The sequence below is a fragment of the Neltuma alba genome, unplaced genomic scaffold (assembly GCF_004799145.2).
Source record: "Neltuma alba isolate B1F8T4 unplaced genomic scaffold, ASM479914v2 tig00010333_pilon, whole genome shotgun sequence".
Taxonomy (NCBI): Eukaryota; Viridiplantae; Streptophyta; class Magnoliopsida; order Fabales; family Fabaceae; genus Neltuma; species Neltuma alba.
The window spans coordinates 97,580-169,668 of record NW_021635243.1 but is presented as its reverse complement, the minus strand read 5'-3'; the positions used below and the strand labels follow the sequence as shown (position 1 = coordinate 169,668).

Here is a 72,089-nt window from a genome sequence, read left to right as displayed (position 1 = left end):
GAGCAAAAGAATGACTAAAACTAAGCATGAAAAAGATATTCTTGATTTGTTTAGTAGAGTGGAAGTCAATATTCCTTTGCTTGATCTTGTGACAAATACCTTAAAGACCTTTGTACCTATAAAAAGAAGTTTAAACCAAATGAAAGAGTTCAAGTGAGCTTAAATGTATCTGTCTTGTTTAAACCTCAAATTCTTATTAAATGCCAAGACCCTGGATCCTTCATTATCCCTTGCACTATAGGCAAAGTTACTATAGGGGGAGTGATTGAACCCAATTGTTCTATGTTATTTCATATCATTTTAAGGGTTTTTATCATAGATTTTGGCTCCTTTTAATGATAACTGTGCTTGATTTTGATTAAGAGTCCTTACTTTGAGTTAGTGTCTTTTTTAGGGTAAAATTGTCATAATTGGTTATTAATTGTATTCAATTGATTTCTAGGACAATTGATGCTTCAAATTGTTGCTTTTTATTGTAGGACACTTGAGAATTAGAGCCAAGATTGAAGACCAAAGCATTACACAACACGAGAGTTTCCAAGAAAATGCTGTGCTATGGCAAAAAGTCTGAAAATGTGCATCAGTGGCTATTCTGGAATAGTTCGCCGGGGCAAACTTTTGAGTTCGCCACGGCAAACTCTCAAAATCTCACTACATTTCCTCTCTGGAATAGTTCACCGCGGTAAACTCTCTCGTATCAGTAAAGTCAGATTCGGATCCAGAACGCAAAAATGGACCTTCTACTCATATGATCCGACCCAGATAGACCCCAAAAGCCCTTAGAAACTCTATTTTCTACCTATAACTCCATTCTATCATCTCCAACACCTCTATTCTCCCATCCTCTAGCCTCTCCATCTCCATCTTCTTCCCCTTCCATTTCCTGCACTTTTTCTTCATCCCACCTCATTTCTTTCATCTCCTAACTACTATGGCTGAAGATTTAACTCTGGTTGGAGCTGATTCCAAGGCTATGGTGGGCTAGGGTTTATCAACTCTTGAAGATGGTAGAGTAGCATGAGTTTCAAGCTTCAAAGGGGAGTTTTAGTTTCAATCTTTAGTTTCTAGCTATGTATTTATGATTTCCTAGGTCTAGGATTTGTAAATTCTTAGTGAGACACTTTGGTTGATTCTGTAATCATTGGTTAATGATTTACATTTGTAATTTGGATTGGTTGATGTTGAATTTTGTGCTTAGATATATGTGGTTACATATATGCTTCTTTGTAACTCTCATGATTCTCTCCTATCTTGCATGGTCATGTTTTGATATTGAGTTGATTGTGTGTTACATTGAGCCAATTGCATGATCATTCCCGAATTACACATTAGGGAAGCTTAACAATGTTTTCATTAATGAGTTCATTAATGTAAGCATTGGACTCAATGAGTTATTGAGGTTGTTATTAAGAAAACCTAATAGATTTGTGAAACTCCTAATATCTTAAGTGAACTATGATTGCCATCAAAACCATTTTCAAGAGATTTCCTATCATTCATTTCCACTACATCATTATTATCTTAAAACACCAAAAATTTAGTATCTTAGGTTTCTTTTCATTGCATTTAGTTTAGGCACCATTGGTTTGAATGCTTAAAAACCCAAAACCCCATTTCATTGCATTGCATGACATTTAGTCTAGCTTAGGTAATTAATAAAGGCTCCCAAAAGTGAAACGACCTGAGTTTGCACTATACTGCATAGCTTGGATTTATTTTTGATTGAGAACCCCAAGGCGAACGACAAAAGGCTCTCGTCAGGGAGTATTGTTAGATCTAGGGGCAGTCATTAATGTCATGCTGATAAGTCTCATTATTTACATATGTTTCTAGCCCTAAACTCATGCTTTTGCCATTTATATTTGCATATTTTGGGTATAATTAGCTTTCATTGTGCATAAGAGTTGGTGAAAGGAATTGTGAGGTTTTATAGGTGTTTTTGCATGTTTTTATATGATTTTATATGTGTGTACTTTTGATCCCTGTTTGGTGTGAATTTCAGGAGGTTCCACTAGCATTTTTTGCCATTCTGTTTGAGGCGCCACGGCAGATAAGGGAAGGCGTCGCGGCGGATTTCCAAAGATACTCTTGGTGATAGGCGCCATGGCGAATGATCAGAGGCGTCACGGCGGACCAAGTTTCACAAAGAGCTCAGGATCACTAATTGAAACGACACCGTATAGGCTAGGTACCGCGGCAGATATCATAAGGCGCCGCGACGGATGACGAAAAACTTCAGATTTAAATACAAAAGCCGCACTCAAACGAGGAATCCCAGATTCAGTTCTTCAGCCTCCAGATCACCGATTTTCTTGTTCTCTCCGCCTTCTCTCAATTCTCTCTTCCATTTTCGTCCAAATCCATCATCTTCCACCGATCATCTATGAATCTTTCATTGATTCTTGCTGTTTCTATTGCAAATCAGAGCATGAGCGGCTAAATTCACAAGTTCTCCTAGCAATGAAGATGACCTGAGTTCATGGAGCTGAACAGGGAGTCATTGCAGATCTGATTTCCACTTTTTATTCTAATATTCATTTGTACCAGTTGAACATTTGTGATTAGAATGAAAGTTGAGTGATTAGATTTATGTTTCTTGGAATTTAGATCTGATTGAACATCCAGATGTGAGTCGTGTCCTTTGATTCAATTGAATAGAGGATTCTCTGTTAATTTGTAGATCTAATTCGTTTTACTTGGACTGTTGTTCTGTAATTCTAAAATTTGATTGAATGATTTTGATGATTCACAGTTGTGGTCATCCTTAGAGAATTTCAACTTGTTTCTCAAGTGTTCTTGTCAATTGATTTTCCTTTTCTTCAGAGCAAGACAATGAATCTAGTAAGATAGTTGTCATTGACCTGTGTTTAGAGAGATTTGAGCAGTAGCTAAATCTATCCATTTAATTGACTCTAAGAGACTCCAAATTATAAGATTGAACAAGGAAGGAAGGATGAATTGCTAAGGGAACTACTATCTCTTATCAGAATCTCTTTTGCATTTTAGAACCTTTACTGTTACCTTTCATTTGAATTTGTTTCTTAGTTCGATTTCTCTATTCTAAAACTTACTCTTTTACCTTAGTAATTTGATAATTAAAGTGAATTGTTAAGAATTGAATTCCAACTTAAGGCTCCCTGAGAAGAATGACCTAGGTATTGCCTCACTTGCTGCATTTCCCTAGTACAATTTTGATTACCTAGCGACAAGGTTCATCAAATGGCACTATTGCCGAGGAGCCTTACTTGTTAAGGTTCTCAGCAATTCACTGGTTTGCTAAAGAAAAAATAATAATAATAGAAAACCTAAAACTACATAAAAAGTAGCTTTAGTGTTTCTGAGTTGTTCTGCATTTTCATCGCTTTGTGCATTGTTGTTGAGTTGCTTCCTATATTGTTACATTCTGAATTCATTTTGTAGGTTGCCAAGGAGTTAAAACAATTTGGTCAGCTATGAATTGTTTGAATCCTTGCTGTAGCAACCTTTTCCTTTTAGTTGTTCTTCCACTAAATCTGATGATAGTTGATTGTTTTTATGCTTTTGAGATCTTCTTCTAGTAGGAAACCTAATACTATTTGTGTTAAGGGCTCAATTTGCAGGAGTGGAGGTGTGAGAAGTGTTAAAAGCTTCTAGAAATTCGTTTATCAAGTTTATTAGAAGAAGGCGCCGCGGCAGATCTCATAAGACACCACAGTGCCCCTGACAAAAGTGATCCGATGACAGAAGCTGCAGCGGATTTCATCAAGCGCTGCAATGGCTACACAATGGCTTGGGAATTGTCTTTATAATAGGAGCCACGACAGATTTGAGCAAGTGCCGCGGCGGATTACACATACTTCCCTTCTTTAATCTTTCCTCTTGTTCCCTAGTTGCATGTCCCAGGATAAGACCCTTTTACCTTTTGATTGGGAAATCAATAGGACTCTAAGGCAAATCAAGAAAACCAAACAAATAACTGAATCTAGTAACCAACCTATATTGAGTGAACCCTTTCCTCAAGTTGAATCTTGCTCTTACTTTGAATCTGAATCTACTTTAGGAGGGTTTATAGATAATCATTTTGTGATCGATCAAGATAATAACAATGGTCAGACTGAGAAAGGTGATGCTGCAAATAGACCTCAAAATGAAAGACAAGCTGAAAATGTTCTTCATAATGCTAATCTTCAATTGAATAGAGATGAGGAGAATAGGAGCATTAGAGAAATTAATAACTTAAGTGTGAATTGTGATCCATGTGGTTTTTATAACTTTGAAGCTGATTTGGAACTTAAAGGTATCTTGATTAATACCTTACCAAGATTTCTTGGTCTTGCAGGGGATGATCCATATAGACATCTTCAAAACATGCATGCTGTTTGTTCCTCTATGAAGCCTCATAGTGCTCAATTGGAAGATGTGCTAAGGAGAGCTTTTCACTTCACATTAGAAGGAAATGCTAAGGAATGGTTGCAAAGTCTACCTCAATACTTCACAACACTTACATGGGAACAACTTAAGAAGGCCTTTTTGGAGAAGTACTTTCCTGCATCAAGGACATCTAAATTAAGGAAGGCTATCTATGGAGTTCAACAAGATAGTAGAGAGACCTTATATGAGTATTGGACGAGATTTCTAGCCATGCTTTCTAAATGTCCAAATCATCAAATTAGCAAGTCTAATCTAGTCCAGTATTTCTATGAGGGCTTGCTATCTCATCACAAGAACACAATAGATGCTGCAGCCCATGGTTCACTGTTTGATTTGACTCCTCACAATGCTTGGGAATTATTGGAGAAGATGGCTAACAACAACCAACAATTCAGCACAAGGGATAACCAATATGTTAATAAGATTCTGAGGTCAAATCCTACTAACTTCGACTCTTAATTTGCTGCCTTGTCAGAGAAGATGGATAAGAGAATGACTAAGGTGGAGCAACTCTTGTCAAGTAAACAATGTGGTGCTTTGGGAACATCACAAGCCTTGGTAGCACCCTCCTGTGACTCCTGTGGTTCCATGATGCATTGGACTGAATCTTGCCCCTCTCAGTTTGAAGAAGTAGCAGCCATGTATCAACAAAGATCCAGTCAATATCAGCAAAGAAACCCTTTCTCCAACACTTATAATGAAGGATGGAAAGATCATCCCAATTTTAGATGGGGAGGAGGAGAGAACAACAAGGAAAGGTTCGTGCAGAATAAGTTCCAGCAACGTCAACATTCAGAACAAGCTATGGTTCCTTCCCAAACTGCTCAAGAAATTGGTAATTCAAGGAATGATGATATGACCCTCTTGTTGAAAAGCATGAACAGTATAAATACTAACATTAGTGCTATGGCATCTCAAATGGACAGAATTGATAAGCATACTACTGCATTTGATGCAAGGATGGCTACTATAGAGAATAGGGTTGAACAATAGGAGACAAAGGCTTCAAACTTGTCTAACTTTGTTACCCAACTTTCAAACAATTTCAGCAGTTTTCAAGCAAAAACAAGTGGAGCTTTACCTTCCAATACTATGATTAATCCCAAATCATTGAATGCCATAAATTTGAGAAGTGAAAGGAAAGTGACATTCAATGAGAATGATGAAGAATCTGACTTGGAGGAAGATCATTGCACTAGAGGGAACACTGTCTAGAAAAAGAAACCACCAAGTGTGGAATCTGAAAGCTTAAGAGAGAAGCAACTTTTGCATGGAAGAAAAGAAGCCGGATCTAGAAGTGTAACTACTGAAGGTTGCACAACTCAAGCAGGCCCTTTAATTCAGGTTGATAAAGAAGTCCATGAAACACCATTAGGAGAGAACTTGGAGCAATCTTCCTCAAGAATTTTAGAACCTAACCAGGGCAAGGAAAAGATGGAGCAAGATAAAGTTGAAGATTCTCACATGAACAACAAATCGGGAAGTAAAGGTAAAGAGGTAAGCTTGAAAGATCTACCTTTCCCTAAAGCTTTTATGTTTGGGCAGAAGGTTGTAAAAGAAAAACAGAATAAGGAAGTCTTAGATTTCTTTAGTAAAATAGAAATTAATATTCCCTTACTGGATTTATTGAAGAAAGTGCCTGAATATGCAAAATTCTTGAAAGACATTTACTTTAACAAAAGGAAGTTTAAAACTAATGAATTGGTGCAAGTTGGCCCTAATGTTTCAGCTCTTTTTAAAGCTCAATTACCTGTGAAATGCCAAGATCCAGGAGCTTTCTCCATTCCTTGTCAAATTGGTAAATTTCAAATCTCTAAAGCTTTGCTGGATTTAGGTGCTGCTATTAATGTGATGCCAAGTTCTATTTACTATGCTTTGGGAGTTGAAATCATGAAACCTACAAGTGTCTTAGTGTAACTAGCTGATAAGTCTATTAGGAATCCCAAGGGAATCTTAGAAGATATTTTGGTCCAAGTAAAAGACCTTGTATTTCCTGCTAATTTTTATGTGCTAGATATGACTAATGAGGCCATAAGTGAAAGCACATTGATTTTGGGTAGACCATTTCTAAGAACCGCCAATACCATGATTTGTATAAAAGATGAGATTATAAAAATGGAATTTGGTGGTCAAGAAATTCAATTTAATATGTATGAGATGATGAAATATCCACATGAGGATTATTCTCTGTTGGGGCTTAATATGATTGATTTGTCACTTGAAAATGAGTGTGAATCTATTTTTGAGCATGATAGCAATGATGATACTGAAGATTCTTTTGTTTCTTTCTCTTCCATATATTCTCCTTCATCTTCTTTTTCTTCACACCTAGATGATGTGTCTAGCATTGATTCTAAAATTGATGGCTGGCTTTCCACTTGGAGTAAATTGTCTTCAGTTTCATCCATTAAGTCTTCAATTGATGTTAATTCCACACTGTTAAGTGATGAACAACTTGCAAGAAGATTGCTTGTAGATTTCTCAACAGCACAAGAGAGTGAATCAACTCCTGTACAAAAAGAGGAAGGTGAAAGGCACAAGAATCATGATTGCAAGGCTAGCCCAACTCTTATGGACGAATCCCCATTCAAGGAGCATGAAGCTGAACTTTCTAAACAACGGGATTTTTCTTTAAATTCTTATCATATTTTGTATTCCAGTCCTGTTTACAAGTCACTTGATCTTAATTTCTTTAACTGTGCAAAACTAAAATATCTCTTGGAAATCATGCAAAGTGCAGTTGCTCCCAAACCTAGGAAGTTAGGCATGACGCCAACTAAATTTGTTGAAATATGCAGCATAGGGAGTGCTCTTTTGCAATCTATTTTTACTTGTGAAATTGGAATTCCTCAAGATTATGCTGCATCTAATTTTGAGCTTTCACATGGATCTACAGATGTTTAAAATGCATTATTGCAGGGACCCATTAAGGAGCGTTGCTCACATGAGGATGAATGCACAACTGCAGTTTTTGGTGTTGAAGCTTTGAAGCAATCTGAAAATAATTGTACTACCTTAGAGCTCAAGAAACCAATACCCTCAGTAGTTCAACCTCCTGATTTGGATCTTAAACCCCTGCCATCAACACTGAAATATGCATTTTTAGCTGAAAATGAAAGACTACCGGTAATAATCTCTAACTCTTTGACTAATCTTGAAGAGTCACTACCAGAAAAAAGGCTTTTCATGGCGGTTTTGAAGGCGAAGTTAATAAAGGCAACGTTGAAAGGTAAAGAAAACACGGTGGTTTTGAACCGCCGTGAAAGTTGATTTTCCAGGGCGGTTTTCTACTTAACCGCCGTGGAAACTCCATTTTCCACGGCGGTTTTACATATGACCGCCGTGGAAAATCAATTTTCCATGGCGGTTAAAATAAAAACCGCTGCTGAAATTTAAATTTCAATGGCGGTTTATAAATAAACCGCCGTGGAATATTCTTTTAACGGCGGTTATATATATAACCGCCGTTAAAAATACATGTTTTTTTTTTAAAAAATTCTGCTTGATTTTCATTTTTACCACCCTGCAGTTTACAGTTCCAAATAAATGTACGCAGTGCAGATCACGCAGAACAAGATCAATTAGCTAGTTGATATATATACAGCATTGAAATTTCTTTTGCACAATTCGAAAATAGGGAACCGGCCAATATAATAGAACTAGGTGGTTAAGACCAAGGAACACGTATTGGCTAGGTCCAACAATTCTGAAATAGAAGTAACTACTTCTCTGTACAATGGAAATCATGAACATGTACATATAAGAAGGAACCGAGAGAAAACATCTAACAATGAATTTTTTGAGAAATAACCTATCTATTTGAAAGCTAAATTTCAATTTTTCTACCAATGTTGTTGACAAAGTGTCCCTCATCAAGTTGATGTCATCCATGAGATATGGCGCAGTATTTTGAAATATCTGTTAATCAAAAATAACATAGTAAACTTAGTCAAAAATATGAAATGAATTAAAGAACGTCATGCAATGTAACTCATCTTTACCTCGTCTAATTTCTCAGTCGTTCCTGTCTCAATTATGTCATTCATGTAGCGGATGACATAATATCCACACTCAACATGTCCTTGTTGACAACGGTACTAAAAAAATAAGATATAAAATTGAATATTAGACATTATTGATTATAAACATTAACTTTAATTCATCTAAAAATGTTTTAAAAGTTAGTTCAAAACAACATATACCTTTGGAAGAATCCATGTTGGTGCTTGTCTATTTTGTTTAATCGCCACAACATTAAAAGTATGAAAAGCCCTATCAACATTATAAGAGAAAATGATATTAGAGCATGCTTGTATAAACTTCACAAGTAATAAATATATAAATAAAAACTAACGTGTCGATGACATCTTTGGTTTCTTCGGATGGACTTCCACAGAGTGAATCGAACCAGTAAACTTTGTTGTCAAAAGGGGCACAAACAATTAGAGTCCAATGATAACTACAAAAGGCAAACCATGTTAATTATAACCCGACACATACAACTTGTATATTTCAAATACAATAATACACTTACCCTTCCACGTAAGGTGCAAAATATATTAGCTTTCTGGTCTGAGTCATTGTGGTCATAATGTAGATTGACCTTACTTCCATAGTATTAAATTCTTTCTGCACCCTTTGAGGACACATAAAGCCATATGTTCCTTCAAGTCCTCCGTTTCGACAGATTTGATTAAAGTGCCTGTTGTTCAAGTAAAAAACATTAGGACATGCATGAAGTATAATATGTAATAAGAAAATGATATTGTAACTTACAAAATAGCGAGCTGCATGAAAGCTATATCAAGCTCCTCAAAGTTGAGGAACTGAACGAGGTCCCTCTTGTCAATGGTGAAGTCATATGTTATATCTGAACCCACAACCCCTAACGGCATCTTGAAAGTCACAGGCTTATCCATGTTTGGCACCATGGAATGAAGAACCTCCAAACTGGAATACATAAGCGCAACATCACCAGGAAGAGGCAAGAGTACAGGATCAGATGATGCGCTCGTTGTGGCCTTCTTTGCTACCGCCTTCTTCACCATTGGCTTTGTAATAAGTCTCTTTGGCCATAAAATGAAATGTCCTTTAGCTTGGGCCAAGAGTCGAACCTCATCAGTAGGATTGGGCACTGATGTACCCCCCTGACCACTAACAATCCTCTCCACTGTCACCCTTGCTTGATTGCTCGGAATTTTGTTGCCGTGAATCATTGTGCCCATGAATGCTCGACCACTAGCAACATGAACAGATGAATTTTCATAATCCACATAGAGAGAACACGGCATCCCATTGTCTTCGACAGGGTCAGGGCTAGGGTCAAGGTCAGATACTGTCAGTGGCTGTGTCTGATTATTACTGCCCTTCCCGCTTTTTATCACAGGTGAACCCTGAAACATAATATGAAATTAGTTAAGAAACATTAAATAAGTTTAAATGAATCAAATGAATCTTTAGAAGATTTAAAAAGATGTGTGATTATTACCTGGGAAGGTTCAGATACTCAAGGCATCTGGAATCCACTCGTACCCATCATCATCAGAGTCTGTTGAAACTTGGCATCGAATTCGTCACGTATCTTTTGCATCTCTGCCATGTGTTGTTGACTTAGTTCAGCTCGAACTCTCTCTGTTTCTTCCTGTAGTCGTTGGTCGAGCTCCTCTTTAGATACCATGTTAGCGGAGGATGATCTAGTGCTTCTTCGTGAAGCAAAGCCAAAAAATTCTTTAATACCAATCCCTTTAGGGGTCCTTCGGACTCTTCCAGGATGGTCAGCCTTTCCAATAGCAGTGGCCAAGATATCCATCCGTCCTTGAGGGATGAATGTACCTTGAGATAATTGCTCCTCAAGTGTATCCTATATCATTAAAGCAACAAATTCAATTTAAGATAATTGAAAAAAACAATTAATGAAGCATAATTCTTAAATATTACTTACAATCCTCTCAGCAACAGCAGCAGACTGTGTAGTAATGTATTGACCCTTTTAAATCCTCGCCGCCTTCCATTTTTCTTGGCGAGAAGGATGCTCAATAGGTGGCATGTAGCCAGTAGGATCTGAAGCAGCAACCATCTGTGCATTCTTCAGCCGTTCCTCTATCATACTTCTTTCCAACCCACCATACCCTGCACGAGACATGGTATGTGGGTATACATTCTGCTCAGATATTCGTTTGTTCTTTTGACTCAATGCCTATGACAATGAAACCAAATCGACAAAATTAGTTTAGTTAAATAAAATATGACCTGATTAAAAATTAAGTTTGAAGAAACCAAACCTGAAATGCAGGGTCTTCACGTTTCTTCACAAAACTCTCCCATGCCTCTTCACTAATAAATGAATATCGTTCCTTAGGATGCTCACCCTTTCTTTTTCCATGAATATAATGTTTTGTAAGCGTGGACTTAAAATCCCTCCACCGTTCATCAATTTGCTTCAACAGACGGTCTCTCATTTGCTTAGTGGCAGGAATATCAAATGTCAGCTGCAATACAATAATAGCATAGAGTTATAAAGTAAATAAGCAACTATAATTGAAACAAGTAGAGAAAACAATGCACAATATACCAATATATCCTCCCAAAGGTTTTTCTTCAAATCTTTGTCCACCTTCTTCTAGCTAGGAATGTCAATGCTAATCTTACTGCGTGCGAGATAACCCACATAACTAGTAAACTGATCCCCATCCTTTCCTATAGGCTTCAGATCATCATCAAACTCCATTGTAATCCTCATAGGCTGTGTGCTCTCATCACGTAAAGCTAAATGCCTCATATGGGTTGGCCCTCTACCCTTTCTCCAGCTAGTAAAAGAGCTGTCGTCACCAGAACCCTGTTGACCGGATCCGTCCATTTCCTGTTTAAAGAACAACGAATTAATAAATGTAAGAATAAAAAATATCAAGTTAATATAAAACATTATATTATTAAGTATATTTAGCAAAAAAAAAATCAAAGAATTCATTTGAGGCTTACAACGATTATCCTCCCAAATTCCTTCACAATGATCATCTCTAACAGCATAGTCATCATCTACCAAATCTAATTCAACTGCTTTAGGTCGAGTAGCTGTGAAAGGTGGGGTTTCATCAAGATTAAGCTCTAAGTCACCATCATCTCCACCAACTCCTTGCCTTTTACCTTGAAGCACGGTAGACAATTTCTTTTTTGCTAGATCGGGAATGAAGAACACTTGTTTTGCTTGACTTGCCAAAATAAATGGCTCGTCTCCATATCTAAACCTCTCAAGATCGATCGAAACAAATCCAAATTCTTCATCCACTTGCACAGCATTACTATTAACCCACTTACATTTGAAGACGGGAACTTTAAACTTGGTATAACTAACCTCCCATATCTCTTCTATTATTCCATAATAGGACATTGCCACCAATATTGGGTTTCTGTCTTTAGAACTAGCAAAATGCATGGCTTCCGCTACTACCATCACCCCACTATTCTGCAAAGTACTCTTATCGTCTTGGGTTTTTGTGTAAAAAGAATAACCATTTATATCATATCCACCCCAACACAAAACCTCAAAAGAAGGCCCTGCAGCTAGCCTCTATATTGTCTCAGAAGGATTGCCATCTTTTAACACTTCTCGCTTAAACCACTCTGCAAATGACTTATTATGTTCATTAGCTAGTTGCATATCACTCTTTCTTGGATTCAAGTTCCTCAACATATTCTTGTGAGCATTTAAGTAAGGCAAAACTTCATCCGTGTTGTTTAAAATGTATAGATGTGCCTGCATTACAACTTCTCTTGACATAGACCTCACTATTACACCCCGTGTTCCCTTGCTTCTTCTCCCCTGATCATGTCGAGATTGAGGAAGACCAACTGCCTTTACCCTATCAAGATATGCGTTACAAAACTCAACTGCCTCCTTAGCTACATATCTCTCAACAATTGATGCCTCAGGCCGATAAGGATTCTTAGAGTACCCTTTTAGGATTTTCATATATCTCTCAAAAGGGTACATCCATCTTAAACACACAGGGCCACAAAGTCTTATCTCTAGTACAAGATGAGCTATCAAGTGGACCATAATATCAAAAAATGATGGAGGAAAATGCATTTCCAATTGAGATAGGATCACATAACCTTCATTTTCTAATTCATCCAACTCAGCAGGATCAATGACTTTGCTGCAAATGGCACTAAAAAACATACAAAGTCTTGTAATAGTATTTCTCACATCGGTTTTCATAATGCCTCGAATAGCAAGTGGAAGTAATTGTTGCATTAACACATGACAATCATGAGACTTCATTCCCGTTATCTTCAAATCTTGCATTGAAACAAGTTTGCTTAAATTAGAAGAATAACCTTGTGGCACCTTAATACTATTGACAAAACCACAAAAACTTCTTTTCTCTTCTTTTGATAATGTGTGCGCAGCTGGATGTAAATAAGCCTTCTTACCATCTCTTTCTTGTGGGTGAAGGACATTTCTTATTCCAATTTTGACTAAGTCTCGTCTTGTATTGATTCCATCTTTAGTCTTTCCACTTATATGCAAAAGTGTACCAACAAGGCTCTCACATACATTCTTCTCCACATGCATCACATCTAGACTATGCCTCACATCAAGACTTTGCCAATATGGAAGATCAAAAAAGACAGATCTTTTTTTCCATATATTTCTCTCACTGGCAGTCTTCTTCTTCTTCTTCTTACCGAAGACCACATTAATTCCCTCCACCCGCTGATAAACTTCTTCTCCAGTTAATGGTCTTGGAGCCATTTCATATTCTTGTGAGTCATTAAATGCCTTTTTCAATCTACGGTAAGGGTGATACCGACTAAGAAACTTTTTGTGACCAAGGTATACTGTCTTCCTGCCATGTTTAAGTTGCATATAGTGGGTGCCTTCTTCGCATATCGGGTATGCTTTATGCCCCTTAACACTGTATCCTGACAAATTTTCATATGCTGGAAAGTCATTTATCGTGGTGAAGATCATGGCACGTAAATTGAAGGTCTCTTGTTTATATGCATCAAACACATCAACACCTTCCTCCCATAATTTCTTCAGATCCTCAATCAAAGGTGCCAAATACACATCGATATCGTTTCCCGGTTGTTTTGGCCCCGAGATCATCAAAGATAGCATGATATACTTTCTTTTCATACATAACCAAGGAGGCAAGTTGTAAATTACGAGGAGCACTGGCCAAGCACTGTGTGTGCTACTAAGATTACCATATGGGTTAATTCCATCTGTACAAAGCTCTAGCTGAAGTTTCTTGGCTCGCCACCAAATTGAGGAAATTTTTGATCTATTGTTTTCCATTGAGGAGAATCTGCTGGGTGACGAAGCTTTCCATCACATATTTTCTCATCGAAATGCCATCTCAAGTTCTTTGCATTTGTGGCATTAGCAAATAGACACTTAAATCGTGGTATTATTGGAAGATACCACAGAACCTTTGAAGGAGAACCTTTGGTCATCTCATCATAATCACCATCATCTTTCTTCATTTTGTATCTTGAAGTCCCACATTTAGGGCACTTATTCAACCCTTCATAATCATTTCTGAACAATATGCAGTCATTAGGACATGCATGTATCTTCTCATATTCCAAACCCATCGGACACAAAATCTTTTTTTCCTCATACATTCATTTCGGAAGTGAATTCCCTTTGGGAAGAATATCACTCAGCAATTCAAGCAATTCCGTAAAACTAGCATCGATCCAACCATTTTTTGCCTTCAAATTCATTAGTTTCAATACGGTTGTCAATCTTGTGTAATCATCTTTGCACCCTGGGTATAAAGGTGTCTCTGCATCACTACACAAAGTTTTAAAGGTGGAAGAAAACTGTGTAGAGGATTCAGACCTTATATCACGAAACATATCCGAAATTCTATCACCAGAGTCTTCATTCACAACCATCTTATTTGCAGACAGTGTAGTCTTTCTAATTTCTCCATGCCATATCCAATTTGTATACCTCAAATTTATCCCATCACAGATAAGATGTTCTTTTATCTCAGAAATACTTCGTCGACTATTGTTTAAACATTTGACACAAGGACAATAGTACAATCCATCTCTTTTACTAGGGGCATTTCTCTGAGCAAACTCAAGAAACTTTTCAACCCCATCCTCATATTCCTTGCTAATTCTCTTAGCTTTCATCCAACTACGATCCATTGTTCTACATATTATTTAAACATCACTTTACTATCAATCAAAATTCATAACGAAGAAAAAAACACAAAATAACAAACAGATTATTTATTACTAAATTCTTATATTTATTACAAAAAGATTACCAAAAAATCGAAATAAATATCAAAAAATTATAAAAAAAATTAAAAAACTTCACAACTAATCAACTCCAAACATTTAAACATGTTTTTAATACAGTATATAAAAAGGAATTAAGGTTTTCTCACATCCAATGCCCACCAATCAACACCAATCAACGGTTCAACCACATAAAAAATGCAAAATGAACAATACAAGCCAACCACAATGTAAAACTAACAAACCCATTTCATATATAACAGATTTTCATGGCCAAAACATTCAACAAACCAAGAAAAATTGAAAAGAATGAAAGAAGAGGATACTCACAGAGCAGAGAAGCTTCAAACGCAAAGTGAGGGCGGCGGCGGACAGTGGCAGATGGCGGCAAGGCACGACAGACGGCGGCAGACAGCGGGATGGTGGGGGGTATGACCGGTTATCGGTGGTGGGACAGAGGGGACCACGGCTGAGCAAGAACGACGCGAAATGAGAGGCTTTCGACCACGGCGGACGGCGGCGAACGGCAGAGAGGCACCACAAGCATAATGGAGGAGTTTAAACAGTGGGATAGTGGCGGGAATGGCCGGTAATGGCAGTTTTTTGGTGGTGAGACAGAGGGGGACCACGGCGCACTGAAGAAATGAGAAAGAAAGTGACCGAAGTCGAGGTGGAGAAAGGTAAAGAGACACACTTTCAACGGCGGTTTTCTTAAAAACCGCCGTTGAAAGTGTAGGCCTCTTCAACTTATTTACAAAAATGCCACCGCGTTTTTTTCCACATCGTTTTTCTGCTTAACCGCAGTTATTTTGCGATGTTAAAAGTCTTTTCTCTAGTAGTGAGTCTCAGTTACTTGCTGTTTTGAAAAGGTATAAAAGTGCAATTAGGTAGCCTCTAGCAGATATTCCTAGAATTAATGCTTCAATTTGCACTCATAGAATCTTGTTAAATGAAAATGCAAAGCCCATAAGGCAACCTCAAAGAAGACTTAACCCACTCATACTGGATGTTGTTAAAAAGGAAGTAACAAAGCTGCTTAGTACTGATATTATATACCCTATTTCAGATAGTGAATGGGTAAGTCTAGTTCAGGTTGTTTCTAAGAAAAGTGGAATCATTGTGGTTAGGAATGAGAAAAATGAATTAATCCCCACTAGAATACAGATTTCTTGGCGTGTTTGCATTAACTATAGAAAGCTTAAACCATCTAGGAAGGATTGGAGTGCCAGATTAGATGATGCTTTGTGGGCATATAGAACTGCATTTAAAACCCCCATAAGCATGTCTCCGTATAGGTTGGTTTATGGTAAAATGTGTCACCTACCGGTTGAAATTGAACATAAGTCTCTTTGGGCTGTGAAAGCATGTAACCTTGATTTTGATTCTACTGGCATGGAAAGATTATTGCAATTACAGGAACTTGAAGAATTGAGATTTGAAGCATATGAGAATTCCAGGTTTTACAAGGAGAAGACAAAGACGATTCATGACAAGCAAATTCTAAGGAAGACTTTTAAGGTTGGAGATAAAGTGTTGCTGTACAAGGCACGATTCACATTTAAACCTAAGAAGTTGAGCACCAGATGGGAAGGACCATACTTGGTCACTAAAGTGCACAATTTTGGCATGATAAAGTTGTTAGATGAGATGAGCGGTAAGACATTCAAAGTCAATGGCCACCTGCTCAAAATTTACAAGGAAAATTTTGATCCACCATAATCTCAAGTTGTCCCCTTCCTTACATCACATACCTTAGTCTATGTTTATTTGACTTTTATCATTCTTGAATTTCACTTGTGAATAAGTGTGGGGGAGGGGCATGACCAGTAGCAAGTATAAGTTCTTTTCAGTTTGTTTTGTGTGTTCTGTTGTTTTTGTCTATTATTCCTTTCCCCATTTTTCCTTGCTCATCTTTTGTTCAGATTTGCATTGAGGGCAATGCAAGGATTAAGTGTGGGGGAGTGAATGCTGTGTTTTTGTGTGTTCTGTGTGTGTGTGTTCTGTGTTCTTTTGTAAAAAAAAACCTCAGTTTTTCAAAAAACTTTTTGAAGGTTTAAGCTTGTCTCAAGGGTTTAATATTGCATTTGTGATTAATCTTGATTCGGAAATCAATATCATGAAGTGAAATTTTCTAATGCATAGAGATTAAGCATGATGCGTTCTTTAGCCAAAGTGAATGAATATGGAAGACAAAGCCTAGTTGGAAGGATTCTTTGGGCATTTTTATTCATCTGTTTTGTATGTATTCACTTGTCTCTTATACTCTTTAGAACTTGTTTTAGTTCTTAATCAAGACTACATGTAACATTAGTACTCTTGAACATGATTGAGGCATTCATTCAAATTAGCTACTTAGACCAAATGGCCAACCCCTACATGATTTATCCCTTGTTACCCATTTGAGCCTTTTAGTTGAATTTTCCATTCATTTCACTCTCATTTATAAAACCTCTTTCCTACAAGGATGCATATTTCATTTCATTAATTCCTTTTAGAATTCACTAGTATTATGATGGATTTAATTGATGGATTGATATGAGGAAGTGCATACTTGAGTATGGGTACGGAAAAAAAAAAACAAAAAAGAAGAAGAAGAAATGCAAAATGTTAAAAAAAAAGAGAATAGAAAAGTTGAAAAGAAATGAAAAAGCAAGAAAGGAAAGAAAGTGGGAATAAAAGCACCTTTACAGCTTTAGAATTCAAGATCAAGAAATCAAACCTTAAATTGAACATTACTAATGCTATTGAATTCTACACATTGATTCACATATTATCTCTTCCCTCATATGCATTCTTGTGCATTTTTTCCCCACCTTTATATTACAAGCCACAAAAGTCCTCTTGATTCTTGAGTACTTATGTATTTGAGTGGTGGAGAGGTAGAACTATTACAAGCATATGGTAGAGCAATTGAACAAGTGAATTGAGTGAAAGAACCTTAAACACTTGTGAGTTGAGTGATATACTAATTCCCTTGTGTGGTCTTCTATATCTTATTCACTTGGATTAAATTGTATATCATTGCTTGATTTCTTTGCATTAGAATGTTTCATGGATTGATGTTGGTTAAAGGATCATTGTTGGTTGCATTTGTAACCTGAACTTTTGAGCTTGCTTATTCCTTATCTCTCATCCTTCTCTTTCACATTATGTTTAGACCTGATTTGCCCAAGAGTGCAAAAGCTAAGTGTGGGGGAGTTGATAAGTCTCATTATTTACATATGTTTCTAGCCCTAAACTCATGCTTTTGCCATTTATATTTGCATATTTTGGGTATAATTAGCTTTCATTGTGCATAAGAGTTGGTGAAAGGAATTGTGAGGTTTTATAGGTGTTTTTGCATGTTTTTATATGATTTTATATGTGTGTACTTTTGATCCCTATTTGGTGTGAATTTCAGGAGGTTCCATTAGCATTTTTTGCCATTCTGTCTGAGGCGCCGCGGCAAATAAGGGAAGGCGTCGCGGCGGATTTCCAAAGATACTCTCTGTGATAGGCACCGCGGCGAATGATCAAAGGCGCCACAGCGGACCAAGTTTCACAAAGAGCTCAGGATCACTAATTGAAACGACACCGTATAGGCTAGGCACCGCGGCGGATACCATAAGGCACCGCGGCGGATGACGAAAAACTTCAGATTTAAATACAGAAGCCGCACTCAAACGAGGAATCCCAGATTCAGTTCTTCAGCCTCCAGATCACCGATTTTCTTGTTCTCTCCGCCTTCTCTCAATTCTCTCTTCCATTTTCGTCCAAATCCATCATCTTCCACCGATCATCTATGAATCTTTCATTGATTCTTGCTGTTTCTATTGCAAATCAGAGCATGAGCGGCTAAATTCACAAGTTCTCCTAGCAATGAAGCTGACTTGAGTTCATGGAGCTGAACAGGGAGTCATTTCAGATCTGATTTCCACTTTCTATTCTAATATTCATTTGTACCAGTTGAACATTTGTGATTAGAATGAAAATTGAGTGACTAGATTTATGTTTCTTGGAATTTAGATCTGATTGAACATCCAGATGTGAGTTGTGTCCTTTGATTCAGTTGAATAGAGGATTCTCTGTTAATTTGTAGATCTAATTCGTTTTACTTGGATTGTTATTCTGTAATTCTGAAATTTGATTGAATGATTTTGATGATTCATAGTTGTGGTCATCCTTAGAGAATTGCAACTTGTTTCTCAAGTGTTCTTGTCAATTGAGTTTCCTTTTCTTCAGAGCAAGACAATGAATCTAGTAAGATAGTTGTCATTGACCTGTGTTTAGAGAGATTTGAGTAGTAGCTGAATCTATCCATTTAATTGACTCTAAGAGACTCCAAATTATAAGATTGAACAAGGAAGGAAGGATGAATTGCTAGGGGAACTACTATCTCTTATCAGAATCTCTTTTGCATTTTAGAACCTTTACTGTTACCTTTCATTTGAATTTGTTTCTCAGTTCAATTTCTCTATTCTAAAACTCACTCTTTTACCTTGGTAATTTGATAATTAAAGTGAATTGTTAAGAATTGAATTCCAACTTAAGGCTCCTTGAGAAGAATGACCTAGGTATTGCCTCACTTGCTGTATTTCCCTAATACAATTTTGATTACCTAGTGATAAGGTTCATCACATGCCTAAGTCCCTTTACACTTCAAAAATCAAGACTCTTAAGTCTACCATTGTAGTACCACTGTAGTACTCTAATTAGCTAATAGGACTATTAGGTATCATGAGGGCATTAGAGAGGATATTTTGGTCCAGGTTAAGGATTTGGTTTTTCCTGCTGATTTTTATGTGCTTGACATGTCTTATGAACTTGTTAATGACACCACACTGATTCTTGGTAGGCCTTTCTTAAGGACTGCTAACACTATGATTAGCATGAAAGAAGACACCATCACAATAGAAGTAAGTGATCACAAAGTTTGTTTTAATATGTATGAGGCAATGAAACATCCTTATGAAGATTACTCTCTTTTGGGTGTTAACATGATTGATATTGCTGTTGATGATGCTTGCTTTAAATTTGAATTGTAAGATGATTCCTTCTACTCTGCACTTTATTCACTTGATTCTATTGATAAAGATGAATCTGTTTCTTCCTTTTCATCTTTTTATTCTCTTCCTTCTATTTGTTCATGTACAGGTGACGTGACATGCTTTAACTGTACAGTAGTTAATTGCATGCTTTCCATCCCACACACATTTGCTGTATCATCTACTAACTAGCTTATGAGTTCTATTCCTTCTATTATCAATGATGACCCCTTTCGAGAAGGGTTTTCTGTTAATGTTTCAGGTAATTCTAGCATCATGGAAACTGAAGCTACAGTGGTAATTGATGAAGCTAGTTCACTTCAACAAAAGTGCTTGACTGAAGCCACCGAAGATAGTCTACTTCCAGTTATTCCATCTACTCATTTAATGCAAAGACACCTTAAATCTAAGGATTATTCTCAATCCCTTACATCTCCTGACTTATCTACTTTTAATTCTTTCCATACCATGAGATACTTCAATGAGTTGTTGTCGTGATGATTCAGGTATGCAAAAGAATTTCTTCAAGGCAGTTGCTGCTATAGATCAACTTGAGGTTGGTTCAATGCTTGGAGTGGATGGAGATTGTAAAGCTAACCACATGGAACCTGAGTTGTCACTGGTTGAAGGTAAGAGGAGTAATCTGTTCTCTCTTGAAATTTATAAATTCATTCCTTCTATTGTGCAACCGCCTGTGATTGATTTGAAACCCCTCCCTCTACTTTAAAGTATGCTTTTCTTGAGTCTAATGAGCAATTACCTGTTATTATTGCTAACTCCCTGTCTAAGGGAAAGGAAGAGAGACTCTTGGTGTCACATCCAACATTATGGTAATTAGAAATAAGAAATATTCTCAAATTATTGAGGGTAAAAAATGATAAGAAAAAGTCAAAGGATTTTGGTGGAAAATAATTACAGTAATTTTCCAAGCTAATTATAGGAAATTGACTAATTAAGGAAAATTGGTCAAATGTAAATCAGGAAAAATGTTTTTGAGCCTTGAAAAATTAAGGAAAAATAGGGATAATATCCTTTAAGGGTTATATAAAATTATAAAGTTAGTTTTATGCCCAAATTACCCTTAGAGAAATTATGAGAGAATTAAAGGGCGATTTGGGCTAATTAAGGGATTTTATTCGTAAAATTCCAAATAAATAAATTAAGGGGAATAAAATTCCAAGAAAATTCCTATGAGATCCCAAGGAATTATAAGGAATTATAGAATTAAATGAAGACCCTCAAGTGTCCAAGATTTTTCCAAATAAATGTGAAAAGTGAAAAAATCCCTAAAGAGAAGGAAATTAATTTTCATTTATATTTAATTATTAGGAACTTAATTTTGAGACAAAGAGGGCAATTTGGGAAGATAATAATGAGGAGATTAAATTAGGGATCTGACAGAAAATAATTACAGAGGCTAAGCTACTGTAATTATGGAAAAGAAGTTAAACTTAGAGCCTAAAGTATACCGATAAAGTAAGATTGGTGTCTTGCAAATCCAAGGGATCCTATTGAGCCATGTGTCAAGCTCTTGAAGGAGAAGAATTGAATTAGCCAAGTGTCATTCCATAAATGGGGAGGATTTTGACTTTAGTAATTAATTTCATTTGGAATTTTGTTAATTATGAGAGAGGAATCAAGATTTAGTAGGATAATGACACTTGGAGTATCATTAAAGAAGGTGGTTGGGATATTTTGAAGCATTAATCAAGCTCTTCTCTCCCCTAATTTCAGATGCTCAATTTGGCCAAGGAGGAAAAGGGAGAGAAAAGAGAGAGTTTGAGAGAAAACGAGAAGAAAAGGAGCACCTTTGATCATCCAAGTAAGGTTTAAAGGTTAGATCTTAGTTCTAGAGGTGTTCTTACTTTGTTTTCTTTCCTTTTTATGGTTAAAAGTCTGTCTCCTCCCTCTCTTAATGTTGACCAAACTGATTAATAAAAAGGGGAAAGAAGTTTTGATCATCACACTTGCTAAGACACAACAACACAAGTTAGATCCTAGTGTTTGCAAGTGAGTTTAAGTTATTTTAAAGCATTTTTCATGGTTGTTTTGTTGAGCTTCCATTTCGGCCAAGTGAAGAACTGAACCCTAGTATGAGTTTTTCATTGTTTTAAGGCTTCCATGATGCTTAAAATGAGGAATGGTGTCGGGTAAACTAAAAGGAACAAGTGTTGGAAGCTTTAAAGCAAAGTTGTGATTTTTGGTTCATGATTCCTTGTGGTTTGGTCAAAGGGAAACTGAAGGAGGCCATTTTATTTTCCTAGATATAAGCATATATTTGAAATCTATATGAAAAACCATGTAGGGTTGAGTCAAGGAGTGATTTTTTTAGGGTTAAAAGAACCAAATTTAAAAGTAGTGAACAAAGGAGGGACCTTTATGGTTCAAGAACCATTTTGATTTATGTTCTTGCTTTTTCATGGTTGGATAATGATTATGGATGCCCTTTTTGATGGATTACATGGTTAGGGTTTGATATTTGTCAAGGGAAAAAGGAGAAGGAAGAAAAGCTAAGACTTTTGGAGCAAGGTAGTAAGTTAAACCTAGCTACTACCACTAACTAGCATTATTGATTATTGTATGGTTAATTGCTATATTGTGGTTGAGCTTTCTTGATTGTTATGTGACTGCTCTATGTAGTATCTTGCTTTAGCCTTTGCATGTTTGAGTTTGCCAAATGATAAGCATGTTAGTTCACCAATAGTAGTTAATATGATCATGCATAATAATGATACTTGCTTGGTGCTATAATTGGTTAATTTGCTACTAGGATTTTTCAAAATTTCATCCCCCAAAAATAATGTAACATTTTAACTTGAATCCTCCAAGGGAAAGCTGTAGATTGAAGACTAATTTGTGGGGTTTAGCCACAAAAATTCGTGAGCTCATCTTGGTCATGTAAATATTAAACTAACAGTGCTGGAAGCACACTGACACTGACTGGTTCACGTGACTTTTTGATTATGCTCCTGAACGAGTTTAGTCATGAAATTTGGTATGATGAAAGATAACGTCCTGGGATTCAATTTGATAGTTAATACGTTAAAAATGGCCTAGTATAAGATTTATAATGATTTTTCAAAGTTAATGGTCAGAATCTGGGAATCAGGGTTTTTGGCAAATGGACAGTGTTGCTTTTCTCAAAAACCTGACGCTTTCTCATAAGGAATTGGACAATGAGATTATTTTTCCATTAAAGAAGACTTAAAGAGCTTTAAGTATAATTTTGATTCATCCCAATTGGAGTTTTGTAGAATAAGTTATGAATTTTTTAAGTTAGGCCAGAAAAACTGGATTTTTACCCGATGAACAGTAAAAATGAAATTTAGCGTTTTTATGGTAAAAAGTGAGCCCATGACCATCCCATGTGGTCTAAAATGACTTTAAAAGGAACCTAAGTCAATATATTAGTAAGGTGTGATATTTTTGGTATCAGAACGGAGGTTCTGGCATAAGATAGAACGCTCTGCTTAAGTATCCCTTAGATATAGAGAACTAATACCTATTTTCAGGAATCAAGATGGGGATTACCATGGACTGGGATGCTAAACCTGAGCTGTCGGTCAACAGTTGGGATCCAATAGTAATTGATCTCACCAAGGACGAGGACCCAAAGGAATGGGTAATGGGAGATGCCAGCCCTGGCCATTCATCAGTATGCTCTAGTGACTGTGTTGAGCACTACCCAGAGCTGCTAGGGATCACGGCAGAATAGTTGCTATACCTCCCTGGACCCGAAGACCTGGTCAACCCTGTAACTGGCCTGTACCAAGAGCTATTAGATTTAGATCTTTATGTTCAGTCTCTTAAGCAACCTGTTACTCCTGCTATGTATCCATGTAATGTCCCTGGACCTAGTACTGTACCAGTTGTACCCCCAGCCCCAGCAATACCTGTAGCACTTGCAATACCATTTGTACCTGCCCCAGTTTAGCCTAGTCATGAGATCCGTAGTGTGGGTCAGCTGAGTGACTGGCTGAGGTTCATAGGGCATCACATCAGGGGGGATGTGGATGCAGACCTGAGAGTACACCTAGACTATCTCTAGGGTGTGAGGGAACTATATCAGGCACACGAACCAGGCAACCCTTATTTAGAACCATTTGACTGGTTATGTGAGATGGTAGATGTCCTACCTAACACTCCATTCTGGACCCATGAGATCGTCCGCCTGAACTACTTGCTGGGAGATGATGTGGAGGACTGGATCCGAAGCCTCGAGGGCTTTGTTATTGTTCACTTTCTGTAGACGCTAGGACGGTCCTATCACTAACGTAGGATATATTTTGGTACAGCTAACCCGAGTAGGTTAAGCTGATAGTGCTTGGTTGATGAATGTGTTGATTGCACTTTAATTGGTTAATGCTTAGCTGCTAATTATTGTTGTATGCTCATTTGGTGAATGAAATCCAAGCATGATATTTATTTCTTGTTCCTTGCTGTGCTATCCGATTAGTTAAGCAATGGTTAGAACTCGACGAAACCTTTCACCAGAGAGACCCCCAGTGCAAGATGCAAGGGTCCCTCCTGATCCATTACAATTGATTCTGGAACACCTCGAGCAACAGCAGAAGACCATCGAGGACATGAGAGTAGCTCAAGCTCGTCAGGAACAAGAAAGGGATGCAGCAATGGCTGCAGCATTGGCAGCAACATTAGCGAACCTGGACAGAAGGCGACCAGAGGAAGAGGTCTCTACAGTACCAGCATCAAAACAGTTGCCAAGGCTGGCAATGCCAGCAGTAGAACAGTGGATGACCCGATTCTGTAAACACAACCCGCCGTGATTTGATGGGACATTTGATGTTCAAGCGGTGGAAGAATGGATTAATTGCCTAGAGAAGATCTTCAAGGTACTGGACTGCTCATCGGAGTGAAAAGCCCAGATGGCGATATATAAGCTGGAGAAAGATGCCGATCGCTGGTGGAAGAATACTGAAATTCTTCTCGATGCTCGAAACACGATGGTGACTTGGGAAGTGTTTCTGGAGTAGTTTTATGAGAAGTACTTTCTGAGATCTGTCCGAGATGAGAGAGAAGCGGAATTTCTGACTCTGAAGCAAAGGGATGATGAGCCTTTTGATGAATACTTGTCTAAGTTCATCCGTCTCTCTCATTATTCAAGCTATCTCCGATATAGAGAAGATGAGAGGTGGACAACAGAGAAGATGGTTCGAGGACTGAGGCCATCATTGAGGGAGATGATTGCTCCCAGACAATTTGAGCAGTTCAATAAAGCAGCGGAAGCTTGCCAAATCACGGAAAGCAGCTTCAACCATCATCTGATGGTCAAGACAACTCCCAGAGTAGAGAAGGGAGGTCAAGGTGGTACCTCATCCAATGTGAATAAGAAGAGGAAACAACCCTGGAATAATCGCAAGAACAAGAAAGGCGGTAAAGCACCGAAGGGCAAGGAGTGTCCTAAGTGTGGCAAGAATCACGGTGACAGACCGTGCATGGCTGGGCAGAATGTTTGCTACACCTGTGGCAAACCTGGACATTTCTCAAGAGAGTGCCCACAGAACACTGAGCAGGCAAGACCACGCAACCAGGGCTGAGTGTTTGCCATCACAAGAGAAGAAGCCTGGAAGTCTCCGAAGATGATCCAAGGCACAATCATGATTAACAATTCTCCGGTGATTGCAATGTTTGATTCGGGTGCTAGTCATTCTTTTATTTCATATGCCTGTGTGGAAAGACTTGGCTTGAGTATAAATACATTTCCATATGATATACATGTGTCTACCCCAACGCAGAGTAGAGTAATTACATCTGATGTGTGCCTGAACTGTATAGTTTGTTATAAGCACTGTTGCACTGCTATAGATTTGATATGCATGCCTTTCCATGAGATGGATGTGGTGATTGGACTCAATTGGTTGTCATCCCACAATATCCTAATGGACTGTAAGAACAAAACCCTAATCTTACCCACAAGGGATTTAGAGTTGAATCCGGAAGTTAGATTGAGGGGGTGTTTGGATGTGGCAAAACCATAGTTTGCAAAATAGCTTCTGGAGAATAGATTCCGGAGAGAATAGATTTTGAAAGAATAGATTTTTTGAAAAAGTGATTCTGATAAAGTGAGAGTGTTTGGATACTTATTGTCAGAAATGCTTTTTGATATGTAGAAATTACTAAAAAGGACATAAGTTTAAATGATAATTACATATAAGATATATTTCATAATATATGTTTATTTGAAGTAATAAATTTATTAATAATATATATTTTAGCAACATAATAAATATGGCATAAATAATATAAATAATAAGAAATTAGTGTGTGTATATAGTAATAAAATAAATAAATATGTTTTTAGGAAAATGATTTATTTTTCCAAAGAAAATATTATTATTTCTTAAAGATTTTAAAGATGAAATCCCATAATTTTGTTTCACAAAATTAAATAACCACACAAAAAAATTCATATTAATTGTCTTAATAATAGAGGTTGCAACGAAATATATTTGTTCAAGTAGGTTTTTTTAACAACACATTACATTATCTGAAAAGAAAAAAGAAAATAAAAAGGACATAACTATTCTTGTATGTAGTGAACAATTTGATCTCTTTTAGAGTCACGAAGCCGAGCCATGTGAGATGAAGAATCTACTGATGAAGGTATATGTGAAGATCCAACTCCATCATCATCATTTTCTTTTGTATAAGAACCTTCTTGTTCAAACTGAATGAAACCAGGATCAGAAATGGATGTTGATCTAATGAAGTTATGTATGGCCATCGTTGCACAAACAATTTGAACCTGTGTTGAAAAGTCATAGCTCGGCATGTTTCCTAAAATTGCAAACTTACTCTTCCAAACTCCAAAAGTTCTTTCGATAGTGATTCGTAGACTTGAGTGCAAATAATTGAACACTTCATTGTCATTTTCAAGTGTAGACGACCTTCGAAAATCAAGAAGATGGTAGCGTTCACGTCTGTAGGGACCAAGGTATCCCATGGGTGTCGGATAGCCAGCATCCACCAAATAATATTTGCCTACATGAAATATATGATTGGTGTCAATAAAATTTGTTTTCTAACAGTTAAGCATAAATAAATTGTAGGAATTTAAAATATACCTTGAGGCGGATAGGGAAAGTTCATGGAAGGAGTTGTGAGGGCATGGTCAAATATACGAGCATCATGCGCACTACCTTCCCATCCGGCTAATACAAAAGTGAAGCACATGTCCCAATCACAAACCGCCATTACATTTTGCATCACTCTTCCTTTCCAGTTAATAAATTTTGTTTACTCAGTTGCATCAACAATGCATGAAATATGTGTTCCATCAATTGCTCCAATAGCATGTTTGAAAAAGGGCCAGTATCGACCATCGGGCTGTATTTTTGTATGCAAATGCTGAAACGTTGGATCTTTTGGTTTGATGTTGGTCATAGCAAGTCTATAGCATGCCAGTAAGACATTATGAAAATGTCTACTAATTGTCTCCCCTGAATGCTGAAATCTTTCTTACTGCATCCTACTACTAAGTGCATGGCCAACGGTATTTAAAAACATTGCAACCATTGCATGTATCCCAACATTTCTAGTTTCTCTTAGACTGTGTTGTTTCAATTCTGTGCAAAGACTAAAGAACACTTCCCTTTCCATCCTAAACATGTTATAACAACGAGTGGAATGGCCTTGTAAAACGTCCCTTACCCATGCCTTGCCTGTATAAATACTTGTATGCTGGGGCTTTTTACACAAATGAAGAGAAGCATATCCACCAACCGCTACTGCAACTTGATTAACCCGTTTGTTTCGTCATTTACGATACTTTTCTGAAATTTTAATTTCATCAGCCTTTTTTTGTCTTGTCCTGTGTACATAGACATAAAATTTAGAAACCGTGATATGAAATTACTTAACATTTAACAAGAAAATAAGTTGTTTAATTCCTACAGAAATTCAGTAGTCACATAATACAATAGTCTGGTTACATCATTCCTAAAAAATAGATACAAATTATCACAGTCATCTTCTAAGCAACACAAATGAAGTCTCAATCCTTAGTTGCATGCTTCAAGAAGATCAGTAGTTTTTCCCTCTTGTTCTTCAGAGCCACATACATCTCCCTTGCAGCTGGCTTGTCCATAAGGAGTGTTGTGCACTGGCCAAACAGATCAGGATCATCAACAATTTCATCAACTTCATTAAGGTGCTCCATGACTCCCGCAATTGACGTCTTATAAGCACGTGCTTCTTCTTCTAGCTTCCTAGCATGTGCTTCTGAAATCTCTTCATGTTCACGCTGAGAATCATTTTCATTTGCCTGAGCTATCCTGCTTAGTGCATCCGCTATTTTCATAGTGGTAGTAGATTTCTTCTTCATGGATTCACCCTTTTTTCTAACCCCTAATGAGCTACTAGGTCGACTGCCACCTGTGCTTCTAACCCCACGAATGGTTTCCTGTCTCATTCCAGTGTTGCCTCCACTTCCTCCACTATTGTCATTGAATGTGACTGAATTAAACTCCCCACTTATGCCAATTAGTGCCCTTAAAATTTCATCACTATCTCCAGATCCTTCTTCCATATCATTTTCAGGAACTCCTTTCGCTTGGAAGTGTCATGGAAGAAGGTGCTCATGACTGTGGTCCAGCCGTAGCTACAGACCCAAAGAGTTGAGTCAATTCAGCCCGAAATTGAAGCCCTCTTTCTCTAAATTTCTCATAGCCTGGAACTTCCTGCGCATTCAACACCAAAAATATTATACATTATACAAAAAATGTTAACATGGGAGAAAATACAAGCTCAAATAAAGTTAAATGATTACTACTGTTTTCTTCTCCCACCAATCATCAGGGGCACTAACAGTATTCCTTTCGGCATCCCACCCTAAACCTATCTCATGGAGCAGCCTATCCCATAACTGCCACTCCTTTCGCAAGGTATCAAATTTGTTCTTTAATTGGATTCTCGTATAAACTCTCCTAGTCTTTGTAGTAAAGTTCTCCTCAATACTTGTCCAAGCAGGCTTTGTCAAGCTAGTTCCTCTTCTTCCCCCTTTTTCAACTTCTTCAATAAACAGGTCAATAAAGACCTTTATGGCTCTTATATCCCACGAAGCTTTGCCATTTTTTTATTCATTATGCTATAAACCAATTACAATAGTTCAGTCATCACAAGTTCAACCCAAAAAGCATACCATTCAATCCAGGAGATATGATATAACAGGATAGTATTTAACAAGTATAGCCGCGTGTTCTATAATCCAACGGTATACATACACATTAATAATGACTTTTTTTCCCAGCATCCAAGGGAATTCTTTTCAGTTAACTGACCCAATTTGGCTACAACCAACAATCAAAATCCCATACATATTTCGGTTAACCACTATAACACTGCAAAAGCAACATCAAGCACAAAAGAGAAAAATTCGAGTGTCCTGTCTCTAAAATAAAATCCACCAAAGGGAAAATAAGATCAAAAAACCCAGATTTGATCAACACACACGAATGCTCTGTCTCTCATACACACATACAAGAAGCACAACCAGTCACAACCGAGATCTTTCCCATCGTATACACACACACACGATTACCATCAAAAAAAATGAAGCCACAACCAGTCACAGTCGGCATTGGCTAAGAAGATCGGGCTTAACTGAAACTCAACATTGTTTTTGGTTTGTCAATAACATAATTTTCTGTCATATCTGATCGGTGTCAAGAAAGCAACCAACAAAATCAACCACTACAAGTGAACATAGCATAAGCAACCGGTGAAACCAACATCTGTCTCGGAAAAAAAATACAACACTGGACGACCTCTGTTTCGAGGAAAAAAATGACGCTGGACGACCTCTGATTTGGGGAAAAAGACGACGCTAGACAGAATTTCATAATGCACCAGATCTTCCATCTCCAGCCACAACCAACAAGGAAAAAGACAGCTTACCTGAAACGTTGGATCTGATCGACGGAAGAAGACACGGCAACCAAAGCAGCCGATGACCGGATGAACTCAACACCGAAGATATCAAAAATCTGTGAATGGATCTTCTTTTGGCAAGCCCAATAACCTCACCAACACCGAAAGTCACGGGATCAACGACCTCCCTGATGGCAAGAAGACCCGTCGAGCTTCAGAAAGGGCGACGGAGAAAGAATGATATGCGCTTATGTTCTTAGTGAAAATCGTCCAAGCGTGGAGTGTGTTCTTGATTTTTTCTGAATGGGAGGAGGCGATCTCACCGGCGGCAAGGAATTTTTCATATAGCAAGTGGCGATCTCACCGGTGGCGACAAATTTTCAGATTAAAAGGAGGTGACGGCACTGGAACTAAGCAGAATGGGAGAAGAAAGACCATTTCAGCGAGCATATTTCAGAGCCACAGACAAGTTTTCTACCATTGAAAAAGCCTCTCTGATAGGAGTGATAATGATTTCAGCGAGCATTATTTCTTCAAAATCCACAATCTCCTAGCTTATACGAAAACCATGGTTTGGCTGGCCAAAACCATGGTTTTCACCGAAACCCAGGTTTTCCAAAATTTTGGGGTGTTTAGCAATCACCCTTCCTAAACCATGGTTTGGGAGCCAGAAGTGCTTTTAGGGTGATTCCCAAACACCCTTTGAATTTCATTACAGAAGCCCAAGCGGGCAAATGCTTACGAAAAGGCTATCAAGGATTCCTCATTTTCTTCTCGGTGCAAGTAGAAGTTGAGGAAGGGATAGGAGAAATCCCAATGGTTAGGGAATTTTCGAAAGTGTTTCCGATAGAGATCACAGGATTACCCCCAGACAGAGAAGTAGAATTCACAATTGACATAGTACCTAGAGCAGGACCAATTTCTAAGGCCCCTTATAGAATGGCTCCTAATAAAATGACAGAACTTAAGAAGCAGATAGAGGAGTTACTTTAAAAAGGTTTTATTAGACCAAGTGTGTGTCATGGGGTGCTCTAGTGTTTGTCAAGAAAAAGGATGGTAGTCTAAGGCTATGCATAGACTACAGGGAGTTGAACAAAGTCACAGTTAAGAACAAGTATCCGCTCCCTAGGATAGATGATCTGTTAGACTAGTTGGTTGAAGCCAGTGTATTCTCTAAGATTGATCTAAGATCTGGCTACCACTAACTCAAGATTAAGTCTGAAGATGTCCCTAAAACTGTGTTTAGAACCCGATATGGGAACTATGAATTCTTAGTGATGCCGTTTGGATTGACGAACGCACCTGTGATATTCATGGACTACATGAATAGGATTTTTCATCCTTACTTAGATCAATTTGTGGTCGTATTCATTGATGACATCTTAGTGTACTCCAAGTCTCCAGAAGAGCATAAGGAGCATTTGAGGATTGTCCTAAATACCCTGAAAGAGAAACAACTAGTGGCTAAACTTAGTAAGTGTGAGTTTTGGCTTCAGGAAGTCCGATTTCTCAGCCATGTGATTTCTCGAAAGGGAGTGGCTGTCGACCCCAGTAAGATTGAGGCAGTACTCAACTGAGAGAGACCCAAGACGGTGACTGAGATCAGAAGTTTCCTCGGACTAGCAGGGTATTACAGAAGATTCATCCAGGACTTTTCTCGAATTGCTCTCTCGCTGACCAAGTTAACCAGGAAGAACTAGCCGTTCTTGTGGGATGAGAAGAGTGAGGCTAGTTTTCAGAAGCTGAAGAGGAAGCTCACTTCTACTCCCGTACTTATACTTCCCGATCATTCACAACCGTATGTGGTTTATACAGATGCTAGCAAGCAAGGACTAGGATGTGTACTTATGCAGCAAGGACGAGTAGTAGCCTACGCCTCACGCCAGTTGAAATCTCACGAGGAGAATTACCCGACCCACCTGGAATTGGCAGCGATAGTTTATGCAATGAAGATATGGAGACACTATCTGTATGGAGCAACCGTAGAATTGTTTTGTGACCACAAAAGCCTCAAGTACCTTCATGACCAGAAAGAGCTGAATATGAGACAACGAAGGTGGATAGACTTACTCAAAGATTATGATTTTCAAATTAAGTACCATCCAGGCAAAGCGAATGTAGTCGCGGATGCCTTAAGCAGAAAGACAGTACAGGTAGCATCGCTGATGATCAGAGAGCAGAAGCTGGTAGAGGATTTCAAAGATTGGGGTTCTCTATATCAGATGCAGTTAGTAGAAGGAAATAGAGGTAAAACCCAGTTTACGGCCCTGCTCAAAGATCAAATTAGAGAAGCACAGTCACAGGACTAGCTAGCGAAAATTCTCAAGGAGAAGCTGTCTAGAGGCGAGAGTAAGAATTTTGAAATTTCTGAGGGGATACTGAAGTTTAAAGGAAGAACCTACATTCCCCAAGTATCGAAACTCAGAAAAGAGATACTGGCAGAAGCCCATAAGAGCAAATATACTCTTCATCCAGGAATGACCAAGATGTACCATGATGTTAAAGAACTCTTCTGGTGGCCTGGAATGAAGAAGGATATCACGGAATATGTAACAAAGTGTCTTACTTGCCAGAAGGTGAAGGTAGAACACCAGAAACCTGCAGGAGAGTTGCAACCCCTGGATATCCCTGAGTGGAAATGGGACAATATATCCATGGACTTTATAGTGGGGTTACCGATGACAGGGTCGAAACATGATGCAATATGGGTAATAATAGACCATCTGACTAAGTCCGCACATTTTCTCAGTATGAATGTAAAGGATTCTCCAGAGAGGTTAGCGAGACTTTACATCAAGGAGATTGTTAGGCTGCATGGTGTTCCAAGCAGTATTGTTTCAGACCGAGATCCAAGATTTACTTCGAAGTTTTGGAGGTCCTTACAGAAAGAGATGGACACCACTCTCAGATTTAGTACAGCCTACCACCCTCAGACAGATGGACAGACAGAAAGAACCATTCAGACATTAGAGGATATGTTACGTGCCTGTGTATTAGATTTTGGCAGCAATTGGGATACGTCTCTACCATTAATTGAATTTGCCTACAATAACAGTTTCCATTCAAGTATTCGAATGGCACCTTATGAGGCATTGTATGGGAGGAAGTGCAGATCTCCTTATGCTGGACAGAGCTTAGTGAGAGGAGTTCTCTTGGTCCTGACATTGTGGATCAGACTTCCCGACAGATAAAGGCTATTCAGCAAAGGCTTCTAACAGCTCAGAGTAGACAAAAGAGTTATGCAGATACGAGAAGGAGACTGTTAGAATTTGATGTTGGTGATCACGTTTTCCTCAAAGTGTCACCAACAACGGGAGTCGGTCGATCTTTAAAGACTAAAAAGCTCAGTCCAAAGTATGTTGGACCATTTCAGATCCTATCTAAAGCTGGACCAGTGGCCTACAAGTTGGCTCTTGCCCCCTAAGTTAAGTCTGATTCATGATGTTTTCCATGTCTCCCAACTAAAGAAGTACCATCCAGATCCCACGCATGTCATAAGCTATGATGACATTGCGCTTCGGGATAATCTATCTTTTGGGGTTAGACCAGAACGAATCGTTGATCAGAAGACCAAGCAACTGAGGAACAAGCAGATTCCCCTAGTCAAAGTGGTCTGGAAGGGTCTTTCCTCTGAAGAAGCCACATGGGAGATGGAAGCTGAGATGAAGGAAAAGTACCCTGAGCTTTTCCACTAAGGTATGTTTTAAATTTCGAGGACGAAATTTATTTAGGGGGGAGAAATGTCACATCCAGCATTATGGTAATTAGAGATAAGAAATATTCTCAAATTATTGAGGATTAAAAATGATAAGGAAAAGTCAAAGGATTTTGGTGGAAAATAATTACAGTAATTTTCCAAGCCAATTATAGGAAATTGACTAATTAAGGAAAATTGGTCAAATGTAAATAAGGAAAAATATTTTTGAGCCTTGGAAAATTAAGGAAAAATAGGGATAATATCCTTTGAGGGTTATATGAAATTATAAAGTTGGTTTTATGACCAAATTACCCTTAGAGAAATTATAAGAGAATTTAAGGGTGATTTAGGCTAATTAAGGGATTTTATTTGGAAAATTCCAAATAAATATTTTAAGAGGAATAAAATTCCAAGAAAATTCCTATGAGATACCAAGGAATTATAAGGAATTATAGAATTAAATGAAGACCCTCAAGTGCCCAAGATTTTTCCAAATAAATGTGAAAAGTTAAAAAATCCCTAAAGAGAAGGAAACTAATTTTCCTTTATATTTAAATATTAGGAAATTAATTTTGAGACAAAGAGGGCAATTTGGGAAGATAATAATGAGGAGAATAAATTAAGGATCTGACAAAAATAATTACAGAGACTAAGTTACTGTAATTATAGAAAAGAAGTAAAACTCAGAGTCTAAAGTATACCGATAAAGCAAGATTGGTGTCTTGCAAATCCAAGGGATCCTATTGAGCCATGTGTCAAGCTCTTGAAGGAGAAGATTTGAATTAGCCAAGTGTCATTCCATAAATGGAGAGGATTTTGACTTTAGTAAATAATTTCATTTGGAATTATGTTAATTAGGAAAGAGGAATCAAGACTTAGTAAGGTAATGACACTTGGATTATCATTAAAGAGGGTGGTTGAAATATTTTGAGCCATTAATCAACTCTTCTCTCCCCATTTTTAGACCTACATTTCGTCCAAGGGAGAAAAATAGATAAAAAGAGAGAGTTTGAGAGGAAACCAGAAGAAAGCAAGCACCTTTGATCATCCAAGCAAGGTTTCAAGGTTAGATCTTGGTTCTAGAGGTGCTCTTACTTTGTTTTCTTTCATTTTTATGGTTTAAAATCTGACTCTTCTCTCTCTTAATGTGGACCAAACTGGTTGTTAAAAAAGGGGAAAGGAGTTTTGGTTTTTACACTTGCTAAGACACAACTATACAAGCTAGGTTCTAGTGTTTGCAAGTGAGTTTAAGTGGTTTTAAAGCATTTTTCGTGGTTGTTGTTGTGAGAGTTCTTTTTGGCCAAGAGGTGAACTGGACCCTAGGATGAGTTTTTCATTGTTTTAAGGCTTCCATGAAGCTTAAAATGAGAAATGGTGTAGGGTAGACTAGAAGAAACAAGTGTTGGAAGCTTAAAAGCAAAGCTGAAAATTTTGGGTCAAAACCTCTAGTGGTTCGGTCAGTTTGTTGCTGGAAGAAACAGTTTTATTTTCATAAATCTAAGCCCATTTTTGGAATCTACATGAAAAACCATTTAGGGTTAGGTCAAGGTGTGATTTTTAGGGTTAAAGAGAACCAAGTCTAAAAGTAGTGAACAAAGGAGGGAGCTTTATGGTTCAAAAATCATTTTGATGTATGTTCTTGCTTTTTCATGGTTGGATAATGATTATGGTTGCCTTTGTTGATGGATTATATGGTTAGGGTTTGATATTTGTCAAGGGAAAGAGGAGAAGGAAGGAAAGCTAAGACTTTTGGAGCAAGGTAGTAAGTTAAACCTAGCTACTACCACTAACTAGCATTGTTGATTATTGTATGGTTAATTACTATTATTGTGGTTGAGCTTTCTTGATTGTTATGTGGCTGCTCTTTATAGTATCTTGCTTTGGCCTTTGCATGTTTGAGTTTGCCAAATGATAAGCATGTTAGTTCACCAATAGTAGCTAATATGATCATGCATAATAATGATGCTTGCTTGGTGTTATAGTTGGTTAATTTGCTACTGGGATTTTCAAAAATCTCATCCCCCAAAAATAATGTAACATTTTAGGGCCTAAATCCTCCAAGGGAAAGCTACAGATTGAAGGCTAATTTGTGGGGTTTAGCCACAAAATTCGTGAGCTCATTTTGGTTATGTAAATATTAAACTAACAGTGCTGGAAGCACACTAACACTGACTGGTTCACATGACTTTTTGATTATACTCTCAAATACGTTTAATCATGAAATTTGGCATGATGAAAGATAACATCCTGAGCTTCAATTTGATAGATAATATGTTAAAAATGGCCTAGTATACGATTTATAATGATTTTTCAAAGTTAATGGTAAGAATCTGGGAATCAGGGTTTTTGGCAAATGGACAGTGTTGCTTTTCTAAAAAATCTGACGCTTTCTCATAAGGATTTGGGCAATGAGATTATTTTTCCTTGAAAGAGGACTTAAAGAGCTTTAAGTATAATTTTGAATCACCCCAATTGGATTTTGTAGAATAAGTTATGAATTTTTGAAGTTGGACCAGAACGGGTAGCAAGAGGGAGTAATTGAGCAAATCGATTGCTGTACTGCGGCACCTGTCACACCCCAAGTTTTGGGCCTAAGAATACATGGGTTAGCCTAAGATAGGTAGGCTACTAAATCCCTATGAGCAGGAGTTCTAGAAATGTAAAAGGAATGTTGAAGGGTTTCAGGAACTAAACTGTAAATAGAGAAAGTTCTAGGGACTAAAATGTAAAGAAAGTTAGAGGCTCCAGTGAAGTCTCAAGGCCCAAAAATGAGAAAAGAGGTTAGTTCAGACCAAAGGTTATAATAGAGGCCATAATAGGGTGATTTATGAGGTTTACTTGATCAAGGGCAAAACTGTAATTTTGGAAAGTTTCGGGCCAGGAATGGGTAAAAATGGAAGTAATACCCAAAAAAATTCTAGAAAATTCCAGAAAATGGAAAATGACATTTTAAGGCCTGTATATGGGGAGAAAGGACAAAAATGCCCTTGAGTTGACTTAAAAGGAATTTATAAGTTTATGGCTCAGTTTGAAATGTAGAGGTAGATTTAATTGTTTGGGTCATAAGGAAACCTCAGAAAGTTATGACAAAATGGGGATGTATGATCTAAGAAGCTATAAAATTTATAAAATTAGTCTTAACCCTTGAAGGCCAGCAGAATGGCTTTAACATTTTTTAAGGCCAGAACTGCAGTTTATGGGTTTGTTATGGGAAATTTAAAAAGAAATACTTATGGTCTGAGTTATGATATAAGAAAATTCATAAATTTTCTATAGAATTAAACGAATTTTATGGTGTAAATAGATAAATTTTTGGATTTCAGGATGGGATAAAATGCTCCAGTCAAATGTTAAATAATTAATGTCGCTTAATTAGGAGACAAAGTTAGAAAATATCTCAGATATTTTGAGGAAGACAAGTTCAACTTGAATTCTCTTCTTCTTTCCCATGTGCTTCATTTATGAGGGTGATGAGTCATCGTGTGAGTCACCAGAAGATATTTTATGGGCAGTACAAAAATTAGAATGTAATACGGGTAAGTGTTAGACAGTTCCCTATCTACCCGGTAGGGCAAAATTTCTAGTATGTGACTCAATAAGGTTGACTAATTGGTCAATAGTGTTAACTATTTTTTCCCCTCTACTCCTCTAAGGTGGTGTCACACCTTACTATAATATTAACTTAGGTTCCTTTTCAAAATCATTTTTGACCACATTGGATGGTCTTGGGCTCACTTTTTACCATAAAAACGCTAATTTTCGGATTTTCACTGTTCATCGAGTAAAAATCCAGTTTTTCTGGCCCAACTTCAAAAATTCATAACTTATTCTACAAAACTCCAATTGGGGTGATTCAAAATTATAATTAAATCTCTTTAAGTCCTCTTTCAAGGAAAAATAATCTCATTGTCCAATTATTTATGAGAAAGCGTCAGGTTTTTAAGAAAACAACACTGTCCATTTGCCAAAAACCCTGATGTCCAGATTCTGACCATTAACTTTGAAAAATCATTATAAATTGTATACTGGGCCATTTTTAACGTATTAGCTATCAATTTGAAGCACAGGATGTCATCTTTCATCATGCCAAATTTCACGATTTAACGCGTTTGGGAACATAATCAAAAAGTCATGTGAATCGGTCAGGGTCAGTGTGCTTCCAGCACTGTTAGTTTAATATTTACATAACCAAAATAAGCTCACGAATTTTGTGGCTAAACTCCACAAATCAACCTTCAATCTGCAGCTTCCATTTTGAAGATTCAGGCCCTAAAATGTTACATGATTCTTGGGGGATGAGATTTTTGGAAATCCCAGTAGTAAATTAACCAACTATATCACCAAGCAAGCATCATTATTATGCATGATCACATTAGCTACTATGGATGAACTAACATGCTTATCATTTGGCAAACTCAATCATGCAAAGGCCAAAGCAAGATACTATAAAGAGCAGCCACATAACAATCAAGAGAGCTCAATCACAATAATAGCAATTAACCATACAATAATCAACAATGCTAGTTAGTGGTAGTAGCTAGGTTTAACTTACTACCTTGCTTCAAAAGTCTTAGCCTTTCTTCCTTCTCCTCTTTCCCTTGGAAAATATCAAACCCTAACCATGTGATTCAACAAAAATGGCAGCAAGAATCATTATCCAACCATGAAAAAGCAAGAACATACATCAAAATGATTCTTGAACCATAAAGTTCCCTCCTTTGTTCACTAGTTTTAGATTTGGTTCTCTTTAACCCTAAAAATCACTCCTTGACTTGTTCCTACATGGATTTTCATGTAGATTCCAAAAATAGGCTTAGATTTGTGAAAATAAAACTGATTCTTCCAGCCACAAACCGACCAAACCACTAGAGGTTTTGACCCAAAATTTTCAGCTTTGCTTTTAGGCTTCCAACACTTGTTTCTTTTAGTCTACCCTACACCATTCCTCATTTTAAGCATCATGGAAGCCTTAAAACAATGAAAAGCTCATCCTAGGGTCCAGTTCTTCACTTGGCCGAAAATAACTCTCACAACAACAACCATGAAAAATGCTTTAAAATCACTTAAACTCACTTGCCAACACTAGGATCTAGCTTGTGTTGTTGTGTCTTAGCAAGTGTTATGATCAAAACTTCTTTCCCCTTTTTATTAATCAGTTTGGTCCACATTAAGAGAGGGAAGAGACAGATTTTAAACCATAAAAATGAAAGAAACCAAAGCAAGAACACTTCTAGGACCAAGATCTAACCTTGAAACCTTGCTAGGATGATCAAAAGTGCTCCCTTTCTCCTTGTTTCCTCTCAAACTCTCTCTTTTTCTCTATTTTTCTCCCTTGCACGAAATGAACATCTGAAAATGGGGAGAGAAGAGCTTGATTAAGGCTTCAAAATATCCCAACCACCTTCTTTAATGATAGTCCAAGTGTCATTACCCTACTAAGTCTTGATTCCTCTCTCTTAATTAACATAATTCCAAATGAAATTATTTACTAAAGTCAAAATCCTCTCCATTCATGGAATGACACTTGGCTAATTCAAATCTTCTCCTTCAAGAGCTTGACACATGGCTCAATAGGATCCCTTGGATTTGCAAGACACCAATCTTGCTTTATCGGTATACTTTAGGCTCTGAGTTTAACTTCTTTTTTATAATCACAGTAACTTAGTCTCTGTAATTATTTTCTATCAGATCCTTAATTTATTCTCCTCATTATTGTCTTCCAAATTGTCCTCTTTGTCTCAAAATTAATTTCCTAATATTTAAATAAAAAGGAAAATTAATTTCCTTCTCTTTAGGGATTTTTCCACTTTTCACATTTATTTGGAAAAATCTTGGACACTTGAGGGTTTCCATTTAATTCCATAATTCCTTGGGATCTCATAGGAATTTTCTTGAAATTTTATTCCTCTTAAAATATTTATTTGGAATTTTCCAAACAAAATCCCTCAATTAGCCTAAATCACCCTTAAATTCTCCTATAATTTCTCTAAGGGTAATTTGGTCATAAAACCAACTTTATAATTTCATATAACTCTCAAAGGATATTATCCCTATTTTTCCTTAATTTTCCATGGCTCGAAAATATTTTTCCTTATTTACATTTGACCAATTTTCTTTAATTAGTCAATTTCCTATAATTGGCTTGGAAAATTACTGTAATTATTTTCCACCCAAATTCTTTAACTTTTCCTTATTACTTTTAATCCTCAATAATTTGAGAATATTTCTTGTCTCCAATTATCATAATATTGGATGTGACAGGTGGCGCCATATATGTGCCTTTTATTGGCCAATATCAATTATTAAAAATACCTAGAGATCTCAGAAAATTATGAAAAATTAAAAGAAATTCATTTAGGAATTATGGAGATTTATAAAATTATTTTCAACCCTAAATGATGAGGAGGTTAGCTTTAATTGAATTTAAAATTAAATTAATATTGGTAGATTGTCTGTTTTTATAGAAACGGCAATTTAAAGAGTTATGTAGGGAGAAAAATTATCAAATTAATCAAGGAAGTTCCCTTTATTGAGATATAATTAATGGTAATCTAATATAAGAATTCTGAGATACTAGAATCTTTCGGCTATCAGATAAAATAAACCAATATTATATTACGATTCAGTAGACTGTCAGGATAACTGAGGTGGTAAAATTTCTAACTGAATGTCAAGGACACATGTCAGGCCCAAATTGGCCAAGAAAGGAAAAAAGAAAATAAAAAGGAAAAGGAAAAGAAAATACTAAATCAAGTTAGATTAAAATTTAATTAGGGATAAGTAAAATGATTATGGTTAAGTCATCTTCTGTAGGATCATGACACATGGCAAACATGGTTCATTGGATGGCTAGGATTTAATCATCTATCTTTGAAAAGTCAAAAGTTTTTAGAAGGGTAATTAGCCAAGTTAATTAAAGAATTAAGAGAGTTAACCTTGATTAAAGCCTAATTAATCTTAACGGATAAGAAAGATGACATAAGCCCTAATGACTCACCATCCAAGTGTCAACATATTAAGCCACATAGCCTAAGATTTGTACATGTGGAAAGAGGTAAAAATTGGAGGGCTAAGATTAAGTCTTGTGCAAGAAGGGCAAATGTGGAATTAATGAAAAAGGAAGCCTATAAATACCCCCTCCCACATGTTCATTTTGTGTGAAGCCTTTCAAGTAGGAAACCTCTTGCAAATTTTCGTTTAGAGAGAGAAAGAGAAGATTTCTAGTGAGAGAAAGTCATTTGGAAGCAAGGTAAGCTTCTACAACTCTCCTATTTCAAGTATAATAATGATATGTAGGTTTTGTGCTATTTTAATGATGATAGAAAGTCATTTTTTTAAGGGGAAGTGCTGCCCAAATTTTATCAAAATGATAGGGAATGGTTTAGATGAAGTATGGTTAAGATTAAGTATGGTTAAAGGCTAAGGATTAAGTGATTACATGTTAGTTTTGTTGAGAATCCTTTTCCCTATAATTATATATATGGTTTGGCCAAATTGAGAAATGTAGGAGGGAAGATGTTTCAATTCAATTTGATGCTTCCAATGAGTTCAAATGATGATTTAGTATAGGTATATACCAAGAAAGGGATGTTGGAAGCATTAACAATTGAAATGAAAATTTTGAACCTATTTATCCCTATGGTTCGGCCAAGTCAAGTTCAATGGGAAGGGATTGGATTTTCATAAAACTAATATGATAAATGGATTCTACATGGAAAATTATGTAGGAAATGCCCAAGAAAGTTCAAGAATCAAAGCTAGAAAAATGAACCCTAAAAGTCAAGAAAAAAGGGGTTTAAGGGGTTATGTTAAGTTATGGAGTTGGAGTAATGCTTAATGTTGTGTCATTGGTTGCCTAATAGGCTATACACAATAAAGGGGCAAAGATCTAGTCAAGAGAAAAGAGTTCAAGAGGAAGGAAAGCCAACAAGGTAGCTTTTGCATTCCATTGCTTGTTAGAGTTACTATACATTGTGTGTTCATTGCTATGTGTTATGATGTTATGCCATGATGCCTCCATGCATGTATACCTTGGTTTATGCAAGGTTGAGATGATATGTTATGTTATGATGTTATGTTTTTCTATGGCAAGTACATAATACTTAAGTATGTATGTATGCATGTAGCTTAAATTACATTGTGATGTGTAACCATAGTAATGTATGCAATGTGCTACTAAGATTTTCCAAGAATCTTACCCCCATACTTAACAAACCCTAGGACCTTCAACCTCCAGGAGCAAAGGAAAAGAAGTAGCTATAGTGGAGAATTAAGTTTGCTTCAAGAAGAAGAAGAAGAATGAAGAAAAACCTTATGTTGGATGAATGTAATTAAGAGTATGCTTTAAGGTTTTAAGTTATGGATATATGCTAGCTTATGTGTTAATATGTGAAAGCATGCTAGTGTTGTCCAATATGCATGATTATATGGTAGGAGAATTAGTATGCAAGTACTTGGTCAAGTAAGACAATTTATCCTTCCAAGGGGAATAAAAGTCAACATTATGGACCTAAACTTTGACCAAAGTCAAATTAAGCAATTGAGTGAGTATAGCCATGAGATTTGGTGAGCAAATAGATGGGATTTTTCTCTTTAAGATGAGAGTTGGTTCACCTGAATCTGATAACCACACAAGAAGTTATACCCTTCCAAAGTTGGGCTAAAATAAGTGGAAAATAGAAAAATGACCATATGAACAGTAACTTTTTCAAGAAAAACTGGGCTCAAATTTTAAGGCAATCAGTCTAGAAACTATTTTCTCTCAAAGGCTTATCCAAAGAGCTTTCTATAGAACTTAAGAATCACTCGATTTCGATTTTTTTACAATTAGTTATGAATTTTCGAAGTTTGCCACATTTTTGGGTTTCAATGAATAGTAACCCGCAAAAGAAAATTTTAAACTTGATTTTTCATAACTTATAGTCTTCAAAAGTGATTCCAAATGCTTCCGCAAGGCAAGTTAATTAGTATAAACATAAGATGTTACAGCACCAAGAGCCCGATTAATCTCGGAACTTAGTGAAATACTCAGAGGTGTTCTGAGGACTGGACGTAGGTCAAGTGGTTGAAACCAAACCAATATAAATTTTGTGTCTACTCTCTATAGTGAAATCACTCTAACTTGCGCTTTCTGTTTATGTTTAGCTTACTGTTTTTTAATTCGCAAGATTTTTATAACTCACCTAATTCACCCCCCTCATGGGTGAGACTGCCACTAACAACCTTCCCTAGTGATCTCCTCTTGGCCAAAAGTGTGAGGGTCAGAAGGGTTATTTATAAGCTAAGCATTAACTAGTTGCCATGAAAGTTCAAAGGAATTACAATACATAGGTGTCAAGCTAAGCTTCCTTCTTGAATTTTCTCTTTCCTTTATTTAATTCCAAATAAAATGAATTTTAAAAGCTAAAATCCCCTCCATCCCTATCTTAACAAGTGGCACAATAAGGGCCAAGTAAAAGGTATATACTTTTTACCTTTTTCAGCACCCTTTTTGTACTGAAATAGCTCTGTCTTTTTCTATATTAGTGATCTGAGCTTCCTAATTAATTTTTTCAGATCCTTAACATTTCCTTATCAATTTTCCCTTCCTAAAGAGCCCTACTTTGCTCCCATAATAAATTTATACCATCAAAAGAAAAGAAAACTAATTTTCTTACTATATTAGTTTTCTTAACTGGGAGTTACTTTTTTGGGTCTCTGAGCTCATTAAAACTTTCTTGATTATTTCATAACCCCTTATTAATCCCACAGAAGCTCCATAAATTTTCTTGGGATTTATCTAACCTCATAAGTATTTATTTGGAATTTTTCTGAATAAAACCCCAATTAGTATAATTGAACTTTAAATTCCTTTAAAAATTAACTAGGGGTATTTTGGAAATAAAACCACTTGTATAATATCTTATAATTCTCAAGATACCTTATCCTTATTTTTTCTTAATTTTCTAAGGCTCAAAACTATTTTTCATAATTAATGTTTGACTAATTTTTCTAATTAGTCAATATTCAATAATTACTGAAAATTCAATAATTATTGCTTTTGATCATAATTTCAACCTTTAAGCCTCGAATACTATCCAGGGACCTTTTCTCTATCTTCCATAATTATTTGCTAACTTTTAGAAATTTCTAACATATTTTCCCAATATTTTCATATTTCTTTCTACTATTCTGGCCCTTAAATGCCCTGAGATTTTCTTACTCTCAGGATTAAGATTTTAAGGATGTTACACCAGAACCTTTACTCTGATATAAAAAATATAACACTTTACCTTATAACCCTTTTTAACATCAAATAAAAGCAATTAGAACCACTTAATAAGTCCTCAACTTGAAAAAATTCAAGTTTTAAAATAATTGTTCTCGAGTTCTATTCATGGTAACCCTAAAACTGGCCCAACTTTAGAAAATCATAAATGAATATAAAAAAATTAAAATGAGGTGATTCTAAATTCTATTTAAAGGTTTCTGAAAAATATTATTTGGTTATTAATCCATCTCATGTGCGCCCAGTTTCATGTAAACATACGCTAGTTATATGGTCAATTTTTCAGTTTTTCAGAATTTATGCGTAGCTTTAGATTGGCATAACTTTTTGTACAAAAAGTCAATTTGAATGAATTACCATTGATTTTAAAATTCAAAATGAGATCTATTAATTTGTCAAGTTTCATGGTCAAACTCCTTCATTTTCCTAAAAGCACATAGACTTCAAGTTAAGCCCATTTTAGATTATTTTTATCCTTTTTAAGTGTCTTTCATGTATATTTATACTACAACAACCCATAGCATGCTTCTACTATACTTCACACCATATAAACTAGTCTTCACTTATGTTACACATCGTAGAGTAGGCATCAAGTCATCAAAGATATAGTTATTACATTATTGTAACACATTATTCATAAGTTCATACAAAACACATCATAATCAACCTTCATGCTAAAGCCACTTCCTTGCCTTTCCCTTGAACACTTGTAGCCCCTAAATGGTGTTGATTTAAGCATAAAGGAGGGTGCGATTTCATGAAAATCTCAGTAGTAAAGAACCACAATTACAATGTTAAACAAGCAAAGCATGTCAAGCTATATGTCACGTGTTATCCTCATAATAATAATCAACATCCATGCCATGGAAAAGGAGCAATATACCATATCAGTAATCAACTCAATAATGCATATAGCTAAGGCATAAAATGTAAGGATTTAAGCACATTATCACATCTAGTTCTATCACATCATGACATATAATTAAGGAATAACACATAGCAACAAACCACGCAAGTCATAGGGTTTTAATAGCCTCTTTTTGGTTGATTTTGAGGATAGATTAGTGATTTAATGTTAATCTTGGTGTTTGGGTTGGAATTGAGGTATGTTGGAGGAATAGGGGAACAGACCCCTCTCAGGGTATGTTCACCGCGGCGAACCGGGAGTTCCAGGGGGGATTGTCTTTCCGGAAGATTTGGCCGCAGCGAAGTCATAGGGACGCCGTGGCGAAGTTGTTCAGGTGAGCAAGGTTTCCCTCTCGGGAAGGTCTCACTGCGGCAAAGTTAGGGGTATGCCGCGGCGAAGGTTTTCTGGACGAGCGAGAGTTTCCTCTTGGGAAGCTTTCACCACGGCGAAGATTGGAGTGTGTCGCGGCGAAATCAGGTTTTCAGGCGAGTAATCCCTCTCGGGATTAGTTCGTCGCGGCGAAAGGTATCGAATCTATATAGTTGCGGGAGGGTCTGGTTCTGCGAAAATTAGAAAATCTGAAGGAGGAGAGAGAAGCTCTGCTAGGGTTTTGGTGTTGTGGCTTGGGAAAGGTGTTTCTAAGGATCCATTACCTCAAGTAAATGATTTTAACCTCTAATCTACTTTCTTTCTTGGAATTTCTAAGGATTTATGGTGAAACCCTAGAGTTTTCTAGGTTGTTATGGAATTGGGGTTTTTGACCGATTGTTTTGAGTTTAATTGATTGCTTTGGGTTAGTCTAAGTATTTAATCGATGTAGTTTTCTTGGATTTGAAGAACTTTGAGTTTTTGAAATTAGGGTTTATGGAAATGGGAGGTTTGTGATTGAGGATGATAATGTGGAGATGGATTTTGAGTTTTGTGATTTGGGTTATGTTAAGGAGGGTTAAATTGGATGTTTAATCGGTTTAGAATGTTGTTAGGACTTCAATTGTTCTAATGGGATGTTTGGGGTGTTGAATTCCTATAGTGGGTGATAAGTCTCATTATTTGCATACATTTCTAGCTCTAAACTCATGCTTTTGCCATCGATATTTGCATACTTTGTGCATAATTAGCTTCCATTGTGCATAAGAGCTGGTGAGAGGAATTGTGAGGTTTTGCATGTGTTTTACATATTTTTATATGATTTTATATGTGTGTACTTTTGATCCTTGCTTTGGTGTGAATTTCAGGGAGTTTCAATTCTGTCTGAGGCGCCACAGCGGATTTAGGAAGGCGCCACGGCGGATTTCCAAGGGGACTCTCGGTAAAAGGCGCCGCGGCGGATAGAAGGAGGCGCCGCGGCGGATGACGCATATCAGCAATTTGAACCAGAAACGATCGAACAACGCGGGAGGAGGAAATTGGATGACCCGGATCATGGAGCTCCATCCTAAAAGGCGCGGATCCTAGCCAGATGAAGGGAGTTAGTTACAAAATGGAAAGAAGGAGATTCGGAGGAGATTACCATTCTTCTCCCATACACTCTCTCTCCATCTCATCCGCATCTCACCATCATCTCCTCTTCTTCCGTGAAGGTTTTGCCATGGTGATTTTGGAGCGTCTCAGTGTAGTTCTCCTTACAGCTATGAGCAGCTAAGCGTCCGTGTTCTTCCTGGAAATGAAGCAAAGCCTGAGTCCCTGATTCGATTAAAGGGAGTTTATTCTAGATTCTTAGCTCTAGTCTGAATCTATAGATTGATTGAGCGAGTTGTTCAATTCAAGTTGTAGTTCAGGATTTGATTTTGATTTACTTCTTCACTGGAGTTGTTGAATCTGATTAGGATTAGTAGAATGATATTTCATTTACAAGATCAAGTTGAGATTGTTCCTTCTGATTCCTTAGTCGTATTGCATTGTGGTTTCTGGACAAGTTGTTTCAGTTCTCATAATCAATTCAACATATTTTTAAGACAATACACGGTTGTGATTGTCACAGGAGGATTGATTTATCATTTTATTTTTTCTAAACCAAACGATTCTAGCCTTGTTGTTGATTCATACGAGTTGTAGTCTTGACAGTGAGGAAGCCCAGCGAGTTGTTGGCCAAGTCTTGATTTGGTTGTTATAAGTGGACTAGGAAGGTAGAGCACATTTCCAGGAGAACACTTCACTCATATCTGATATTCTATCACTCATTCACTTCACAATTTCTCACTTAGATAAACCAAAAGATACAAACATTTACATTCTACATTTGCAAAGCCAGAAAATCAATATAAATAACTAGATCACTTCCACTGTTAATAATTTGTGAAGGCATTTAATTGACAAAACTCTTGAACAACAAGCCTCCTTGAGAAGAATGACCTAGGGTTGAGCCACTGCACTTCCAAGCTTAATTCTAGTATTTTTGAGAGCCCCTAACGACAAGGCTTCATCAAATGGCGCCGTTGCCGGGGAGGCACGGTTGCTCAAGGTTTTAGTTGGTTAAGTGTCAGTTTAATTTGTTTTACAGTGTTTTGTTGCTTGAATTCTAGCCTATAGACTGTCCTGTTTTTGATTCTTGTGATTACATTTTGTGGTCTCATAGCTTTGATATGTGAGTATTCTTGTCCCAAAAATTCAGCTGGATCATGGTTTAATCTTTGTATTTTAGTGTTCTTGTATTTCTGCATGTGATTCAGAGTGTTTTCTACTGGTTTTCGAGCTTTCTGTCCAAAGCGCTGCGGCACATTTCACAATCAGCCGCAGCACATTGCCATTCTGCGTTTTATAGCTCTCTGTCTCAGAGGCCGCGGCGCCTCAAGCTAAAGGCCGCGGCGCCTGAGTCTTTCTCATGTTTTCTTGATTGGTTTTGTTTGTTTTGATTGGTTTTAGTGCTTTGTTTAATTGAGTCATGGATTACTGTTGGAAGGATGAAAGATTTGATTCCTATTATTCTAGACCTAATGATGATTTCCCATATTATGCCCCAATGTATAGGAATTCTCAAGAGGGATATGGGTGTGCACCGAGCTATTCTCATCTACAACATGGAAATTTGTACCCAACATCTCAAACACCATTGTGTTGCTATTGCAATTCACCGTGGCATAATAGATGGAATTGCTCTAGTAAGAATCCTCATGGAAATCCTGATTGGATGAATCAGCCCTACTGTGAGTCAAGTCATCAAAATTCTACATGGAGGGAGGAATTTCATCAAACCCCTATTCAAGCTCAGTGGCAGGATATTAAGTCATCGAAGAAAGATACAGTGGCCCAATTATTTGAAAGGTTGGAAGCTATTGCTGCTAGAGTAGATGCTAATACAGATGGATTATCATCTAAAGTGCCTTATGGAAATGACAAGTCAGCAAGATATGAAGACTACTCCCCGGTTAATTTGGAGAATGCTCCTTCTAGGAGTCAAGCCAACTTTGAGGCTGCTACATATGGTGGAAACAACATGACTCCATGCTCAAAGGCTACCTCTAATGCATCCACACAAGCTAAGGTAGTAGAAAAAGTTAAGTTTCAAGCTCCTAAAGAATCTTCTCTTACCATAGCCCCCCAACAACCTCCAGAACCAAATTGTGAGCTTCACACCAGTGGAATTGAATCTCTTCTTTCAATTCAAAACCATGGTGATCGCATATATGCTTTGAGGGAAGCAAGTAATCAATTAGAGGAGAGACATGAAAGACTACTCAATGATGCTATGAAGTGTGGGAAATTAAAAGAGAAATTAGAAGAGCTGAATGAAATTGTTGAATTGTCAAACAGACTCATAATGCATATATTTTGGGAGAAATCAAATGGTGAAGAGGGTGAACCATGGTTTAAAGCTCAATATTTGGATGATGAGCAAGAAATTCAAGCTACTGTTGAATCAGAAAGTGAGGCATCCTCTCAAGAATCTGAAGATACTTTAGGACAAGAAATGAGTAGTCCGGCACCTCAAAGTAGAGACTTTGATACTCCATCACTGCAATGCTGTGATAGCTTTTGTGAAGATTTTGGAATTGAAATACACCCAGGAAGTGATACACATGTTACATCACAAATTGACAATGGGGGTAGTCATAGTACTTTAAGTACTGCTACTAATTGTGATAAGCCTGAGACTGAAGTAGCTAAGGAAGAAATTCCTAAGCAACCAAGAAGGATCAAGCTATTTGGGTTTAAGACAAGGAAAAGAAAGCACAGACTTAAGAGGTTAAAGAAAAAGCCGCTGCATGTCATGCCAACAATCCAAGAAATTGAAGAGGAAGAGAAAACCCTATCTCTTAAGGTTGCTCCTACTTCTATTCCTTTTTCTTGTGAAACTATTGTTGATGATATTCCTTGTGTTATTGATATTAATGGAAATACTTTAGAGCCTGATGTAATTGAACCCAATCCTCTTGAGCATGAAGATGATGTCTCTCTTGTTTCTTGTCAAGCTTTGAATGAAAATGTTTCAAGTCACTTGTGTGTTGGACAGTATGACAAGCATAAATATGTTGAGAGCAGTGAACCTTTTTTGAGCCTGAATTTAGGAAATCAATGTCATGATGTTAATGAACATGTTGATTGCATGATTCCTATTTCTTTTGGTGTTAAAGTAGATGATATTGATATGTGTAGTGCTAATGAAGGTTCTGACTCCCTGATTAATGGCCTTTCACGTGCACAAGAGTCATTAAATGAATTGGAATTATCTGATAAAATTGAATTTGATGATGAATTCACCAACCTCTCTTATTTCCACCCTCCTTCTTGTTTTTGTGCATGTAAAGGTGACGTGCCATGTCTCATTTGTAAGGAAATTGATTGCTGGCTTTCCACTTCACATGACTTTGATTCATCATTTAATTCAATTCAAGATGATATTTCTCTTGTTTCACTTGATAATGGCCTTGGGAAAGGTGTTTTGCTGGATCGTGCAGGTGCTGGATCATTAAGAGCAAAGGAAGGTGAAACTGGAACCAAAATCACATTACCACAAAATGTTGAATCCATGAAGGGTGTTATCAACAATGCTGTTACCATTATTAAGCCTTCTAATTCTACATTCCCTTTTGATTTCCAGGCTATATTTACTGTAATCAATGCTAAATCTGTTTTGGATGGTACAAATTGTATTCATGATTTTTTGCATCCTACATTGTCATGTGATCTTCCACCTGATATTGAGGGTTTGGAAATTCATGGTTCTAAATTGTATGATAATGAGCATGCCATATTCAGACTTGTGCACAATATAAAATTTGAAATTGATCACCACGGGTTTGCACATATTTTTGACAGCTTGGGTACTAAGAGAGGAGTTGTACAGAACCAAATTTTTATTGCTGTATATGCTCATTGTTTTTCACATGAAATACTCTCTTGTGATTTACCACCGGATTTAAGTATACTTGAGCATGAACATATTGAGTACTCTCCTTTTTGTGCAACCTCTTTTACTGGTACATATTTTGTGAATTTTATTGACTGTTTTGATAAATCTGATCATGCTTTCTTTTTGAAGGAACCGTACATTGTGAGACCTCTTCCTATTGACCCAGAACCACCACCTAAGGTACTGGAGCTGAAAAATATCTTGGAAACTCATATGTTCATCATTAGAGATGCTACCTTCTCATTCAAGAGCCTGAAGCGCTTTAAACTATACGGTTGTCCCTTTCCTCCCTTTATCTTTTTGAGTTGCTTGTGAAATCATATCTTGGGCTGTTTGTTTAGAATAAGTGTGGGGGAGGGGGCTAACCCAGTAGAAAAAAATAGTAGTTAATTGTTCAGAATAATCTCCCTCTGTTTTGGTAATCCCATTTCCTGCCTCTTGCTATATATTTGATCTACATGGCTTACATCTTTAGTCTACTTGCATTAAGGACAATGCAAGAGGTAAGTGTGGGGGAAGAATGTGGTTGCTGCTGTCCTGTTTTGTTGAAACTCCCTTTTCCAAAAAAAAAAAAACACTCTTTCCTTTACCACCTTTCCTTGCTTATCTTTTGTTCAGATTTGCATTGAGGGCAATGCAAGGATCAAGTGTGGGGGAGTGAATGCTGTGTTTTTGTGTGTTTTGTGTCTTTTGTAAAATCCTCAGTTTTTCAAAAAACTTTTTGAAGGTTTAAGCTTGTTTCAAGGGTTTAATGTTGCATCTATGATTAATTTTGATTTGGAAATTGATATCATGAAGTGAAATTTTCCAATACTTAGAGATTAAGCATGATGTGTTCTTTAGTTGAAGTGAATGAATATGGAAGACAAAGCCTAGTTGGAAGGATTCTTTGAGCCTTTATATTCATTTCTGGTGTGTGCATTCACTTATTTCTTATGTTCTCTAGAACTTGTCTTAGTTCTTAATCAAGACCACATGCAACATTAGTACTCTTGAACATGATTGAGGCATTCATTCATATTAGCTACTTAGACCAAATGGCCAACCCCTACATGATTTATCCCTTGTTACCCATTTGAGCCTTTTAGCTGAATTTTTCCATTCATTTCACTCTCATTTATAAAATCTCTTTCCTACAAGAATGCATATTTCATTTCATTAATTCCTTCTAGAATTCACTAGCATTTTGATGGATTCAATTGATGGATTGATATGAGGAGATGCATACTTGAGCTGGGGTGAAAAAAAAAAACAAAAGAAAAGAAAAAGAAAAGAAGAAACATGCGAATGAAAAAGAAAGAAAATAGGAAAGTTGAAAATACATGAAAAAGCAAGGAAAGGAAAAGAAAGTGGGAATAAAAGCACCTGTATAGCTTAAGAATTCAAGATCAAGGAATCAACCCTTAAATTGAACATTACTAATGCTATTGAATTTTACACATTGATTCACATATTATCTCCATCCTCATATGCATCCTTGTGCATTTCTTTCCATCCTTTACATTACAAGCCACAAAAGTCCTCTTGATTCTTGAGCACTTATGTATTTAGGTGGTGGAGAGGTAGAGCTATTACAAGCATATGGTAGAGCATTTGAACAAGTGAATTGAGTGAAAGAACCTTAAACATTCGTGAGTTGAGTGATATACTAATTCCCTTGTGTGGTCTTCTATATCTTATTCACTTAGATTAAAATTACATATCATTGCTTGATTTCTTTGCACTAGAATGTTCCATGGATGGATGTTGGTTGAAGAATCATTATTGGCTGTAGTTGTAACCTGAACTTTTGAGCTTGCTTATTCCTTTCTCTCATCCTTCTCTTTCACATTATGTTTAGACTTGATTTGCCCAGGAGTGCAAAAAGCTAAGTGTGGGGGAGTTGATAAGTCTCATTATTTGCATACATTTCTAGCTCTAAACTCATGCTTTTGCCATCGATATTTGCATACTTTGTGCATAATTAGCTTCCATTGTGCATAAGAGCTGGTGAGAGGAATTGTGAGGTTTTGCATGTGTTTTTACATATTTTTATATGATTTTATATGTGTGTACTTTTGATCCTTGCTTTGGTGTGAATTTCAGGGAGTTTCAATTCTGTCTGAGGCGCCACAGCGGATTTAGGAAGGCGCCACGGCGGATTTCCAAGGGGACTCTCGGTAAAAGGCGCCGCGGCGGATAGAAGGAGGCGCCGCGGCGGATGACGCATATCAGCAATTTGAACCAGAAACGATCGAACAACGCGGGAGGAGGAAATTGGATGACCCGGATCATGGAGCTCCATCCTAAAAGGCGCGGATCCTAGCCAGATGAAGGGAGTTAGTTACAAAATGGAAAGAAGGAGATTCGGAGGAGATTACCATTCTTCTCCCATACACTCTCTCTCCATCTCATCCGCATCTCACCATCATCTCCTCTTCTTCCGTGAAGGTTTTGCCATGGTGATTTTGGAGCGTCTCAGTGTAGTTCTCCTTACAGCTATGAGCAGCTAAGCGTCCGTGTTCTTCCTGGAAATGAAGCAAAGCCTGAGTCCCTGATTCGATTAAAGGAGTTTATTCTAGATTCTTAGCTCTAGTCTGAATCTATAGATTGATTGAGCGAGTTGTTCAATTCAAGTTGTAGTTCAGGATTTGATTTTGATTTACTTCTTCACTGGAGTTGTTGAATCTGATTAGGATTAGTAGAATGATATTTCATTTACAAGATCAAGTTGAGATTGTTCCTTCTGATTCCTTAGTCGTATTGCATTGTGGTTTCTGGACAAGTTGTTTCAGTTCTCATAATCAATTCAACATATTTTTAAGACAATACACGGTTGTGATTGTCACAGGAGGATTGATTTATCATTTTATTTTTTCTAAACCAAACGATTCTAGCCTTGTTGTTGATTCATACGAGTTGTAGTCTTGACAGTGAGGAAGCCCAGCGAGTTGTTGGCCAAGTCTTGATTTGGTTGTTATAAGTGGACTAGGAAGGTAGAGCACATTTCCAGGAGAACACTTCACTCATATCTGATATTCTATCACTCATTCACTTCACAATTTCTCACTTAGATAAACCAAAAGATACAAACATTTACATTCTACATTTGCAAAGCCAGAAAATCAATATAAATAACTAGATCACTTCCACTGTTAATAATTTGTGAAGGCATTTAATTGACAAAACTCTTGAACAACAAGCCTCCTTGAGAAGAATGACCTAGGGTTGAGCCACTGCACTTCCAAGCTTAATTCTAGTATTTTTGAGAGCCCCTAACGACAAGGCTTCATCAGTGGGTCCTTGAGGTTTGAATCCTAAATTGATATTTGGAGAGGAATTAAGGTTTTAATGGATTTTTATGACCTTGAAGTATTGCCTTGGTGGTTAAACCCTTTTGAGTTGGGTAGAGTTTTGATTGGAGATAGGAATTTTATGTCCCCAATTGTTGTTTTGGCCACATTATTAGTTGAAAGCTAATACATGGTGGTTGTGTGTTTGTGTGCTTGTGTAGACCGGTTGTGAGCCTTGTTGGTGCACGGGGCTGTATTATCGATTTGTTATTCCTTGCTCAGGTAAGAGATAACCACTTTCCAATCCTTTGTACATGCTTTTGTGGTACTGTGAGTGGATTTATGCTTTGTGCTTCAAGGATCAACTGTGTTCAAAGTGTATGTTGTATATTGAAAAGGAAAACCGTCTTGTGGGGTTTCAATTGATATTGAATGAATCTAGAACTTGTGAAGGATAGGCCACTGAAAGAAGTTAATTGTGAAATGATTATTTACTCTTTGATTACGGTTTGAGCATGATGCATGAATTGGGAATTGGTGAGAGTTTTGATTGTTACTACCACGTGGTAAGGCCTCCATTAATGCATGATGGTTGGCTCTTTACGTCCCCCATAGGGAGGGATAGGCCTTTTGGCTCCCTACGTCCCCCAGAGTGAGGGATAGGCCTTTTATGGCTCCTTACGTTCCCTCATAGTGAGGGATAGGCCGGGTTCGGCTCTTGAAAATCCCCCAAAGTGAGGGATATGGTTGATGGGATTGCATCATTGCACTTGAATGACTTGTGTGGCTATCATTTATAATATCACTTGTGAGCTGCCCCACTTGACACCTCACGAGCACCTATTTAGTAGTACCATGAATTGGAAAGATTGGTTACTGGGACGTTGTCTCACCCCGTGGTTTACAATGTTTTTAGGTGAAGATTCTAGGCTGTGCCATCAGGAAGAGACGCAGAGGCTTGAGCTTGGTTAGCTTTAGGCCTCTAGTCCTTGTATATGTATGGCTAGTATATATTGCCACATTTAGGATCCCTTTTGAAATATTTTGATTACCCGGCCTTATTGTAAACTAGAGGGAATGTTATCTCCTTATTGTGGTTGGCCGGAGGCCATTTCTAGTGTCTCATGAAACTCTGATTTATTTTGTTGGAAACCATTTGGATGGGCTAATGTTGATGTCTTTTGTTACCCGAGCCGGAGGCTCGGAGGCCCAGTGGATGTTAATGAATAATTTCTAGTTGCATACAACAGAGTTTGGGTTTATTTCGAGTTTGAATGTTAATTTCAAAAATTGCGCAATTTCTTTCTACTATGGTAGTTTGTTGTAACAACTTTCCTTTTCTACCATAGTAGTGATTTTATGATGAGTTTATAATGTTTTGAAGAAAAGGGTTTTACAAGGAGCAATTGGAACCATTACTCAAGTCCTTAAGTTAGAAAAATTTGAGCTTTTAAAACTTTCTCCTCAGGTTACTATTCATAAAAATCCTTAATTTCTTCAATCTTTGAAAAATCATAACTAATTCTAGAAAAATTGAAATGATAAGGTTCTGATTCCTACTTAAAGCTTGTAATGAGATCTTTAAGGGAAAAATATAATCAGAGTATGAATCCACCTCATGTGTGTCCAGTTTTTATGTCAAGATGTACTGTTCATTTGGTCATTTTTCTAATTTTTCAGGATTTATGCCCAACTTTGGAAGGGCATAACTCTTTGTACAAAACTTCAAATTTCTTGAGATACCACTCATTTTAAAGATAAAAATTTGAGCTAATGGACTGTTAAGTTTTAAATCCAAACTTCATCATTTGCTCAAACTTTTGTATGATCAAACTTTGCCCTTAAAAAGTCAACTTTTATCCTTTTTATGTCAAAACCTAACCAGATAAAGCCATGTCCATTTCTAACACAATCCAGCCACATAATACAACATATAATAAGTTATTTAACATAATTTACAATCCAATTTGATTATCCATATCCATATATATATCCATAAATATTACAAAGCTTGCACATAAAGTTCTATATAAATTCCAACATAATTCCATATAATTCCATAGCATATTTCCTCATGGAAATGCCATCTCTTGTCCTTCGTCACACCACTTGAGAGTCCTGTTGGTTGTTATACATAGAGAGGAATGAGATTTCATAGAAATCTCAGTAGCAAAGGAATTACAATCACAATGTTAAACATGCAAGATATATTATAATCAATTCCATAAAATATTTCTCTACCTCTTGCCATAGAAAGACCATATCAAATAATTTCAAATCACTAAATTAATACATTATGCCAAGGCATATCATGCAAACGAATCAACCACATTATCATCAAAAAATTTCAAATATCATGTGATATATATTCACAGGACCATATTATGTAATAACCGAGCAAGTTAATATTAAAATTGTAAATTCCATGCTACTTTTTTTAAATCCAAAATTTTCAGCCTCTTTAATTCCTTTAGGTTCCTCCTTATTCTCTTGCATAATGCCTATCAATTTATGCATAAACACCTGCCAAATTATCAACCATAGCACATAAAAATACCATTAGGTATTAAGATAACTCTATAACCCTCTTTTCTTTAACTTTTTGACTTTAATTTCCATCTTTGTTTCAATTAATCTCTTAGGCTATTCCTACACAATTTTTCATGTAGAATCCAAATATTAAATTAGATTTAACAAGATCAAACTCCTTCCTCTTCAAATTTATTTGGCCAAATAGTAGAGTATTAAGTTCTAAAATTTTCATTTTTTATTCCAATGATTTTCAGCACTTTTTCTTAGTATTTCCCTACACAAAAGTACTTTTTAAACTCATTGGGATTATCAAATCACATTAAAACAATTTCTAACCTTCAGATTTCATAGTGGCCAAAATGTTGTATAATTAGGAAAACTTGGAATTTCTTTCAAAAATCAATCCAAATGTCAACCAAACAAGCTATTCCAAGCTCTAAATCATGGTTTCTATCTTCCCTAACCATTTCTCATTATTTCAAAAATCTGGACAGTAATTGCCACAAATTCCACTTGAAACAAAGCTAGAATCATAGCCAAATTAAAGCTTGAACATACCTTGATTGTTCCTTGATTCTTGCTTGATAATTTTTAGCTAAAATCTATGTGAAGTTGGCTTCCCAAAGTTAGATTTTTTGCAGCAAAATCTCCCCCTTCTTAGTGCTAAAGAAAACAAAATTGAAGGTTTGTGGGAGGGGTATTTTTAGACTTCAAAGTGGTCTCCTCTTCCTTCCAAGTGTCCCTTAAAAATCTAGAGTTTTTGGGACATGTAGACACCTTAAAATACTGGAGAAATATGGGAGTTTACAAGTATTCCTTAAGAGATAATGTTTAGGATAATATCAAGGGAAAAAAAACTGGACCAGACCAGCCAGTTCAACGAGAAAACTAGTGCACAGGTGGCTGGTCTGGTCTAGTTTGCTAAAAAAACCACTGAGGAATTGAACCATTTTTAAGCTGGTTCAACCGGTAATAACTGGTCAAAACTGGGTAACCCACCAGTTAGATAGGTTGCCCTGGTTTGTAATATTTTATTTTATTTTTTAACTTCAATTCGTCGAAACGACATCATTTAATATTGAAGAATTAAACAAAAAAACAAACAGCCAGGTCAAAATCGAAGGCAAGGCTCCCTGCTCATTGCTCAACCCCCAGTTTCTGTTTTGGCTTTTAGCCATTATTCTTCCCTCCCCAAATAGAAAATCCCTGGCTGAATCCACCCTCATTGTGCTGGAGATTTGATTCATGACATTTATCCAAAGAAACCTCATGCCCACAATAGTCAAATAGCCATTTATATATCTTGAATTTTATTTTTAATTAGTGATGTTATGTTATCCGAGCTAACGACATAGCAATGACCCCCTAATCGTGATATTTGATCTTTGATTTTTTTTGATTTGTCATTTAGTAACAGTAATGGATATTTCAAGTAATCCAAGTTCAAGAAATGACAATATGACTCTTAATACGGGATCTTCCACTCCTAATACTGAAACTTCCACTCCCACACCCACTTCTTCATTACGTACCAAAACAAATCCTGCATGGGCACATTTGCATACAAAAAAAGAGGGGACACAAAATATATATACTTGTCTTTTTTGTACTAATAGTTATAGAGGAGGTGAGATAAATAGGATGAAGCAATATCTTGCTAGCATCACTGGTCAAATAGCTTCTTGTAAGAAAGTTCCACATGATGTGTGTCATAGAATGTCTGAATCTTTGAAAGAATGTCCAAAGAAAAAAGCTGTTGAAGACTTAGAAGAGGATGTTGAAAAAACTCATGTTGATTCACAAATTATCATGAGTACTTCAAAGAAGAGGAAAGCTACTGAGAGTATGGACAATTATTTTGCTCCTAGAACAACTCTTGATTCCCAACCAGGTATTAAAAGTGCATTACTAACTAAAGAAGCAAAATATAATGTGAAGATGCTGATTGCTGAATGGGCCATTGTGAACTGCATTCCATTTAAGGCATTTGATTGTTCTTTATTTTGAAAAGCTGTGGATGGAATTGCTTCAATTAGGCCTGGGTTTAAAGCCCCTAATGCTTATGATTTCAAACCAATTTATTGAGTGATTGGTGAAAAGAATGTCAATTACTTATTGATTGCCATCGAGCTAAATGGAAAAACAATGGCTGCACACTCATGGTTGATGATAGTATACCAGAAGGTGTTCAATATAGAGGTCATGAAGCCCAAATAACAATCATTCAGTTAGAGGCCCAACAAGCCCTCCAAAGTATTCAAGTAATTTATGACTCAAGAATGCTTATATAGAGGAGGACATGGATCATTGCTTGGATAATGATATGGATAATTACAAATACAAAGCTTGAAGTGACATGTGATAGGCCACCCTGAAAGCCACCATGGCATGTAGGTCATTGGAGTATGGACACTTGGACCTTGAAGAAGACAAGAGCACATTCCTATGTTATTAAAGGCCCAACATAATTATATGTGCCTGAAGGAATCCATTGGAGCTATACTATTTTAAAGTGGGGCCCAAATGTATTGTATTATGGACCATGAGAGTTTCAGAACATGATTAAACCATATTCAAGCCCAAATGGATGTCTAAAAGGCCTATGCATGCTTATGGACGTGAATAGCATTTATGAAGATCCTTTGGAACGTCCAAGAACATTCAAGAAGGTCAAGCAGGCATCATTATGAATTGATTATGAATTAAGTTTGTTTTTTTGGTCAAGGATTGTTCTAGAAGATCATGTTTTGATCTAGTTTCCTATTTTCAAATAGCAGACTTGTTCTTGAATTTTGAGTTATTTTCTTTTATTTCTATATAATAAATGGTGCCTCCCATAGTCAAATAATCATTAATGAGGCATCATCCCTAGCATTTATGTCTTAAGATGCCGATTTTACAGTGTTCTATGGTTGCTTATATATAGGCTACATTTTTTTGTAATTGAATGTAGACTTAGATGAATAAGAATTGAGTTCATTTCTCTCTGTGTGAGCTTTAATTAGATCCTTGTATTCTCGTGAGAATACTCGACAGTATCAAGGGATTGATCAACCTTGTGGTGCATTCATGGCTAGGGTTGTAAGAGACAGGTTCTCTTAAGGTCTTACCTAGATCAACCATCCATTTGTTACTTGATTCTAGCCTGTTCGTATGTCCCCTCATATCAGCTGATGGATAGACTGATGTTAGACAACGCACTTTGATAAATTTCTTAGTGTATTCTACACACGGTATGGTATTTGTGAAATTTGTTGATGAATCAGATCTAGTCAAAGATTCTACATTGAAGAAGAAGAAAGTTATGATCTAATTGACTATGAAAACATTGACATGGTGGACTTTTGGGTGACTGAAGAAGATCCTACCCAAGAGTTTGATGATAGAGATGTGGCTGCACTTGAAAGTGTCCTTAACAATGAAGGCACTACAAATTCAACAACTTTTGATAGGGATAATTGAGGTTTATATATATAATTAAGACTCTATTAGTATTCTTAGATGAATATATAATTATTTTCATAATCATTAATATTGATTATTGTCTTATATAGGTGATGAAGATATGGATATTGCTAATCCTCCACCTTTGCACGATGATATTGTTACTCCTACTTTTCCTCATCCAATTGTTGACATTTCAGTCAATGCTCTTACTGATGATCTTAATGATGATTTTAATTTTGCATAGTCATAAAGATATGTATTTTTATTAATATTTGCTTGGTACAATCAAACATTTAAACTACTTTTGGAACTATCTTTTTTTGAGTGATTATTATTTATGAACTCTGTTCTATTTTAATATTGTAAATTAAATTGTATTATTTTAATATGGCTCGTCTCACCTCCTGTCCGACCAGTGACCCTTGACCCATTTGTTTCGACTGGTTTAGTTCCCGGTCCGATTTTTTGTTCCTTGGATATATCATATGATATTTTGCATTATTTTGTTCCATAATCATGTGCAACACTTAGGCCACAAAATTACTATTCATTCCTGGCCCAAAATAATGTCCAATGGGCAGGAGAAAGAAGAAAGAAGCGTCACTTTGCATTTCCAAACATTTTTCTACCCGATTTCGCCGTATTGGCTAAAATTTCTTTCTAATTTTCAAAAATATTTATGGACCTTCACAAATTCATTTCTTCTCATCAAAAATCATATTTTAATATAGGAAAGACCTCTAAAAATTTTCAGAATTTATCTCAACATCTAACTATTTATTTTGAATTTTCTCTGAAATCAGGCTTTACCAATAAGATTTCAGAAATAAATATTTTAAAATTAATTCTTTCACTTTCAGGGCCTGGAAACAATTTTATAAACTCAATAAATCCTTAAATAATTTTTTCAAAATTTTTCATGAATTATTGAGGCCTTTATATATTTAAAAGAATTGTTTCGGACTAATTTTTTTATTGTTTTTCCTGATAAACCTTTGTTTACAAAAATTTTTGTAATAAATTATTTTTATGCCATTTTGACCTCTAGGGCCTCAAATATGGTTCCAAAATCTCTAATTTACCTTTTTACCATTTTCTAAAAATTTTCTCAAATTTTCTATTTTACCCTTCCTGGATTGAGGATTTCAAAAACATCAGTCCGGACAAGAGTCGGATCTTAATTCAAAGTTTTTTTGTCTCTGAGTTTACTTCACTACTTGACCCTCTATTTAATTTATTATTCATATTTTTAGGGTTAAAATTGGCAGGATGTGATATACCTCATGTCCGTTTGGTCATTTTATTTATTTATTTTTGACCAAGAGTCATTTTACTTATCTGGATAACCTTTTTATCTATTTGAATTTCAATGAATATTTTCTAATCATTTTCCCTTTTGCTATCATTTTTCTTCAAAAAATTTTAATTGCCTTTTCTTTTGTTTTCCCCCTCTCTTATCCTTGCATCTTATATTTATTAAAATTTTATAACATTATTTATTTTTTAAAATTTAGTTTATTAAAATCTGCGTAAAATCTAGTATTGGTTTGATGGATGGCCAGCACTGTTCGCCTTTTTTAACATAATACTACCTCCGGTCCTTAATATAAGACCCTGTTTGACTTTTATTTTGGTCCTAAATATAATACCCCAATCTACTTTGTCTCTCATATTTATGCATTTTTTCCAAAATAGTCTTTCTAATAATTGTAGTTTTAGCCAATATAGTTGATTAGTAGAGATATTTTAGGAAAAACAACACCTATTTATTACAAATAACTAACTTAACTTCTTTCCTTAATCTCCTCAAAATAGTCAACTGGGTTTTATAATTAGGACCGGAGGAGGTAGTAATAATAATTGCTCTATTACCCGAAAATTGGGACCAAAATATCCAAACTCTGAAGAGGAGAATGAATCTTGTATTTTTGACCGGAAAAAAAAAAGAAAGAAGAAGGAATCTCGTTTTATCCAATATCTTGCTCCCCGGATCTTCCCACTTCAAATTCATTCCAAATTTTCGTTTGCTCCCAACGCCGAAACCTAAAAGCATGTCCACCATTTCTTCTTTCACATTCATAAACTCCAATTCCAATATCTTGTTCCCTTTTCCACTCTCTCCAGCCCCTCCTCCATCTTCTCGTACTTCCTCTGAGTTGCAGTTACTCCATCCTTCTTCACATTACCCTAAATTGCCTTCCACTTCTGTGATTCGCTCAATTTCTTCAAGAAAATCTCTAATCCACCTTTGTTGTAAATCCCCTGAAGCGGAAGAGCTGTACTCGCCGGAAGACGAGTGGCTCCAGAAGCTTCCCGATAAGAAGAAGCCCCTTTATTCGCACAGCTTACCTTGCATTGAGGCTTGGTTGCAGAATCTAGGTTTTTGTCAAAGCAACGACGATAGGGCTCTTTGGTTTATTCAGAAGCCAGATTGGCACGCTCAACTCTCTCTCGACATCACTGACCTCTATATAAGGTGTGTTTTTGGTTCGTAAAAATACAATTGAATTACTTTAGTCCTTGGACTTATGCACTCTCGGATTATATTATTCACTGGTGACTAAATATCATATGGCAAGTTGCAAATTGTAAAATTCTGAATTATTAATTTGTACATAAGTGTGAGGCATATTTTCCAGGTGTCATACTCGTGTGCCTTTTGTGGAGTTTTAAATGATTGAATTGATAGTGAAAGTCGGGTGTCTTACCTTAAACCTTGTGCATAAACTGACTGCGTTTTGGTTTTTCAAAGCACAAATTCTGATTCATGGATGTTTTCCATCGTTTCTGATTCAATTGAAGTTATGATGGATGTTTTCCATCGTTAAGTATTACCGTAGAATGCTTTGTATTTAGTACTTTGTTTACCTGCTTATTGTTGGAGGAGCATCCTGCTAGTGCATGTCAATAATTTGTATATGATGCCCAAGATCAAATAATAAATCGGTGAACTAATCTCACAATGAGGGAGTTTTATACGGATGTGCTTAATCAAATTAGCAGAATACTGCTGAACTGTGACTGGGCATGATTATGCAATAAAGAATATAGACTAGTATAGTACTTATCTGATGGCATTGAAACTTGAAGAAACATTTGTTCCTTGGTTTTGGCTCTTGTGCTTATCTGATGACTTCTATCTACCATTATTTTATTGCTTTATCAGTCACTCTGCTGAAACTAATGAATTTTTATTTGTTTCATCTGCTAACTTCAACTCTCTCTGACTCTCATTTTGTTTTTTGTTTTTTTTTTTTTTTTTTTTGTTTTTGTTTTTTTTTTTTTTTTTTTTTTTTTTTTTTTGGTTTTTGCCTGGACTGGGAAGCTAGCTTCCTTTTACAGTGTTAAAGCCTATATATGAATATTCATAAGCTGGAACAAGTAATATATGTGAACTACAGAACGCAAGATTTGGGTTAAACTCCAATATTGATATTCATGTGCATGATTCGCTGAAAGTTGTTATTATTGAAGAAGAAAAATTTGACGCTTAATTTTTGCATTGAGAATGGCGAATTTTACAATGCTGCATTGTTTATCGACTGTTACCTGCTTTCTGATGAAAGATTCCTGGTTATATTTACTAGAAGGTTGAATGGAACTACTGACCTATTCGTCCTTTTGAAATTTTCTTGTACGAGTAAATGTAGGGAAAACAAAAAAGTTCTCAGAATGATATGAATAGTTGCTGTCTTATGCAGAAACAAACTATGCCTAGCCCTTTTTATGGTCTAATGTTACTAAGAAGCCTTTGAGTTAAATTGAAGATGGAGGAATTAAGCTTTTTTCTCTCTAATCGTTATCGTCACTTTTGTTATTATACTGTGAGTTATTGCAATACTAGGAAATCTGCCTGAAGTAGTTTATTATCAGGCACATGGTATGACATCATCATTTTCCAAATTCCAACCTTTACTATAACAAGTACTATAACACTTTTTGGCTTGGTGTTAGATTCTGTGCACTCTGTTTCGGGATGGATATATCAATACTTCCATGCAGCACTTCCCAAATTTTCAGGAAATTTCCTTTGGCATTTGTTATGTGATTGAAGAGGAGAAGAATTAGAACAATATGTTGCTACCTCTGGTTCTTAATATAAGAGCTAACTAGAGATTAGATTTGGCCCTAAATATAAGATCTCGATTTATTTTGTCTCTTAAATTTATAATTCATTCTCTAAAATGTCACTGTTAATTACGAGTATCAATCAAGAGAGTTTACATCCAAGGGTAGTCATGCTGTATTTGTCTACGACTTCTGATACGAGTGGTTTGACTGTTTATATTATTGCATGCATGCTCTACTTTTTGTACTTTAAATTTTTCTTTGAAGCTGAAAGAGATGGATACCGAAGAGCATATAGGAAGAGGGACAAACTCTACTGCGATTGGCAGACAAATACGTACATTTGACTTTGTCTGGCGGTGGTTAACTTGCTTCCATAATTTGATTTTCTGTGTGGAAGCTGTGCCTCCCTGATTACATCCTTTATGCTACTGATCATGTTGTGAGCTTTGCATTTGATAAAACTTTTTGGTACTCTCATAGGAACTACGGAGATAGAGTATCGAGTAACTTAATTATGATTTCAATATGAAAATTAGAAAGCTGTTAAATACTAACTGATAGGGGAAAAATCCATCAAAACAGGAGCTAGAAAGGATTTCATCGACTTTTTTTGATGGAATAGGATTTCCTGTTGCAGAATGAAGATTCGATTATTGTGCAGGTATTTGAAGAGTGGACCAGGAAACCTTGAAAAGGATGTGGAAAGGAGGTTCAGCTACGCTCTGAGCAGAGAAGACATAGAGAATGCTGTCCTTGGAGGACCATAGCCATTTTATTTTCCATATTTTCCACCATTTTATTTTCCAGCTACCAAATATATGTATATTTGACTAAGGCTCCCGAAGTTAAAGTACCCTATCATGAATGGAAAAAGATGGTGTTTTACAATTTGACTGGGAAAGTGGGATTCAAAAGTAGATTTCAAGAATTATTTAGGCTGTTTGGATTGGTAATAGAAAAAGTAGTTTATTTTTAATTTAACTTATGAAAAAATTAGATTGGATAATGTGATTTATGTTTAAAGGAGTTTTTATAAGTAAGTTAGTTTGAATGAGTAAGTTGTTTGGATTATGATTAAATAAGCAAATTTAGTTTGTAAAGTTACCAAAATCAATATAACTTTTAATAAATAATAAAAAATTGAAAAATTATTAATTTACATAATATAATAATTTTAAATTATTTATAAGCTCATGTTTGTTTTATTTATAGGACCTAAATTTGAGGGGGTGTGATTTACTTTATAAGTTTTAATTTGGATTTGTATTAATATTTAATGTGTCTTTTTTTTTTGGTTGCCAAATTTTGTCCTAAATTATTTATTATCTTCTTTGCCATATTCTTTCTTATTACATTTTTTTCATATATATCTGTTTAAATTTTCTTCTCATTCATTATAAGGGAATATTTGGAAATAAAACTATATTTCTAACATTTATTACTTTTAGTTAATTTTAATTGATTTTTTTGTTATGGAGAATCCTTATATCTATTATGTCAAGTTCCTCAATTGTGTATGGCTATGTATTCATTTTTGTTTAATATGGATTTATAATTAAATGTTATTAAACATTAATATTTTAAAAATAGAACACATAGTAATGTTTAATTAAAGAATTTGACATGATGGATATAAGAAATTTGATGTAAGTATTGTCTTTGTTATTCGCAAATTAGTTATTTGAGACTTATAATAAGAACAAGAAGAAGTAGTAAACTTCTTAAAGATGGGACCTATTTTTTTAAAAAAATTTTGTCCTAAATTATTTACTATTTTTTTTTTGCCATACTCTCTCTCATTACATATTTTCATACATTTTTTAATCTTTTTTTTTCATTCATTATAAGTGTATATTTGAAAATAAAAATATATTTCTAATCTATTTATTACTTTTAGCTAATTTTAATTGATTTTTGTTATTTACAAATTAGTTATTTAAGGTTTATAATAAGGACCAGAAGGAGTAGTAAATTTTTTAAAAGTAGCACTCAACTCTTTTTTTAACTTTTGCTCTATGTAAGCTTCAAAGAGCAAAAGCTAAAAGTTAAAAGTCGTAAGCACCAAATTTTTGCTTATAACTTATTGTGACTTTTTATATAAAAATCAAATTATCCCATCACTAACCCAAACATTGCAATTTTATGGGTTGCACGTTTTCTCATTCAATCGCACGTTTAGATGCCTAAACATCCTCACACGGACTCTTGGACGCTCAGCGGTGCTATGCAAGTTCGGAAGTTGTAGTTTTATTATTATCTAGGTCACAATGTTATTTTGGTCCCTTGACACGTTATTTTGATTTCTTTTGATCCTTGACTTTTTCAACATCACCATAAAATCATTTTCCCTCGTTTGGAGTAATTTCAAAAATGATCTGTCGATGGTTAGCAATAATATCTTTTGTGATAATCATTTTTTCCTCGTATTAAAAGACTATCATAGTTTAAAGTTGTAATGAATATTGTTGGAATAAAACTTAATCTACCTTTGGTGGATTAGGCCCAAGCCCAAGAAGCCTTGGGTCTAGTTGGGATTTATTGAAAGATCAGGGGTAGATATTGGTAGAATATCTAATCTTCATTTTGAATTTTTGGTAGGAACAGTTATTAGGAGTGGGAGTACGTGCATATGAATATATGTATGATGAAAGATAAGTGCACTGGCTTTCTGCTATTTCTCTTCCTCGATAGATTTTCTGTCCAAATTCTTTCTCTTGGTGTATTCACTGTAAAACCATAAGTCTGTCTCTATACCTATGAACAGACTTTGTATAGGTAGAAGCATATAGAATATCACTTTTAGGTATACCCTAAAATTCCTCATTGGTATCAAAGCTAAGAATGATCCTGAGATTTTGTTTTTAGCTTTTACTTTGTCCTCCTCTACATGATGTGTTTAGATCCTGTGCCTGCGTTTTTTTTTTTTTTCATTTTCTATTATTATTCTACATTCCAATTGCCTTCTTCTATTAAGATACATATTGAGATGAGAGTTGCTTTCCTTAATTCCAGCAAATCCTTATATATCCTTTTAGTTTTTTAATTTCCAGCTCTTTAATATATGTTCCTTTGTTTTTGTTTTCGTTTTTTTTTCATTCTTCTCACTTGTATATAAGTTATTTGATGTTAATAAGATACTTTTAAATTTATTGAAGCAAAAGAAAGAGGCGTAGAGGAACTAAAATAGTGAATCGAAACTGAATAGTTTAGTTTTTGAAAGTGGGTCTTTCAAGAATCAACTTTTTTGTTGTCCAAATTAGTTCTATTGTGTAGAACTCCAAACAAAAAAACAAAGACAATGACACACACAAAAGACGGGCATCAAATAGTGAAGATATGGAGGAGAGAAGCTATCAGACCCGACCCTGTTCATAGCCGGGTCGCCCACAACCCGGTTGGAGGTTGAAGACAACCTCAATGGTGAAACAATGTCGTTTTATTGAAGTTCCTTCAACCCCACTTAGCAAAATGATACGCGTTACTAAGTGGAAATTAAAAAAAAAAATCTTTAAACAGCCCAATTTGCTACAAGGCTGAGAAGGTTTTTAGGCCGAAAAAAAATAAATTGACCTATTGCTTTCACGAAGCCCAGGGTAGATTTTTTTTAAAAAAATGAGGCCCAACAACAGATTCTGGCCCATGAGAATAAAATAATAGTTATTAAAATATATTTTAAAAATAAAATAAAATGAAATAATAAGAAAAGGGCCAAAACTATCACATGGCACGTAACACCACATGGCAGGCCTATTAACCATATGGCCACTGTCATTGAAGTGGCGACAATGCATGGAAACCGTATGACTCTTAGGTGTTGCGGTTAGCAGCCTCCATGGCTATGCGTGAAAAGCACGTGTTGGGTTTGAAAGTTGGCTTCACCAGACTTTTTTTCATTTTCTTAAGGATTTAATCTTCTCGAGGTACTTGTAGGTGCGTGAGACCTTTATTTGAGGTGCGATTTGTCTCTTAAAATTTCTAAATTTATGATCTTGACTATGACATATGATTTTCCTATTTTAGATGAATTTTACGTTTTTTTAAAAAAATTCTTAAAATTAATTTTTAATTCAATTTTTTTTAGGTAAAAATGGAACAAGAGGCTTCATTTGACATTGAAACTGATTTTTATGGTTCATTTAGTATAAAATACATGGATGATGTGTCTGCAATATGAACTATTAAGTGATGACTTTGAGGAGGCTCTAAAGATGAAACCGGAGGAGGACCTAGAGATGGACCCTAAGTTGGACCCAGAGATGGACCCTGAGGAAGATCTAGAAATGGACATTGAGGAGGACCAAGAAATGGACCATGGGGAAGACTTGGAGATGGACATTGAGGAGGACCCTGAGATGGATCTAGAGGAGGATACCGAGGAAGAGGATCTTCTTGAGTATCGTCCTGTGGAACACATGCAAGAACTTCAAGAAATTTATATAGATTTCGACCTAGCATTAACAACTTCCTATCCTTATGGACCTCTTGAATAGGACAAAGAAGTAAATCAACTTGTCACTCCTGCTTTGGGAAGAAAGATAGCGAAGTATGATGCAAGAAGAATTAAAATTGTCAGGGAAATAAATAGAGTTCTTAAAAGATATGTTATAAGCATGTATAACACTAAAAGCATTAACTTTTACACTAACATCATGATGATGTTTTGTGAAGAAGTTAGAGCTAAAAAGAAATGGAAGCTGAATGATACTTGGGTGTGTGTAAAATGTAGTAATTGAGAATCACGTCAAATCACCCAAGCTTAGAAAGGCTCTTGTCGATTTTTACACAGACATTTGAATTTTTGTGTGTGTAATGTTTCTTATTTTATGGTTTCTATACAAAGAGACATAGTTCTTTGTAATGCTTTTAGTATTATGACTTGACTTACATGCAAATTTGTTTAATGTTTTGGCATTTATTGAAATATCTATCTTGAGTAGGAGCTTTTAGGAAATAAACCTTTTAAAAGTTATATGTTTATTATAGAGCACTTATATTTAAAATTTTTGATAGAATCCAATGATAATGCTAGACTATATGAAATGGGAGGTATAAACGTATGCTTCTGATTGTAGACCAAGTATTGTCATTATTTGCTAGTTAGGAATACTATAAGTACAAAACATTATATACCGCATTAATGCTGTATAATTATTTAAATGTCTTTTAATTTTTTTTTTGGGTTCTTGTATAGGGAATAATCTTTTCATATGGAATAGCTTTGTCACAGAATTGAAAATGGAAACCAAAAACATCATAGCTGAACTGAATAAGGGTGAAAAACTTAATGAGGACAACTAGGATATCTAGCACAAAAAGGTGTAATACAATTTAGAGGAACAAGAGGCTTTAGAGCCCTTGGCCATCCTAATGAAGGAACCTGAAGCTGGGAATACGGCTCAACATTGAAAGATCAAGAGCTCTTCCAAGCATGGAAGAAGAAAAACCACATTGCTAAAATCACTCTACTGAGCGTCATGGCTGACTACCTCATGTGTGAGTTTGAAAAGCATGATACTGTTCAAGCTATGTGGATAGCCCTTAAAGACAAGTTTAGAGGTATGTCTACAAGCAAGCTTAGGAGATTTACAATTAAGTTCGATACTTATAAGGTTAAGGTGAGCACTTTCATAAAGCAGCATCTGAGGGCGATGTTTAATATGATAAGGGAACTCAAAGAGGTTGGGTATGCCTTGATTGATGAGCAATAGGTTCAAGCCGTGATAAGGCTGCTTCCTTCTAGTTGGGAACACATGAAGGTTAACCTTACCCAAAGTATTGTTACTTTTAATGATGTAGCCAAACATCTTAAATTGGAAGATAAGCTTTGGAGGCATACAAATCCTCTAGTTAGGCCTATTATACTGAGGGTATAGGAACTTCTAACTCAGAAGTTCTATAAGAAGGGAAAGAAAGGTGTCTCCAAATTTGAAAAGAACAAGAAGCAGTTCAAGAAGAAAGGCACAAAGGAGGCAAGAAGAAGAAATTTGACCTCAAGAAGGTTAAATGTTATGCTTGCCTTAAGATAAACCATTTTGCATGGGATTTCACCAAGCAAAATGAATAGGCAAAGTTATTAGTGGATTATGTGAATTCACATGTTTCTTATGTTTGAAGCATTTCTTTTCTAACTGAATCTTCTTGCTCGTCTTGGATTTGGACTCAAGATCAATTGACCATGTGAAAAGGGATTGTGGATCCTTTGTGGAAGATCGTTGGTTGCCACATCTAAGCAAGTGGCTATATGTAAGAAACAATACAAGGATTAAAGTGAAAGGTATTGGCACTTGCAAATTAGCCTTGCATGTTGGAAAAACCTTAGTCCTACATGATGCTTTTCATGCTCCTAACATCCAATGAAATTTAGTTTCTATTTTATGTCTTTTAGAACATGATTTTAATGTAAACTTTCATGGCAAGCTTGCAGACATATTTTTCAATTTGACTCTTTATGGTTCATCTTTTCTTTCAAATAAGTTCTTTATCATGGTTATTATTTGTAATTTTAATGCACACGATTGTTCTACTACTTCTTCTAGTACTATTGATATAAATACCGGGCATACTAGACTATGACATATTAATCAAAATAGAATGACTAAACTAGTTAAAGAAGGTTTGCTAGGCAAAATCACTAATATGGAAATATCCTTGTGTGAAAATTGTCTACCTAGAAAAGCAACTAGAAAACCTTTTAGTAAGGGAACTAGAGTTGAGAGTATACTGTAATTAATTCACTGTGATACATGTGGTCTCATGAGTACGAGGAGGAGGCATGGAGCATGGTACTTTATTACCTCTATTGATGACTATTCATAGTATGGTCATGTCTATTTGATCTCACATAAGTTGAGGCTCTTGAGTACTTTAGATGATACATAAATAACATAGAGAATCAGAGAGACAATAAAATTAAAACGTTGTGAACTGATTGAGGTTGTGAATACTTATACGATCAATTCAAAGAGCTCTATAAAGAAAAAGGAATAATAAGACAATTGACAATTCCAGTACTCCCTAAAAAAATAGAGTTGCTGAAAGGAGAAATAGAATACTCTTAGATGTGGTTAGATCGATGGTGGCTTAAGCAAACCTCCTAATTTCATTATGGGGTGACGCTTTATTGATAACCGCTTTTATACTTAACCATGTACCCTCAAAGTCAATGAGATCCACACCCTATGAATTGTGGATGAAACATAAGTATCCTGAGACTATGAGGGTTAGCTACATATATCCATAACGATTCTCATAGGTATAGGAAGTTGGGTCCTAGATGAAAGAAATGTATCTTCACAAGATATCAGAACAATCAAAATAATATGTTTTCATTAGAGAAAATGAAGATGGAGCTATTTTTGATGTTGAATTAAGAGACATAACATTTCTTAAAAATGAGTTTCCCAGTAGGTAAAAGTAGATCATACTATATCTCTTTATGAGACACAAGAACAAAGTAGTATAGAACAAACTCGTGATCCTTAATCATTTTAATACATTAGTGTTAGATTTAAGGTTTGATGGTAACAAATTAAGAAGTTTCTGGTTTAGTAAGTTGATCGATCACCTGATCGATTAAAGGATAATCATCACATGACAGATAAAATGTTTCTGTATATAAAGGTAACTTAACAGTAAAGTTAATCGATAACTTGCTAGATAAATCTGATTTAATGTGTTGATCGATCAAGGTTAACACTGCTTAGTATACAAGTATGCAAAAAATTATCGATCAATTGATCGATAATTTAATGATTGAACAACTGACAGATAAAGGGACACAATTCTGGTTAGCTTTTATCGATCACCTGATTAATCAATAAGCTATCGATGAGAAGACAGATAAATGGTAAAGCTCTTCTACTTAAGTTGTATTCTGTTTCATTTACCATTTATTGATCACCTTTTCGATAAGATATTTATCGATAACTTACTCTATCACTGCATAATAACTTAATAGATTAACGATATTTTGTTCAAGAGTGTTGACAGGTTCTTTAATCGATCAATTGATCGATCAATGGTTTATCGATCAAGTGATCAATCATCACCATATCACTGCACTTACTTGTTTTAAGCCTTTTTCAGATCACCTAATCAATCATTGAGTTATTGATAAAATGATTGATCATCCAATCTTCTGACACTTCTGTTTTCACATAGCGTGATCAATCAAGCCTTTTTCCTGACCTGTTTAAACTAAGTTCTTCTACAATATTTTATCAATAACTTAATTGATTAAGCTTTAATCGATCATTTACTTGATCATCAAATATCCTGTGACTTATCTGAGAAAATCTGTTTTAAACCTTTTATCGATTAGTTTTCCTATTATTCATTTATTGATAAAGTGTTCGATTAATGATGTTCAAAATCTATTTTCCTCATACTTAGCTTTATCGATAACATGATCGATCAAATAGTTTTCGATCACTTGTTCGATCATTGTACAAGTTCATTTCATAACAAGCTTTTCACGATGATTTAAAATCTCTTATATTTTTATCTTTAAGCTTTTCTCAGCCTTCCTTTTACGCATAATTCTCTTTGAAAGGATTCAAAGGCATAGATGAATTTAAAAGCTTTATTCTTGAAAATTTTCTTTTGAAGTCACTGTATTCATTTCTCATTGTTTATCGATCACTTATTCAATCATTTGTTGATCCATAAGCTTGTCGATAAATGCACATATATGTGACTAAAGTTCTCTCTATAATTAATCAAAAACTTGTGATTGAGCTCAAATTGTTTATACTATTTGATGAAATTTTCTATGTTTTTGTTACACTTTTTGGCTCATTTTAATGATATTTGTGCTTAATTGAGATTGAGGGTCTTTGTTTTGAGTTAGTGTTATTTGAGGGTAAAATTATCATATTTATTTATTAATTGCATTTAATTGATTTTTGGGACAATCGATACCTCAAACCATTTCTTTTTATTTCAGGACACTCAAGAAAA

At 35.9% G+C, this 72,089-nt stretch overlaps 2 protein-coding genes and 1 long non-coding RNA gene across 5 annotated transcripts; 1 reads left to right on the top strand and 2 right to left on the bottom strand.

Annotated features, from left to right (window-relative positions):
* Positions 1-27,714: 27,714 nt before the first annotated feature.
* Positions 27,715-28,248, bottom strand: LOC114755753 (uncharacterized). The gene has a single exon (XM_028944627.1). It carries the CDS (start codon positions 28,246-28,248, stop codon positions 27,715-27,717), a length of 534 nt encoding a protein of 177 aa, XP_028800460.1.
* Positions 28,249-28,310: 62 nt separating this feature from the next.
* Positions 28,311-39,401, bottom strand: LOC114755752 (uncharacterized). The gene is made up of 3 exons (XR_003741354.1): positions 39,392-39,401; positions 38,149-38,150; positions 28,311-28,399 (listed from the first exon to the last, which is right to left on the bottom strand). It is a non-coding gene; the product is annotated as an uncharacterized LOC114755752 (long non-coding RNA).
* Positions 39,402-61,104: 21,703 nt separating this feature from the next.
* LOC114755754 (uncharacterized) lies at positions 61,105-64,210 on the top strand. Of its 3 annotated transcripts, none has more exons than XM_028944629.1 (2): positions 61,105-61,536; positions 63,793-64,210. In XM_028944629.1, exons 1-2 carry the CDS (start codon positions 61,112-61,114, stop codon positions 63,896-63,898), a joined length of 531 nt encoding a protein of 176 aa, XP_028800462.1. In that variant the 5' UTR covers positions 61,105-61,111; the 3' UTR covers positions 63,899-64,210. The 3 variants fall into 3 exon arrangements, with proteins under 3 accessions (XP_028800462.1, XP_028800461.1, XP_028800463.1); XM_028944628.1 differs by having other exon boundaries at positions 63,769-64,210; XM_028944630.1 differs by having other exon boundaries at positions 63,714-63,879.
* The last annotated feature ends 7,879 nt before the right edge of the window (positions 64,211-72,089 follow it).

Coding starts and splice junctions, on each gene's coding strand:
- LOC114755753 (XM_028944627.1), bottom strand. CDS start 28,248: ATGGAAGAAGGATCTGGAGATAGTGATGAAATTTTAAGGGCACTAATT.
- LOC114755754 (XM_028944628.1), top strand. CDS start 61,112: ATGTCCACCATTTCTTCTTTCACATTCATAAACTCCAATTCCAATATC. Junction 61,537..63,768: donor ATCACTGACCTCTATATAAG/GTGTGTTTTTGG, acceptor TTCCTGTTGCAG/AATGAAGATTCGATTATTGT.